The sequence below is a fragment of the Syngnathoides biaculeatus genome, chromosome 3 (assembly GCF_019802595.1).
Source record: "Syngnathoides biaculeatus isolate LvHL_M chromosome 3, ASM1980259v1, whole genome shotgun sequence".
Classification (NCBI taxonomy): domain Eukaryota; kingdom Metazoa; phylum Chordata; class Actinopteri; order Syngnathiformes; family Syngnathidae; genus Syngnathoides; species Syngnathoides biaculeatus.
The window spans coordinates 5,912,142-5,978,695 of NC_084642.1; the positions used below are offsets into that span (position 1 = coordinate 5,912,142).

The following is a 66,554-nucleotide window of genomic DNA, read 5'->3' on the forward strand; positions in this document are numbered from 1 at the left end:
TAATTTATTTTCTGATTTTCAGACCAATTTTCTTTTTCTTCTTTGAGCTATTTTTTTCCGTTTTTCGAGCTAATATTTTCTCCCTGTTTTTTGGGCTAATTTATTTTCTGATTTTCAGACCAATTTTCTTTTTCTTCTTTGAGCTATTTTTTTCCCGTTTTTCAGGCTAAAATTTATCCCTCTTTTTTTACCTATTCTGTTTTCCGGGCGAATATTTTCAGTTTTTTGGGCTAAAATGTTTCCCGCTGTTTTCTGGGCTATTTTTTCTGTTTTTCGAGCTAATATTTTCTCCGTTTTATGGGGGGCTAATTTTTGTTCTGTTTTTTGGACCAATTTTCTTTTCCCTCTGTTTTTTTGAGCTATTTTTTCTGTTTTTCAGGCAAAATTTTATCCCTCTTTTTTGAGCTATTTCTGTTTTTTGGGCAATTTTTTTCAGTTTTTTGGGTTAAAAATTTTCACTCTGTTTTCTGGGCTATTTTTTCTGTTTTTCCAGCTAATATTTTCTCCCTGTTTTTTGGGCTATTTTTTTTTTGTTTTTTGGACCAATTTTCTTTCCCTCTGTTTTTTTAGCTATTTTATCCCTCTGTTTTTTGAGGTATTTCTGTTTTTCGGGCAATTTTTTCTGATTTTTGGGCTAAAATTTTTCACTCTGTTTTCTGGGCTATTTTTTTCTGTTTTTCGAGCTAATATTTTCTCAATTTTTTGGGGGCTAATTTTTGTTCTGTTTTTTGGACCAATTTTCTTTTCCCTCTTTTTTTTTTAGCTATTTTTTCTGTTTTTCAAGCAAAATTTTATCCCTCTGTTTTTTGCGCTATTTCTATTTTTCGGGCATTTTTTTTCTGTTTTTGGGGTTAAATTTTTTCACTATGTTTTCTGGGCTATTTTTTCTGTTTTTCGAGCTAATATTTTCTCCCTGTTTTTTGGGCTAATTTATTTTCTGATTTTCAGACCAATTTTCTTTTTCTTCTTTGAGCTATTTTTTTCCTGTTTTTCAGGCTAAAATTTATCCCTCTTTTTTTACCTATTCTGTTTTTCGGGCGAATATTTTCAGTTTTTTGGGCTAAAATGTTTCCCTCTGTTTTCTGGGCTATTTTTTCTGTTTTTCGAGCTAATATTTTCTCCGTTTTTTGGGGGCTAATTTTTGTTCTGTTTTTTGGACCAATTTTCTTTTCCCTCTGTTTTTCGGGCAATTTTTTTCTGTTTTTTGGGTTAAAAATTTTCACTCTGTTTTCTGGGCTATTTTTTCTGTTTTTCCAGCTAATATTTTCTCCCTGTTTTTTGGACCAATTTTCTTTCCCTCTGTTTTTTGAGCTATTTTTCTGTTTTTCAGGCAAAATTTTATCCCTCTGTTTTTTGAGCTATTTCTGTTTTTCGGGCAATTTTTTTCTGATTTTTGGACTAAAATTTTTCACTCTGTTTTGTGGGCTATTTTTTCTGTTTTTTGAGCTAATATTTTCTCCGGTTTTTTTTGGGCTAATTTTTGTTCTGTTTTTTGGACCAATTTTCTTTTCCCTTTGTTTTTTTGAGCTATTTTTTCTGTTTTTCAGGCAAAATTTTATCCCTCTGTTTTTTGAGCTATTTCTGTTTTTCGGGCAATTTTTTTCTGTTTTTTGGGTTAAAATTTTTCACTCTGTTTTCTCGGTTATTTTTTCTGTTTTTCCAGCTAATATTTTCTCCCTGTTTTTGGGCTATTTTTTTGTTTGTTTTTTGGACCAATTTTCTGTCCCTCTGTTTTTTTAGCTATTTTATCCCTCTGTTTTTTGAGCTATTTCTGTTTTTTGGGCAATTTTTTCTGATTTTTGGGCTAAAAATTTTCACTCTGTTTTCTGGGCTATTTTTTCTGTTTTTCGAGCTAATATTTTCTCCATTTTTTTGGGCTAATTTTTGTTCTGTTTTTTGGACCAATTTTCTTTTCCCTCTGTTTTTTTAGCTATTTATTCTGTTTTTCAGGCAAAATTTTATCCCTCTGTTTTTTCAGCTATTTCTGTTTTTCGGGCAATTTTTTTCTGTTTTAGGGGTTAAATTTTTTCATTACGTTTTCTGGGCTATTTTTTCTGTTTTTCGAGCTAATATTTTCTCCCTGTTTTTGGGGCTTTTTTGTTTTGTTTTTTGGACCAATTTTCTTTCCCTCTGTTTTTTGAGCTATTTTTTCTGTTTTTCAGGCAAAATTTTATCCCTCTGTTTTTGAGCTATTTCTGTTTTTCGGGCAAATTTTTTCTGTTTTTTGGGCTAAAAATTTTCCCTCTGTTTTGTGGGCTATTTTATCTGTTTTTCGAGCTAATATTTTCTCCCTGTTTTTTTGGGGGGGGCTAGTTTTTGTTCCGTTTTTTTGGACCAATTTTCTTTTCTCTGTGTTTTTTGAGCTATTTTTTTCTGTTTTTCAGGCTAAAATTTGTCCCTCTGTTTTTTGAGCTATTTTTTTCTGTTTTTCAGGCAAACTTTTTTCTCCCTCTGTTGTTCGAGCTTTTTTTTCCCCCCCTGATTTATCGGGACTCATCGAACTCACGCGAGAACCTGTGAACGACAAGTCACTACAAGTGCCACTTTTGACCTACTCTGACATTAAAAATATCGGCACTGCATGTTGGACGACTGGTTAGAGTATCCGCCTCACAGTTCCGATGACTGCGGTTCAAATCCCGGCCCCACCTGTGTGGCGTTTGCGTGTTTGTCCTCAGTGGGACTAACACGCAGTAGTAGCGTTCTCAACCCTACTAACTCTCCGTGGTTGTCATGGCAAAGTTGCACTACTAGTATCCAGAAAGGTCATACAGGAGTGGGGGGTGGGGGGACATACAAGTAAGCGAGTGTGCTAAGTTCTCTCTTTTGAATATTGAATACATCAAATATCCATTTTCACATCCATGTGCGAGTGTTCTTTTTCCTCACTTTCCGATACTAGTTGACGTACAGTATGTGTGCTATACGGAACTGCTAGGTGTTAACAAGTGGAATTATAAAAAGTCACTCGCTCCAGTAGCAGTCAGTTGTAAAGTAGTCAAGCAAAACTGGATGACTTGACAACTGCGAACTCATCAAATTCTACTTGTTAGCTAGCGATTCATAAGTAATAACATGAAAAAGTTGGACTTGTAGTGTGCATAAATGTCATGAAGTATTATCCATAGCTTTACTAGTAACGTAGCCTACATCCAAGTCATTCTGCTTCTGGGTTGAACTGGACAATGAACACATAATAAGATTAATATCGAGGGTAATGAATGAATGCTCAAATAGGTTTTGATACTGCTGCTAGTATATGGAAGTTGATTAGTGCCAACAGGATTTGAATTGTAAAGTGAAATATGATTTGAATTTCAAATGCCACAGAAAAACAGGATTTGAATTGGAAATGTAAAAAGCGATCACATTTTCAATCGTTGCTACAATTCGCTGTCTAAAATTCACCGTCCGTGCCACCAAGGCAGGGTTACTTCAGGTCAGAACCAAACACCCAGCCAATCGCAGTTACGCTTTCTTAGTATGTGTCGTCACGTGACTAAGAAAGCGTAACTGCGATTGGCTGGCTGTTCTTCCTGGTGGCGCTGACGGTGAATTTTAGCCGATTGAATTGTTAACGTTGAAAAGTTACGCTGAAATACAACTATTGAAAATGTGATCATGTTGCATTTCAAATTGAAATCCTTGTGGCACTAATCTACTTCCATACTGCTGTCGTTGTTGTTGGTTGAACCTTTATAGTGAAAAGCTATCACCGGCAAGAGCCACGGGCGCTCGCTCTTAATGTGAAAATCATGACCGGAAACCTTTGTTTTGCTAGGTACTTTACGCTTTGAGACCCGTTATGTGCCACTCAGTCAGTGCGGCGACGTCTCGAGATCGGATGAGTTTAAAAAAAAGAAAAAAGAAGTGAAATCCAGGATGAAACGAAAGAGAGTAGCGCGCATCATCGACTTGGACGAAATGGAACTCGGCCAGAGCGTCTGGAGTTTGTTTTTCATACCCAAGTGGTGGATCTTGGTCGCTTTTTTAGCAGGTAAGTCGAAGGAGCAGGTTCACTCCGTAAAAATTCGACAGTGTACGCTTCAGTGGTTGACAGATTCAACCAGTAACTACTTTTAAAGAACAAAATCAATATTTTTTTTTTTTTTTTTTTTGCTCAAATGGAAGGTTTCCTCTCGACCCGGATTGTCCCGTTTCAAATTATCCGTGTACAAACGTTCGTATTTTTTTTTTCCTCAGAGCTCAGTGATTTTGAAAGTTTGTAAATCAAGTGGAATTTAAGTTTTCTTAATGGCCTGCAAACTGTGTAGTAACCTGTGCTAAAACTAAATCAAGGGTGAATAATCCGAGTTGGGAAGTTGTGGATTAAAAACGGTCTGACTGACTCCAGATGGATTTATATGGTTCGATCCCTCCCTTTTGGTAAATTTTGGGAGTGACTGAGACGGGGAATTTAAAAAAAAAAAAAAGTAAACTATTGTGAAGTTGAAGGACAAATACAGCAGTCTAAAATGACTGAAGCACTGCGTGAACTCCCAATTGTGTAGAACAATAATATTACTGTAAAATACATATGTACTACACCCATTATAATAACTTTATTCCCCCACGGCCCCCAAAAAAACAACTTTCTGCACACACAATTGTTTCCCTCTTTTTAAAAACATGTATATTCCTTGTTGTCCTCAAATGAGCATTGGTGCTAGCTAAATTATGACAAGCTAGTCAGGCATATTAACTGACAGGAAAAAAAGCGAAATTAATTAATAATAACATTAAAAAATACATTTCGTGTTTTGTTTTCAGCCTCCAGTAATTATTGGAGCTGAAAAAAATTTAAAAAAAATCACACAATTCTCTGTGGTTAGTCACTTAGCGGGTTACCAGGAAGTAGCCTGGCGGCGTTTCCCACTGATTTGGTCGACCGCTTCTCTTTTTTTCGTGTGTCCCAAAGCATGAGAAACTGTGACAGTGAATATACTAAATCATTGCTTCCTCCGTTTCCTCCATTACGTCGACTGTACAAGGCCAACAAAATCTTTCGCTGATAGCAATCTGAAATAACTTTGCAGACAATTCGGGGAATTGTGGGAGTGAGGTTTGTCAGCGGGGTGCTGCGCTCCGCTAACTCTGTTATGGAAAGGCCTTAACCAGAAGAAAGTACAGATATTTTTGTTTTTATTGTCGGCAATAAGTCTCACTCGTTTCCGGTGAGAGTTGGACTCCGCCAAGGCTGCCCGTTGTCACCAATTTTGTTCACAACTTTTACGGACAGAATTTTGAGGCTCAGAGGAGGCGTAGAGGGTGTCCGGTTTGGTGGCCTCAACATCGCATCTCTGCTCTTTGCAGATGATGTGGTTCTGTTGGGCTTCATCAAGCCGTGATCTCCAGCTCTCACTGGAGCGGTTCGCAGCAGAGTGTGAAGCGGCTGGGATAAGAATCGGCACCTACAAATCTGAGACCATGGGCCTCTGTCGGAAAAAGGTGGCGTGCCCTCTCCGGGTCGGGGATGAGATCCTGCCCAAAGTGTCTTGGGGTCTTGTTCACAAGTGAGGGAAGAATGGAGCGGGAGATCGAGAGACGGATCGGCGCAGTGTCTGCAGTGATGCGGACTTTGTATCGGTCTGTTGTGGTAAAGAGGGAAAGGCAAAGCTCTCAATTTACCAGTTGTTCTACGTTCCTACCCTCACCTATGGGCACGAGCTGTGGGTCGTGACCGAAAGAACAAGATCCCGGATACAAGCGGTTGAAATGAGTTTCCTCCGCAGGGTGTCCGGACTCTCCCTTAAAGATAGGGTGAGAAGCTCGGTCATCAGGGAGGGGCTCAGTGTCGAGCTGCTGCTCCTCCGCATTGAGAAGTGAAGTGGCTGGGGCATCTGATCCAGATGCCTCGCGGATGGTGTTCCGGTCATGTCCCACTTGAAAGAGACCCCGAGGACGACCCAGGACACGCTTGAGAGACTTATCTCTCTCGGCTGGCCTGGGAACACCTCGGGATCCCTCCGGAAGAGCTAGAAGAAGTGGCTGGGGAAAGGGAAGTCTGGGTATCCCTTCTGAAGCTACTTACCCCGCGACCCGACCCGGAGAAGCGGTAGAAAATGGATGGATGTAGGGAGTAGAGGCAAAAATTCATCAGAAAACTAAATATTTAAGAAAAACACAGATACCTCAAAACTCTACATGTGTACTGTAACAAAGTGTTTTTACATTTTTATTTCCCCCTAACAGTTACATTGAATGAGTAAAGTTTTATTTTGTTTTTTTTTGAAATGGAGCAGTCCATTTTAAGAGCAAGATATTTGCTTAACACGGTGTGGCTATGTAGCAACATCCATGCAGACATGAAATATTTTATGATTTAAGTCAGACTCGAGATTGTCACGTTCACAACACACCTTCTGAACATTCTTGGCTCCTCTTGTAATATTGCATAGCCCCCCCCCCTGCCCCCCCACCCCACCCTCGTCCTTTTGCTTGCATGTTCTCCTCGGGAGGGATTTTGTTCTAAAAAAGTAATAAAGCGTGGGTCGCTCTGGACGGGCCTTGATCCTCGCAGAATCAGTCCTCTGTCTGTCTTGCTGCGTGTCCAAGAGGTAGAGCAAAAGCTCTTCCTGTAGGATTTCTCATTCGACCTGTTTGGTCCTGAAATATTTCTACAATTCTAAAATGCTAGTTTCAGACATTCTAAGAAAAATACAAAACGGATGTTCTAGCCTCATTTTTCACAGTTCGACAATGTATCTTGAGGCGTGGTCTTGTCACTGGTACGGTACCCTCCAAGGTACTTCTTTTGTACACTTGACTTTTACGATCAGGGATCCCGGGACGAATTACAAACGGTTGCCTCGGAGACCAAAACACTGGAACCTCTAAGGAAGGACACCATCCGTCAACATGGGATTTGTTTAGATTTGGAAATGATTTTTTTGTCACGTTGAACGGAGAGAGAGAAATATTCTTTTCAAGGGTGAGGGAGTCACTATCATAAAACAATTTTAACCGTACCGAAGGTCCTTTTTAAAGAATAAATGGAAAGTACAGGGAGTTGTCGGGTTAGGACGGTCTCGACCTAAGAGGTTTCGACTTGACGACGCCCTTCCCCGTCCGCCATTTTGTCTGGCAAATGCTTGTCCGTGTTTCAGCACAGTGAGTATCTTTGCATTTTTTGCCCTTTTTTTGTAGACATTATCGCACCCAAAGAAGAAAGCTGTGTCTTTTAGCAATGCTTCTAAAGCCATATGAAAATGTATTACCATGGAAACGAAGCACAAGATCATAAAAAGATTGGAGAAAGGAGAGACACCAACGCCACCAAGGCTTCAATCGGTCAACCGTGGTGACAGTTATTAAAGACAAAGTGCGTATTTTAGCGCATGTGAAGGGTTCCGTTCCCATGTCGGATACAAAGATCACAAAACGAGGTTCTTTGTTACTTGTCGGGATTGAGAGGATCGAGGACCAGGTTCCTTCGCGACAGCTAAGCACAGCCTCCCCTTCTTCTTCTTCTCCATCCACCTCCCAGCAGTAATGCAAAGTACATCATCTTGTTTATTTCAATGTATTTGTTTTTTTTTTATACAAAGTATTTTGATGTAAATTCTGACTTTTATGGTGGAATCCGATTTAGGTCGAAATTCGAGTTAAGTCGCTACTCTAGGAACGGATCTCAGTCGTAGACCGAGGACTCCCAAACGCCAGCAAACAGACCGAAAAACACCGTAAAATCAGAAAAGTTGATTGTAATGTACTGTGGTTTCGTAATGTAACATGCTCACGAGTGGATCACGTTTTCTGGATGTGTGGGAGACGGGATGTTAAGCTTCGTTGAAGTGAGCGCACCCTCAAGCACCTGATCCTCGGACCTGGTGTTTTCACAGATGTTATTGGGTGTGGATGTCCGTTTGGTGAGGGATCACGTTTCTTTCATGCGCTCCTCTCGGGTGTGTGTTGCTACTCCTGAAGTTCAAGCTCCTGGTCATCGTTTGACTCCAGCGCTTTCAGCTTCGCAGGCTTTAAAACAACAACAGGAGATGAGCAATTCCACCTCGGCCTTGTTTTTTTTAGCACATCAAACTGTGCATTTGCTTGGACGGGTTTTGTTTTGCATTTCTCTGAGTGGTTTTTTTTTTTTTTTTTTTTTTTTAGATTCAGCATGTTGTTATCTGGAAAGCAGTTTTTATTTGATAGTAGCGATGTACAAATCAAGGTCCATGTACTATTTCACTCTTTGTTCATACTAGTAGTCTTCATCCTCTCAAAAACATGCCCCTTTTCCTTCCGGATTGATAACTCCTCAGTTTCCACCTCCTTCCAGTCGGATATCGAACCAATAGTCAAACAGCATTCCAGATAAGGCCAACTATCATAATTTCCGACCTACATTTTTTCACATGCATTCAACCCTGCGGCTTATGCAATGATGCGGCTAAAATTTGTGCATTTCTTTTCTAACGGTCGCAAGGGTGCGCTTGAGTAGAAAAGGTAAGAGTGAGATCGGTGGAATATATGTGCCGAGCAAGTGACCTTTACCGGTATGTTTTTTTTTTTTTTAATTGGCCCTGTTTCCGCTCTGCTAGCGTTAACACTGTGCTGGCATGTTGCTGCCATGTCTCAGTGATTTTCACCGGTATGTTTTTTTTTTTTTTTTTTAAACGGCCTGGCTAGCATCCGGCTAGTGTTAACGCTGGGCTGGTGTTAGCGCCGCGCTAGCATGTTGCTGCTGTGTTACTGCCGTGTCTCAGTGATTTTCACCGGTATGTTTTTTTTTTTTAAATCTGGCCCTGTTATCATCGTGCTGGTGTTAGCGCCGCACTAGCGTGGTGCTGCTGTGTTACTGCCGCGTCTCAGTGATTTAGGTATGTTTTTTTTTAACCGGCCCTGTTAGCACCGTGCTAGTTTTACGCTGTGCTGGTGTTAGTGCCACGCTAGCGTGTTGCTGCTGTGTTACTGCCGCATCTCAGTGATTTAGGTATGTTTTTTTTACCAGCCCTGTTCGTGCTACCGTGTTGTCGCTTTGTTAAGCTAGGCTAAGGTATTAAAACTGTGAAAACTCTTTCTGTGTACCGTCTTTCTTTGTAAATATCTCGTCTATCAATGTGGGTTGGCACTTGCGGCTTTTACACAGGTGCGGCATATGTACGTACCAAATGGTATTTCCTTTACAAATGTACTGGGTGAGGCTTATAATCAGGTGCGCTCTGTAGATTGGAAATTACAGTCGTGTTTGTAACGCAACACAATACTCTACTTGTCGTAAAAGTGGTACTATTACTGGGAAAATAAATACTAGGTAGACTGTGTGCTAATGTCCCAATTTTTTTTTTTGGGGGGGAGTGGTGACAAGAGTGTCAGTAAATGGACCTTAAGATGAATGTCAAAAATATCGAATTCCTGCTCAACGGCCTTCTATAGAGAGCTTCACTGTACATTTCCAGTTATTTCTTGAACATGTTAAGACTAGCCGCGGTGTAGTGCTAAAAAAATAAAATAAACTAAATGAAACTTTGCTGTTGTTCTCCCAAAGGTCTCCTCCCGCAGCAGTGTTGTGGTGTCCACGTGTTAGTAAAAGATGAGAAGAAGTACGCAGTGTTGTTCCAGTCGGTGGTGTTGCCGTGCCAGTTCAACAGCGTGTCCACACAAACGCCCATCGTGCAATGGGTCTACAAGTCGTACTGCCGGGACCGCACGAGGGATTCTTTCCGCCTTTCCGACAGCCTGAGCGGAGGCTCGGGAGGAGCCGGACCGATGGGAGGATCGGGCCACGACGTCGGGAAGAAAGCCAGCTACCTCGACTGCTCTGACAGCGGCCGCACGGTGCGGACTGTGGCCTCCGTCTCTGGATCCTCATTAACTCTGTCGGAGTACTACAAGAACAGAGATGTTTCCATCATCAACAGTAAGGACCACGCGTATGTGATACCAAATCAAACCCGTGCGGCGCATGTTGTGAAGAAAACTAGGTGACATAAAAGATAATTAATATTTTATTTTTTTTGCTTTGACTTGCTAGCTGAAACTTAAGGTACACGCTACATATGAGGGCTGTGTGAGCGCAGTGAACTCAACTTAACAAGCAATGGATATTTGACCACAAGAGGTGGAGCAACAAGTAGACAGATAATCTCACCATTATCACTGACATGTATTCTTTATCCTTTGCAAAAAAAAAAAAAACAACTTCTGATGTTATTGCAGCTTATTATGTCACTCGTTTGCCAGTATTACTAAGTAGCAGCACTCTGTATGATTTTGAACATGATGCACAAGCAGTTTTATTATTTATTTCTAGAACGTGCCTTCTTTATGTGTGTGCGATTGACGTATCTGCCACACCTGAATCAAGCGACGGGATGAATAATAGGCAGATGTTTTTTTTGTTTTGTTTTTTGCCACGCCGTCACGCGATCGACCAAAACTGCCGATCGACATATTGAGCACCCCTGCTTTAAAAACATTCCAACATTTTTTTTTGTTTTTCTTAGGAGGTTAGAATAGATGAATGGCATTTTAGTTCATTTTCATGTGAAAAATGATTTCTTCTTATTATTATTATTTCACTCAAGGGAGGCCCCGTAGCTCAGTGGTGAGGGCGCTGGTTTGGGAAAACCAGGGGTTGTGGGTTCATATCCCACTGGCGCCTCCACTCCCTAAGAAGGGTTGCGTCAGGAAGGGCATCCGGCGTAAAAATTGTGCCAAACATATGTGCGTTCATCTGAGATGACACGCTGTGGCGACCCCGAAAGGGACAAGCCGAAAGAAACAAACAATTATTATTTCACTCAGCTTCACAACAAGCCACTTGGCTGATTCAAATAAGAGGCACTGTGTGCATGCTTCAAGCTGTTCACTCCACTCCATGTTAACGTTCACTGGAAAACTAAACATCCATCCATCCATTTTCTTTGCCGCTTATCCTCACAAGGGTCACAAGGAGTGCTGGAGCCTATCCCTGCTGTCAACGGGCAGGAGGCGGGGTACACCCTGAATTGGTCGCAAGCCAATCGCAGGGAACATCGAGACAAACAGTCGCACACATAGTCACCAAGGGGCAATTTTGAGTGTCCAATTAATGTCGCATGTTTTTGGGATGTGGAGGAAACCGGAGTGCCCGGAGAAAACCCACGCAGGCACGGGGAGAACATGCAAACTCCACAAAGGTGGGTCGCGGATCGAACCCGGGACCCCAGAAATGTGAGATTTCCAGCATGATCCACCGCGCTGCCAGTTTTAATCTTTCCATAATATTTAATTTAATTAATTAAATATGTTCGTCAAGTACAACATTATATTATTATAGAGTTGGTGCTACTTTCATCCTCAAGTCATATCTCGAAGCACAACTGTATATTGGAAAAATATACTGTAGTATAATTAAATTAACTGATTTGAATTAACTGATGAACAGACCAAAAAAAAACATTTTGATTTTATGGCATGAATATTGTTTTAGAGGAGGTATATGACGTCCAATCACGGAACGGACACGCGGTATAAAGTGACACATTGCCCACATTAAGTGGTGCACATCTGGAGCGCTCCACCCGCTTCCTTGGCCAACAGGAAAAGGAAATCAAGAATACAACCCGTTTCCTGCCTCTTGTTTTTATGTCTGACCTCCTACAATAGAGTCAGCAGCCCGGTATTGTCCTGCGTGGATAGTTCTCCAGCCAAAATACACCAGACATTAAGCGGACTTATCGAAAGATGTTTGAGGATATGCTCGATATCCTTGATATCCAAATCAAGGTCCAAGGACGGTACTAGAACAAGTCCTCACTAGTATGACGATTTAGGTCACTAGAAAAACTGTGTTTTACTGGTAACCGAGGATATCAAATACATGCTGTAAAAAAGGCTTTCCCATATTTTTCCCCATTCTTCTTCAATCTTTTGTACAACGGATTATTACAGTGAAGAGAATAAGTATTTGAACACCCTGCTATATTGCAAGTTCTCCCACTTACACAATCATAGAGGGGTCTAAAATTTTCATCGTAGGTGCATGTAGGTCATCCTCTCCTTTAATACAGAGCAGTCGTCCTGTCCCACGTGCAGGTATACTCGCCCAAAGCATGATGCTACCACCCCATGCTTCACAGTTGTGATGGTGTTCTTGGGATGGAACTTATCATTCGTCTTCCTCCCAAAACGGTTAGTTAGTGAAATTATGACCAAAAAGTTCAATTTTGGTCTCATCTGACCGCAAAACTTTCTCCCGTGACTTGTCTGTATCATCCAAATGGTCAATGGCAAACTTAAGACGGGTCTTGACATGTGCTGGTTTAGGCAGGGGAACCTTCCGTGCCATGCGTGATTCCAAACCATGACGACAGTCACCTTGGAAACGGTGGTCCCACCTCTCTTCAGGTCATTGACCAAGTCCTGTCGTGTGGTCCTGGGCTGATTCCTCACCTTTCTAAGGATCGCTGTGACCCCATGAGGTGATATCTTGCATGGGGCTCCACTCCGATTGTTTAGCATCTTCCATTTTCTAATGATTGCTCCAACACTGGACCATTTTTCACCAAGCTGCTTGGCAATTTCTCCGTAGTCCTTTCCATCCGTGTGGAGTTGTACAATTTTGTCTCTGGTCTCTTTGGACAGATCTTTGTTCTTGGCCGCGTTACAAGTTTGAGTCTTACTGATTGTATGGGGTGGACAGGCGTCTTTATGCAGCTAAAGACCTCAAACGGGTGCATCTGATTCAGGATAATACATGGAGCGGAGGTGGACTTGTAAAGGCGGACTAACAGGTCTTTGAGGGTCAGGATTCTAGCTGATACACAGGTGTTCAAATACTTATTTGCAGCTGTATCGCACAAATAAATAGTTAAAAAAAAATCATACATTGTGATTTCAGGATTTTTCTTTTTAGATTATCTCTCTCACAGTAAATATGCACTTAACGATGAAAATTTCAGACCCCTCCATGATTTCTAAGTGGGAGAACTTGCAATAGAGCAGGGTGTTCAAATATTTATTTTCTTCACCGTATTTTCCATGACTGGTATTTTGAAAAAAGTACAGACAGTTTCATGATTGTTTAAATTCAACTTCTGGTGTCTTGCAGAAGCAGACTTACGCATCGCAGAAGTCCAGTGGGGAGACAGTGGCGTGTACACATGCAAAGTGGTTATCGCTGACGACGTGGTAGGACAGAATGAAGCCTCCGTGGAGTTGCTGGTTCTGGGTAAGGTGCTCCTACTTTCCGAGAACAAGCTTTCGTCCGTCTAGAAATGAAGCGGCCGCACTAGCGTGTGTTAGCAGCAACTGACTCCAGCATCTCTTCAGTAGAAATCCCATCACACATTGTTCACCTCGTCTTTAAGTACCAAGCTCCAGGATTTGTAAGAAACAAATACTGGACCCCAAATACTGTCGATACTGTTGCATAATGTGGCATTCCTTAGTGGACCGAGTCATCACCAGGAGAACAATAGAACCTCGTTAATAAGACGATTTATAACGAGCAGTTTGATATGTCTGGAATTAATGGAATGTTGTCATGGCAACTCTTCTCACTCATTTTGTTTTATTTAAGCGCAAGCCTTGTTTGATTGTGCTTATTTTGCTGTCCTTTGTATAATTCGGTCCGATAAAGAACAAGTTTTAAAAATTGAGTTTTTGTGGGTGTCAGATGGCCAACATTGGGTCATTGTGGGGCTTTTCGATGCCGCGACAACGAGGCACTCAAAAGCAGGCACGCCAGCACGATGCCCCGGTCTGCACAATGCCTGTCATGTCGGATTATTTTTCTTCTCTTGCTGCTCTGCCTTCTCTCTGGGACTTGGCGCGCACTTATGGCCAACAACGAGGCACTCTAAAGCACCCAGGCCAGCAAATTATCCTAAGGGATGACGGGATAGCTAACTAGCTAACTACATACATGTTGCACTTGTGTGGGATAACTCCTGGTGTGAACAAATATACTCAAGTTTTTATATAGTGGGGGAGGAGTGTCTCATGCCGGACTCTAAAGTGGGTCAGCGTGATGCCATTTAAACATCCCCCAAATAGTTATTACTGAATAAATCATAAATAACTGAAACTACATAAATAAATAACTGAAATGGTGTAAAACCAAATAAGAGTATTTTCCAAAATTGTACTCTACTTCTCAGTCTTTGCATGCTTTAGGAGTTTTCACCCGTTTAACGGGATAATGTATTCACAAACGTTTAAATGTAGCATAATTCCCGGCCTACAAGCCGCGACTTTTTTCACATCCGCCACACTAGTTAGCTTTAACTGTGTTAGCGTTAGCACCACCACATTAGCATTATCGCCACCGCGTTAGCATTAGCTTAGTCGTGTTAGCGTTAGCGCGACCGCACTCGCGTTAAACCAGGGCTCGGCAACCTTTTTGAGGCTGAGGGCTACTTCGCGAGCACGGATCGTATGAAGGGCTACGTGACCCGTTTGCGGCAAATTTCAGACGCAGTTCATTACACGTACATAAAATATTTTCGTTTTAATTTATTGTAGTCAATGACATTCCAGATATTTTAAAGTTTTAATTCACGTAAGCGAGTCAGATTCACAATTTAAAGCACAGATAATAGTAACAATTATTGGCCCATGGGATTTGTAGAACATACCTCATGGGCACCTTATATGATCCTCGCGGGCTACCATCCGCCCACGGGCACCGCGTTAGTAACCCCTGCGTTCAACTTTCTGTGTACCGAGGCTTATCTCCAAGTGCACTCTGTAGGCCGGGAATTACCGTACTTTCCAGCGTCTTAAATAATGTCACTTTTGTGCATGTCTGTTTGGATTTGCGGCGTCTGTGTACTGTAGTTGAATTGTGTGTATTTGGTCCCACTTTACAGTGACAGTGTAGCCAATTTATGTGCGATTCCAAGTGTCGCCATAGCAACAGTTGAGAGGCTTGGTCCTCTCATTCATTCTGAGGCCGAACCTTTTGTCCGTCTGCTACTCGAGGACTTATGTGTAACGCGCATCAGCAACTCGCCAGTATTTCCCTGCAAATATGTATTGGAATAACGTCACATGATGAGTTGGGCTTTGCAGATCTCATAACAGGGTACGAGAACACCGTAGCTTGATCGAGATGGCAAGATTTTACTGACTTGACCTAGACCTGGAATTCAGCAAATCTGCAAAGTAAAATCTCCCACCTTGTCTCGGTGTAGGGCATGTGAGGCACTTCTGTTTCCATAACAACTGTTGGGGCCTCTGAGAATGTTTAGAGGTTTCTTTGTTTTATGAGCAAATGGTCTGGACTGGTGATAAAATAGGCGCTAGTTCTTGACGCAGAGATGGTACGGGACAGAATCGTGTCAAACAATGGATGGAGGGTGACACCATGTCACTTAGCTCGTATTGATCACTGTAAACCAGTATGTATTTATTCATGCAAATCCTTTTGGTCCATATCAAATGTAAAACAATACACGTGAATCTAGTTTAGAACTATTCAGTGTAAAGGTGAATAAATCCATAAACAACAAATGGATGAAGAAATAACCTGCAAAGAGAATATAGTGGTGCCCTGACTCACAAGTTGAAGTCGTTGTGTGACCACCTTTGTAACTCACAACGTTCGTACCATAAATCATCTTTACCTGTTGCAATAAATGGAAAAGCCATTGATTCGTTCCAGCCCCATGTAGTGTTCCTTCTGGTGTGCGCGCTTTGGCTAGCAGTTGGCAGTATAGAACAAACGTAGAGACACATGAAAAGTAAGCAACAGTTATGTAATGGCATGTAGGTATGTGCCTGCGAGTATTGTTACGTTGTTTGTCTTCGTGTTGCTCCAGTGTTTCTTGGCTGTATTAACACTCGAGCTATCGATGCACGATCTATAGAGCTCGTCCACGTGACGTCACCATTTTCACGGCGCCATATTGCCGGTCAAACAGAGCTGCTCGACATTGCGGGAGACGTTGAACCGGAGGAGAATATTTACAATACCCGAGACCCGTTGTGCTGTCGGTTGTCACAACAGACGAGACAGATATTCAAAGAGATCATTCTATGGAATACCAGCTAAAGAGACGAGAAAATAATGATGGATTTCGGCAATTAAATGTGATGGATGGTGCCCGACCGAATCCACACGACTGTGTAGCGATCGCTTCATTTCAGCGTAGTAATTATTCTTCTCAATCTCAAATTATGAAAAAGTATTTATAATGCCAAGTTGGCTCATTTGAGAACTATGCATATTAAAAAAAAAAAAAAAAAACTGTCTGTCGCAGAGGTTTACGGAGGTTACCATTTGCCCGCAATACGCTTCCGTGGACGTTCCGTAGAGACGACTCCATCCTCTTTGTTTTTTTTCATAGTCATAGTTCATGTTAATGAATGCAAGTTTGTGTAAAACCAGGGGTCTTTTATTTAGATATTGGTATTTGTATTGAATACTAGCTGAAAAGATCGATGGATTCCAGCAAAGGTTAACGTGTGGCCCAACACGCTACTGCGTTCACGAGCCGTCAAAACCGGATTTATTCCTGATGACCACAGATCCAGCAACAACGTTTTCGTATGCGTCCAGACTTTTAGACGCTTTCAAACTTTTAGGTGTAAATCTCGACGACTTACTCCCCAGATCCATGTGTAGATCCCGTTGTCCAAGACAAGCGGAAGCGAACCGACTTAGCATTGAGCAATGCTTTGCTAGACCGGCAATATGGCGAGGGAAACAAAAGTCACGTGATTTTATGACATAGCTGCACGAGCTCTATAGTGTCTTGTATTGTGTGTTACTAGCAGCGATTGCTAAAATAAAGTTGCGTGGTTGTTTTAAATACGCAATGTGTAATTCTCACATGACAATAAACTTCAGCTGTGTGTGGCATTAAAGAGCCTTGCAGAAACAGTCACTTACATTTACTCCCAAAATTGTGTTTCAGATCCTGCAGTGCACATTGTTTTGTCTGTCAAAATCTGTCCAGGGCCTCCAGAATCAGTCGCACTTGCTCAATATAACTTAAACAATATCGGCAATGGTACTGTTTGTTAAGCCGACTTTAAGTTCACCCTCGCAGTGACCCATAATAGTGTCATTTGAATACATTTGAAGCTGTATTTATTGATATTAAACCAAATGAATGTTGTCAGCACTCCTTTCCTCCCATCAGTTTATCAAAGCATACATGTTAGTGTACAAATACATCCTGCGTCTAGTCAGCAAGCTGCATATTTGGAATAATATTAAACTGAGTCATCAGCCTGCTAGCGACGGAGCTCGTGTTGGAATTCCAAATGAACAGATTGGACTGAGAAAAGTAAATTTGAGGTATCCTAAATCCGGATACAGTAGGTTTTGCTCGTTGTTTTTATGTTTGTTTCCAAAGCCATCAAAGAGCACTCGGCGCCTCCATGAAAGATGCTGACGGCGGTACCGTACGTCCACTGTCAGCTAGCTTCCGCATCAGTGCAACACATATTACTGCCATTCAACTTTTGAAGCTTTGTTGCTTTTCCCGCATCTTCAGCTGCTCAGAAAAACCGACAAAACACACTGGTGTGATGGCCTTTCATATTTAACAAGTCCTCTATGCTAGGAAGGAGTAAAAAAAAAAAAAAGCTAATATAGACAAATTGAGATTACACAATGTATCTGTACCTGAAACGAAAACATTGATTCATGTATAGACTACTGTAATTTCCGGCCTACGGAACACACCTGATTATAAGCCTCACCCAGTGTCATTTGTAAAGGAAATACCATTTGGTACATACATAAGCCGCACCTGTGTATAAGCCGCAAGTCCCCACATTGAAACCCACATTAAAACACGAGATATTTACAAGGTACAAAGTTTTCAAACTTTAAATACCTTAGCTTAGCTTAACATAGCAACAATACAGTAGCACGAACAGGGCTGGTTAAAAAAAAAAAAAAAAAACAGCTGAGGTAGCTACACGGTAGCATGACGGTAGCACAGCACTAACAAGACTAGTTTAAAAAAAAACGTACATTGTACCTAAATCACTGAGATTTAGCAGTAGCACGCTAGCACGGCGCTAACAGGGCTGGTTAAAAAAAAAAAAAAACATACCGGTAAAAATCACTGAGACACGGCAGTAACACACGGCAACACGCTAGCCCAGCGGTAACAGGACCTGTTTAAAAAAAAGATACACTGTACCTAAATCACTGAGACTCAGCAGTCACACAGCAGCAACACGCTAGTGTTAACGGTAGCGCTGCGCTAACAGGGCCGGTTAAAAAAAAACATTCCAGTAAAAATCACTGACACACAGTAGTAACACAGCGGCAACAAGCTAGCACAGCGCTAACACTAGCGCAGAGCTAACAGTGCTGGTTAAAAAAAAAAAAAACTTACAGGTAAAAGTCACTTCCTCAGCACATATATTCCACTGGTCTCACTCTGACCTTTTCCGCTCGAGTTCCCCCTTGCGGCCGTTGGAAAAAATGCACAAATTAACCGCATCACCGCATAAACCGCAGGGTTGAAAGCGTGTGAAAAAAGGCCGGAAATTACAGTACTTACAAAAAGGTGAAGATGTTGCATTTAAGAGTTTGAAAATAAGATCTAATTAATTTAACTTTTAAAGGTTATACTACATTTGAGGTTCTCCCTGAAATGTCACCTGAAAGCCCCAAAGGACTTGCACACCACGCAAACTCCTCAAGTCATTAAAAGAAAGGTCTTTAGCTTCATCTTTAAGCAAAATGTCCCCATGCAGCCAGCCCATTTGTGCCACCGATGATATTTGCAGCTGTGCTTGTAATAACTCCCACCGCAGCCCTCATCACTTCTATGATATTTTCACAAATCAAACAATCGATCTGCTTTGATTACATTTCCATTGCATCCATTTGGAAATGCGAGTGCAATGGCGCATGCTGATCCTTTTCCACCGCCTTTGTCTGCATCCAGCCGCGTTAACGGACTCTTGTACAATATGATGTGATCCAATATAAATGCTGCCTTTACAAATATCATTATGGTCATTTTGGTAAACAATGACAAATCTGAGGACGCACACTAATCTTAACAATATTGGGAATTGGAGGTTTTTGTAATATTTTATCATTTTTGCTTTTTTTTCTCCTTGGTGACATTCCAGTCAGTAAAAAATTAAATTTTATTGCATTTTTACTAGTGGGCGCTGTGAGGGACATTTCGGGATGTCGGATAACCTTTTCACACGTGATAATCTCTCTCTCTCCACACAAATTGCATTTTTTGTTTTTTTATGTAATGGCGACTCAGTTGGTAAAGCGTCGGCCTCACAGTTCTGAGGTCCCTGGTTCAATCCCGCCACTCCTGTGTGGAGTTTGCATCTTCTCCCCGTGCCCGTGTGGGTTTTCTCCGGGCACTTCGGTTTCCTCCCACATCCCAAAAACATGAACAATAACTGGACACTCTAAATTGCCCCTAGGTGAGATTGTGAGTGCGGCTGCTTGTCTTAATGTGCCCTGCGATTGGCTGACGACCAGTTCAGGGTGTAACCCCGCCTCCTGCCCGACGACAGCTGGGATAGGCTCCAGCACTCCTGCGACCCTCGTGAGGACAAGTGACTAAGAAATGGGATGGATGGATGTTGTGGTTTTTTATTTAAATTTGCCAGAAATTAGCTGGGATAGGTTCCAGCACTCACGTGACACTTGTGAGGATAATTGGCTTGGAAAATGGATGGAAGGATTGAAAAAAAAGAAAGAAAAATGCTTTAAATAGGATCTCATTATTCCATCATTTCGCAAATAATAATGCAAAAAATAATTTTGGTAACCCTAACTGACCTACAGCTGGAAAGGTTTCGTCTGATTTCCTGTGAAAAAATGAAGAAAAAAAAAAGGATGTTTTTAATGTAAACATTTAGTTTCAACTGTAGTTGTACAATGTGGTCAGACATACATAAATGCAGAATTTTTTTTTTTTTATAGTTAACACAGAGGAAGAAAAAACAAGTCATTTCAAAATTTTCAAAAAATAGAAGCGCAAAATTAACGTGAAAAAAACTATAACCAAGAGAAAAGAACAGATAAATAAAAAAAAAAACATTTGTAAATAATTCAACAGTATACACTCGTGTGTGTGTGTGTGTGTGTGTGTGTATATATATATATGCATCCATTTTCTTAGCCGCCTATCCTCACGAGGGTCACGGAGAGTACTGGAGCCTATCCCAGCTGTGCACCCTGAACTGGTTGCCAGCCAATGGCAGGGCACATCGAGACAAACAGTCGCCGTTACATTCACACCTACGGGCAATTTAGAGTGTCCAATTAATGTTGCATGTTTTTGGGATGTGGGAGGAAACCGGAGTGCCCGGAGAAAAACCACGCGGCAAACTCCACACAGGCGGGTCCGGGATTGAACCCGGGACCTCAGAACTGTGAGGTCAACACTGAACCAGCTGATCCACCGTGCCGCCTATATTTGAATACAAACAATCTAAATTATCTTTCTAAATTTCTGAGAGCATTTATAGTGGATCCCAAAGGCTGGTGTCCCTAATAAGGTGGCCAGTGATTGTGTTCGATCGCTTCTCTTCCGAATGGTCTTGACGCATGCTGCCGCAGCGCTAACTTTCTTTGCACTCCATTCCCTTTCCTCTCCTCCTTCACGTGTGCTCTGTCTCTCGCCAGGTTTCTCAGGTGCGCCTGGAGATTTGCTGCCTGATTTTGAATTGAAGATTATGCCAGGTAGGGGAAGAATGGATCCCCACCCTCACCCGCTTCCCTTTCACTCACACTAACACGAACTGTTCCGCATCTGTGCTTACATTAACTGAGCGAAAAATCATACATGAAATTATAGCAGAAACATCTGAATGGCATCATTTGAACCAGATATGTTAATGGCCTCATGTTGGTAGTAAACTAATCCTAAAATAAATTAATATTTAAATAGGATAATTATTGCAGTTCACTAAACGGTATTTAGTTTTTGTAACCTCAAAAATATATTTTCTTTAATAGTTATAGAAACACTACATAATCGTTATCAGTACTGTATTTAGGGATGCAAAGGGGAAAAAAAAATAAATTCTGATAATTTTCCAGAAATTTCCAATGGAGGTTTAAAATGGAGAGTTTTGGAAATAGTATATTCCGAATTGTAAAGTTTCCATAGGAATTATTATTGTCTGGGGAACTACTGGTAACAGAGAGATATCATATTCAAGCATGAATATAAACATTTTAGTTTTGTCATAAGTAGGTATCCATGCAGAATAGGTCACTATCCTTCGCCACGTCCAAGGACATGACCATATCTAAAATGCGACTTTTTTTTCCTTCAGTCTTGGCTTACAGCACAGTGCAAAAAAAATAAAAAATCCTAACCACAGCTTGTAACGTGTAAATCTTTTCTGGTCTTCTAAATCAGCATATGGCTGTACGGTCGTCCCTCGCCATTTCTACGTCTGTCTTCAGATTTTCAAATCGTGCATTTCTAATTTTATGTCTCAATTCTTTTGCTATGTCATGGGATTTTGGGAGTTAGAGTGACGCCTCGGTTCTCGACCACAATCCGTATCAGAAAACGGTTCGAAAAGTGAATTGTTCAAAAACCGAATCGATGATTCCCAGTACAATGAATGGAAAAAGAAATAATGCGTTCCAAGCCTTAAATAATTTGGCTCTCTAATGCATTTTTTTTTAGCTTTTCCTGACAATAAACTGCATAGTAGAAATACATGTATAGTTTAAATACTTTATATGATAAAATAATGTAAGAAATATGTGTAGTTTTTGCTTAAAATGTATGCTTTAGTAGTAGAGTATGCAAGGCTGGGAGTGCATAGCCGAATCTGTAGCGACTCGGCCCCCAGCCTTTTAAACTTTTTTTTTTATTAACAAAAGTGCAGAATAACTTTAAACGAGCATCTTGCCTTCTTTGGAGCCACGATTGGGGGTTAATACGGTTGATTGTTAGTGTGGATGTTTGTCTCCATGGCAACCAGTTCAGTGTGTACCCCCCCACACCCGTTGACAGCTGGGGTAGACTCCAGCACTCTCCACGACTCTTGTGAGGATAAGCAGCAAAGAAAACGGATGGATGGAATTAGATTTGTTGAAATGCAAATAGACTGTTTAAACTTGTATTGTTAAATCTATTACAGTCCATATTTTAAGTACATTTCAGTTGTCTATAACTTTTAGTTCAAGAAATGTCCATGTAATTTTTTTAAAAGTGTGCCGAAGTCCAATTTTGACGTCTGTTTAAACCCCCCACACGAATCTCCCTGATGAGCTGTGCTGGAAAACAGCGATTATGGTCATTCAAGGTGTATTTATGTTTGTGGTTTGCCCGCTATCTCATCGGTTCAAATGCCGCAGTGGAAACATAACAATCCACAAGGAGGGACTTTTATTTATGTGACATTACGTACATAATAAATAGTGCGGTGCTTGTGGATGAATCTATAGATGCGTCGGACAACATGACGTGGATTAATTCGGTCACGCAAAAAAAAAGTTGACTGGAATCTTATCTTTGGAGTGGATGCGTGCGGTGATGTTTGTTAATGAGATCCCATTACAAACGCATTTGTGCAAACAGCAGCGTGACCCCTTCCTTTCCTTCCTGTAGCTAAATCGGGTTTCCTTTCTGTGCATGTGCGCATTTAAAGAGATATTGTTGTGCTTGCTAGTTAGAACGTCCTTATCTGACTCCTCCTTCCCTTTCTGACTCCGGAGACATTTTGTCTACATGGCGTTTATCTGCTCGCTGAATGAAAGTGTAATCATCAGCACTCAGTACGCCCAAACTTTTTTTTTTTTGTATTACTAGTTTTTTTTTTTTTTTCAATAGTTCTTAAAGGGGAAATCCAGTAATTTGCATGAACAGTGTCTCCAATAGTTCATATTATATGTACCCTATTTTGACAATGTGATGTTAATTCCTCTCTCATTTAATAGTGTTTTGAGAACATTTTTAGCTAGGCTAAAGGCCTCCGCCGCCACCGAAGCTTGGCTAAAGGCCTCCGCCGGCGGGCCGCGAGCTCCGGCGGCAGTCCGCGAGCCGTGCTTTGACATCCGGGTAGGCCGTTAGCCGAGCTTCGGTGGCGGCGGAGGCCTTTAGCCTAGCTAAAAATGTTCTCAAAACACTATTAAATGAGAGCCTCGCTTTGGCGTCCGGGGCTAACGGCCTCCGCCGCCTGGAAGCTCGTCTCACGGTCCGCCACCGGCGCTCGCTCGTCAGATTCCGCGTCATTCCCGTCCGAAGAACCATCTGCACCTGCTGGCCCAGAACTCCCGGGGGCCTTTGTTTACGCACCTATTTCCCGGCGCGTAGGCCTCCGAGTAGTCAGACTCCGCGTCATTCCGCCCGAAGAACCAGCCGAATATTCACCATTTACAGCCACAGGTTCAAATCTGTATGGAAGTATTCCTCCGTCTTCCCAGTCAACCGATACTGCTATTTCTTCACCAGATGAGGATAAATCCGAGAAATCGATTTCCCACGTAATCGAAACTTTGCCGCGGCATGGTACACGTGACTGCCGCCCTCGTAGGTCATGTGACTGGCGAAAATGGCAGCGCTCCTGAAAATTCGTAATTGTCGACAAAAATCTTCTCAAAACACTATTAAATGAGAGAGGATTTAACATTATATTGTCAAAATAGGGTACATATTACATGACCTATTGGATACGCTGTTCATGCAATGCACTGGATTTCCCCTTTGACCTAATTGTGTCTCTTGGACCAGGTTTCTTTTCACAAGACTTGAGTACCCTGAGCTTAATTAGCCCCCCCATGGTCCAGTGTGTGCAACGAACAGTGTGCTTGTTGTGTCCACTAAATGAATGGCTTAAAGCTCCACTGTCATGCCTATTAACATTCCAAAACAGATATTGTAATGAAAACTACATATAACATTATTCACTTCAATGTTTATACGAAGTCTCACTCGACATCCAAGTGGTCGCCACATTGCCTGCGACATCATCAGCAGATGTTACACCGGGACATTCGCCGTTGAAAACACGTACGGGCAACTCGCTATGGAACACGGAAGCTCTTTTCGAAGAACAAAACATGTCACGATCCAGTGAAGTGACCTGGGCAATATTACCCGATCGTTTCGAGCCATATTTTAATGATACGTGGATCACTTCTAACTAACAACAGACTCTCTGACAGTCTGTAGCGTACTCAGGAGGACCAATGCCGGGCAGAGGGGGAGAGCTCCTTTCTCCTCCCGCACGCGGCCAACGCAGAAGGCGTCACCGGCGAATAAGCCGTCGCTGGCGAGCGAACCGTGGCGAGCGAGCTGACGCAGAAGCCGTCGCCACGTGCGAAGTGGGGTGCCCAGACACTGGTGGCCGGTGGGGGGAGAGCCCGGCCAGACCACCTCCCCGCCTGATTCACCTCCTAACGGCGGGCCCGGCCTTGCGGCGATCCACAAGGCCAAGAGGGGCGTGGCCTGGCCACCGCTCCGAGCGCTTTCATCTCTGACGCCTGTCGCCGGTCACAGCTGTGTTACATGAGGGACTGTGATCAGACAATATATTTAAGTTGTAGTTTTGTCACTGGCATTCGCCAGTTCGTTGCGGATGCTTTCCTGCATCCAGCACTCCACCTGTGCCATTATAGTCCAGTCACGCTTTTGGTTATGCTCTTTAGTTGACTCATAGTTATCGGACATTGTTTCTTGTGTTTTGGATCCTGCCGTCTTGGACTGTGTTGTCATGCACAACTCTCGTTTATCATAAAACCCATTGAACATCATGTCCTCGTCTTGGAGTCCTGCATTTAGGTCCGCCCTTCCACATTTGACACTGATTTACTTATGTGGATCTTTTGTTACGTTATGAGAGGATTATGACCCCCCCCAACTGTTTTTTTTTTTTTTTAGTATCTCTATACATACCTACCTGTCATTTAGAACCCACAAAGCTCTCACCCTTTGCACCCGTGCAATCCATTTTTCACAACAAACCGGGTCTTTTTTAAAAGTTTGAAGAGTAAATTCATCCTCCCAAGTGTTCGAACACTATCCAGCAATACAACGAGCCGGCATTTTGGCTCACACGAAGGAACAACGAGCTACCTTCGAGCAGGTAAAACTCGTATAAACGCACGAGACCGCCTGAGTGTGCTGCTGCTGTTAACGTCACTTCCTGCTTTTTCTCGAAAACAAATCCCTCGAGAGGATTTTCATGGCGGGAGTTACAAAAAGCCATATATGTCAAAATTATGTTTTGTGGTGGAAAAAACGGATGGGTCCATTCCGGCTGCCTTTTTTTTTTAATTCATAACATACTAAAAATCATGCATTTCATGACAGTAGACCTTTTAAAGACTGAGGGGAAACAAAACTGTGCCCAACATTAAAAGATGATTATTATTCTTCTGCAGATCCGACAAACATAATTTGTCAGTCCTCTTTTTGCCTTAGAGAGGATGTATCGTGGAAAATGCAGTTGATTTTTTTTTTTTTTTTTTTTTTTTCCAATTTCACTTTCAGACTTGGAACATACAATGCGATGCACGGAAAATGAACAATATGTAAAGATTTATGAAATTAAAAGGTCTCACTCAAATGCTGACTATAGTGCACTTCTTACTGGAATATTCCTCTGCGTGTCCGAACTCATTTCTCGTGTTTATTGTCTTCCAGAGTGGGTTTTTGTGGGCGCCGTGGCACTGGGCAGCGTGCTATTCCTCCTGTTGGTTGGCGTTTGTTGGTGTCAGTGTTGTCCGCACTCGTGCTGCTGCTACGTCAGCTGCTGCTGCTGCCCGGACACTTGCTGCTGCCCCAAGCATTGTGAGCGCAAACGCACAAACGGAGTGAACCCGATGCAATACGGCGAGCCCGTCGAGCATTTACCCAACATCCTTTGGATCTAGTTTAGGAGATAACCAATCACGTTCTGTCTTGGTTTTTATTAGTGTACGAGGCAGGTAAGGGTATAAAGACGGGAACCTCAAACCTGCAGACGCTGGCGTACCCGCCATACTTTGTTTCTGGCGTACCGGCCATGGTACCCATTGCGCCCCCGTCCCTGGTGGAACAGATGTCATCCGTCCCCCCGTCAGATGGTAGTCTACTCACAGCAAGTAAGTCATACTCACTTCTACCTGAATACAAGATTATTGAAATGACATCGCAGTACTCACAAAAACTTGGGGTGACAGAAATTTCCCATTGAAAAGTTTGACGTGCGTTCAAAAGTTTAGATGCATGTGGATTTAATTTCACCTCTAGAGCTAGTTGCGTATTTTAGGTTCATTGTGAAATTTTGGCTAAAAGCCCAGTACTGCAATCTCTAACATTTAGTGAGTACCGTAATTTCCGGCCAATAAACCTCGACTTTTTTCACAAGCTTTCAACCCTGCGGTTTATGCGGTGATGGAGCTAATTTGGAATATATGTGCCGAGGAAGTGACTTTTACCGGTCCGGCCCTGTTAGCGCTGTGCTAGCGTGCTACTGCCGTGTCACAGTGATTTTTACCGTTTTTTGTTTTTTTTTTTAACTGTCCCTGTTAGCACGGCGGCGCCAGCATTAGCATTAGTGCGTTGGCGCTAGTATTGGCGTTAGCACGGTGGTGCTAGCGTTAAACTCTCTGTGTACCGTCTTTCTTTGTAAATATCTCGAGTTTCAATGTGGGCACTTGTATCTTTTGTACCAAATGATATTTCCTTTACAAATGTGCTCGGTGAGGCTTGTAGCCATGTGAGCTCTGTAGGCCGAGAATTACGGTACTCTGATTTAATTCTAATTCAACGACAGCTAATATTAGCGAAGTCAAGCGAAGGCACCAAACACAAAGTTTCATATACCAAAAAAAAAAAAAAACAATAAAAATGAAGAAGAGGTCCCAGTGCTGATGGGAACCAGTGTTTATGTCCAGTTCCAATACATGCTTTAGGTGCTCCCTACCGCTTGCCCTCATCCCAGGACCAGGACTCCCTCAGGGTTCTACAATATGTAGAGAACCAACTGGCTCACTTCAACCCTGCCAGGTCCAACAGCCACCAGTGTAAGCGGCAGAAACCCGTCCATGTGCATGAAAGAGATTTCTGTAGCATGCTCATGTAATCTTGGCTAGCGCCTGCTGGAATAATCTTTTTCATATCGCTTATTATCTTATTAGGTATGTCTTTGCACATTTCTCTGGATTCAAAAATTCTGCCTCGTTGATCATTCTAATATCCAAACTTGCATGTATGCTTGGCTGGCAGATTTGCTCCTTCAAATATGTTTGAGCTCTCGCACTTTCTCTCTCTCTCTCTCTTTCTTTTCATCGATTAAATCTAATCTAAAATATGCTTTTGAAGTAATGCGATTCCATCCATGTATTCATTTGTACCAATTCAGCCTGTGGCGTGTCCGAACTGAGTTCCCTCCACGAAGGAGAAACCGCTTTTCGCCCGACATTCCGGAAGGTCCAGAAGAAAGCACTTCCGCCCATTCCGGATGTCGATCTTCAACCCGAACCGAGACGATACCGGGACAACTGCAGTCCGGAGCCGCAGCGCTTCCGTGACGACGCCCCTTCTTCACCACAGCGTTATCGCCAGGACCCTGAGTCAGAACCCCGTCACTGTGCAGAGGATTCCCTCCCGCCACGCCGCTACAGCGACGACCCTCCTCCCTCTTCCCAGTCTCGAAGGCACATACGTGATGCTCGGCAACAGAACCACAGTGAAGAGAACCGCCACAACAGGTATGGCGAGGCAAATGGATCAGGTCAGGGATGGGCGTTTGGGTGACATTTCAAGAATTTCAATCCCAGAGTGTATGATGTGAAACCCAAAACGGTTTGGAATGGCCTGTAAGTACCACAATATGGCAGAAAACTACTTTTTTCAATTAGATAAGGCGATTCTGCCCTAGGTGTGACAGAAGAACTTAAGGTGGAGGTGGGACTGCATCAGGGATCCGCCCTGAGCCCCTTCCTGTTTGCGGTAGTAATGGATAGGCTGATAGACGAGGTTAGACTGGATTCCCCTAGGACTATGATGTTCGCAGATGATATTGGGAACCGCAGTGAAAGCAGGGAGCATGCAGAGGAACAATTGGAAAGATGGAGACATGCACTGGAAAGGAGAGGAATGAAGATTAGCCGAAGTAAAACAAAATATGTGCGTGAATGAGAGGGGCGGAGGGGAAAGAGTGAAGCTCCAGGGAGAAGAGATAGCGAGGGTGGACGACTTCAGATACTTGGGGTCAACAATACAGAGCAATGGAGAGTGTGGTCAGGAAGTGAAGAAACGGGTCCAAGCAGGTTGGAACAAGGTGTCTGGTGTGTTATGTGACAGAAGAGTCTCCGCTAGGATGAAGGGCAAAGTTTATGAAACAGTGGTAAGGCCAGCCATGATGTACGGATTAGAGACGGTTGCACTGAAGAAACAACCGGAAGAAGAAATGAAGATGTTGAGGTTCTCACTCGGAGTGAGCAGGTTTGATAGTATTAGAAATGAGCTCGTTAGAGAGGCAGCTAAAGTTGGATGTTTTGGAGACAAGGTTAGAGGGAGCAGACTTCGATGGTTTGGACATGTCCAGAGACGAGAGAGTGAGTATATTGGTTAGAAGAGTGCTGAGGATGGAACTGCCAGGCAAAAGGGCGAGAGGAAGACCAAAGAGAAGGTTGGTGGATGTGGTGAGGGAGGACATGAGGGCACTTGGGAGTTAGAGAGGAAGATGCAGGAGATGCAGGAGCTAAGATGGAAAAAGATGACGAGCTGTGGCGACCCCTAACGGAACAAGCCGAAAGGGAAATAAGAAGAATCACCTGATTAAATGAATTCCCGCCCCCTCACTCCATAACTCAAAACACTCTTATCTCAAGTCATCTTTACCCCATTGAGAAAAAATGACACTCTTCAGTACTGTAATTTATAAAAACATGCACAAATTAAAATGAAATAGAATGTTAAAAAAAAAAAAATTCTCAAGTTTTTGTAACCGCTTTTTTGCTTCGACTCAATGGCTGCTCCTTCGGGTGTGGGTGACCTTGCCACCGGGGGGCAGTATTATACAGACATGCAGATGTACAATTGATGAAGACGGTCAGTCGTCAGTCAGCTGCACTAATATGTATCAGCCGTTTTTTCCAGACAATGAAGGATATTTGTTCTCCAGTTTGTGTTCAAATATCTGTTGCTTACAAGGTTATAACAACGCAACATGAATGCCATTCGTTAGCTAGCTGCCTATCGTGTTTCCGATTATATGATATCAATAAGCTAGGACACTTACAAAACTGAGGAAAAGCGTCAGGTCTACACTTTAATCGGGTTTGTTTTTGTCCCTCCTCGTCACGTTCCGATATTTTGCAGGTGGAACCCTCGTTCGGAACATCTGGAAAGAAAGACCTACCACACCGGGGGACGGACTGGCTCGCTGGACGAACTGGAAGAGTTTGCCGCTACCTACAAGCAAAGAGGACGCAGACGAGGGGAAAACAGGGACGACGAGGACGACGAGCCAGAGCATCAGGAGTTCAGCCGTTACCCTTCGTATCGGCACGGTCCGCCGCGGCACCGCTACGATGACCGCAATGAGCTCAGAGACGGCAGCGACCGCGAAGACCGACCCAGAAGAAAGAAGAAACATGGGCACAACATAAGCCCACTTCCATCCCCGAAAAAGGGGCGGGGCACCTGGGGAAATGAGCGTTCTGCCTCGCCGCCTCCCAACGTGAGTCCGCCGTCGACTTCTTCTCAAGAGAAAGACTACGACGGCGCGTTCCTGAACAGCCTTTTGGAGCGTAAAGCTAAGTTACGAGAAGTCGTCCAGGGGAAGCCGGGCACCCGGGGAGAGGACGATTCGGACACACCCTCAAAGGGAAGCTCGAAAAAGAGCAGCGGGGAGTCCGGCCGCCACTGCAGCAGGTCGCCTAGCGACAGGCCCGAAGCCCACTCACCGGCCCTTTACTCGGATCCGGAGCGAAGCCGGAACGGCAGGCCGTCTCCGCGGCCCCTCCCGACGCGCACCCGCTCGCCGCAACCTCCTGCTCCTGCTTCCCCGCTCAATCGCCGTGGGGAGACCAGAGACAAAGCTCGGAAAGTGGTGAGTTATAGCTGCTAGGCCTCGATGCAGACGCAGTTAACTGATAAGATTGATGAAATCGTCGTCCTTGGGGAACGTGTCCCCGACCCACCTGCAATAGGTAACGTCTACAACGTAGAAAATAAAACTGGCACATAAGAAGAGAGGGAATGGAACACTTTATATTTAAACACTTAAATGTTCAATCCGTACGGAATCTTGCTAACTAATGATAACGTAGACTGAGGTTAGCGTACATGTTGTAGTTATTTAAAGCCTTCATGGAATTGTTGTTTTAACACAAATTTAGCAGCAACACATACAAACAGAGGAAAGATCAAAAGAGAATGAAATGGTCATGCGAAGCACTGGATTTCCCCTTTTAAATACCGTAGAATATGTCCCGATTTTCAGTGTATAACGATATTTTTGTTTTTACCTTTGACAGGTCAGGTTTGCATGCTTCCAGAATGAAAACTAGGTAGAATTTTCTGGTCTGCATCCAACTCCCCCAACCTTCACTAACATCTACCCCCCATTTCAACATTGGGCTAATCGCTCTTCAACATTCAAGGGGTCCAAATTGCATATTTATCACGTTTGCCCAATTTTGAATGATTACGACACAAGTTGAAGCGTTGTTGGTCCCGGGTTCCCGTTCACCACTATAACACCGTGTGGCCTAACCTGGGAATGTCTTCATTTATTTTGAAATTGTATTTATTCATTCCTTTTTTTTTTTTTTCTTAATCCTCAGCAGGGGACTCTTCTCAGCCGGGATTCCCTCATCGTGTGATTGGCCGAAAGCGCCTCGGCGCTCCGAAGGGGGCGGACCGTCCGACCGCGTCATTCAACGGGCGCTTGCGGCGCGTGTGAGCTGATAATAGACTCACTGTAACTGGTACACTTGAATGGAGACGTGGATGACGCGCGTAGAAACTAAACTGCCGATGTCACCGGCCCTCCGTTCGCGTCGCCGGTCGCCGAGCGTACGTCTCGGGTGGAGAAATGCGGGCTTGGTGTGTGACCTGGAACGTCCCTCCTGGCGGGACCACCCCCGCCTTCCCCTTCCTCCCTTTTAAAAGGAGATAGAAAAACAGTGAAAGTAGCTTTATGCCTCCTCCACAATGAGCGCTTTCATTTCTGTTCAATGAGGGGGAAAAAAAACAAAAAAAAGTGTAGCATATATGGTAAACTACAAAATACTGACATTTAAAACCCTCTCTGGACCAAATAAAATTTTTGCAGAGAGAAAAATCTGATACTTTCAGAAAATGATACTCTGGACTTCAAATTTTTTCATTATATTAAACCTGTTGCAAATTTGCAACCCCTCCCCAGAAAGGGTTAAAACTATATTTTTGAAATGTAAACATTCATACATATAGTACCCAATAAACAAAAGCAAGAGTAAATACACAGTACCGTATTTTCCGGACTATAAGGCGCACCGGATTATAAGGCGCACCTTAAATGAATGGCTTATTTTAATATTTTTTCATATATAAGGTGCATAGAATAGAGGCTACACGGTCACTCACATTTGATGAGCGCCGGCGCGCCATCGCGCTCGCAATCGCAAATCTGCACAGTCGAGCGTGAAAAATCACGTGTGTAGAATTTGTTACGGGTAGAAAAAAAAATAGATATTGAAAGTTGTCGCTTATTTTGTGTAGTCTTGACATTAATTTACGTGTTTATTTCATAAATGTTGCGAACAAAATAAGCCTGCTCCTAAACAATCACTATTCACCCGGAAAAATGAATTCAGTTACACCAGGGGTGCTCAATGCGTCCATCGCGAGGCAGTTTTGATTGATATTGTGATGGCGTGCCCCCCCCCCCCAAAAAAAAAAAATCCTGCTCTTAGCGCCTTATAGTGCGGAAAATATGGTAAATTGATAATGGCACAAATACGAAACGGCACGTAATTGATGACCCCAAAAGATTTCTAATTGCCAAAAGATGCCACAATATGGCAGAAAAAGCACTTTTTATTAGACAAGGTAATGGCCTGACCAAATGAAGTTCCTTCCCTCAGGTTACCATGTTAGCCAAGCGTATCTGTGCCATTGGAGTTTGATTTTTTTTTTTTTTTTTTTTAATTTCACACCAAATTTCCTGGAAAGGGTGAAATTTTCAACCATGAAAAAACTGAAAAAATGTTTACCATCTTAAAACTCAAATTCAAAGTAATTTGATTAAATGAAATGTAAAATCTAAAATCCTCATCATGCAGTCATGTTCGACCTCAGATACCATACAAATATTCGTGGATGTACAGTATCTGTGGCACCTGAATTTTTTTTTTATTTTTACCCTAACATTTTTCACTCTGAGGGTTTTTTTTAATTTGCATCAGAGTTATAGCAAATTAAATTGTGTACCCTAAATACAACTCTTTACTAAAATAAATAAATAAATGTCTTCAATTGTACATTTTTAGTTTTAACTCAGATGGAAAAAAAATACCATGAGATGTCCTGTAATTGTATTTTTTTTGTATTTTTTTTTACACAAAATGTTTTGACAACATCACATCCTGTGGTATTTTTGTGCCCTCAGATTTAGAATTTGAATTTAGGTTGTTGAATGTTACAGATTTATTTTAATCAATGTTGGAAATTTAATGGTTAAAAAAAAAAATTCAAATTCAAATCAAATTCAATCTCATATGGCACAAAAATACTGTACTGACTTTCGGTGGTTAAAAAAAAAGTCTGATTTTTTTTTATTTTTTATTTTTTAAATTTTTTAAATTCCACACTCCCCCAAAAAAATCCCCCAAACGTGGATATGCGGCGAGCGCTGTCCCCAAACATGTAAATGTGTGCTAGTTTAACCTGGATGCTAACATCGATAGATAGGGCGCTAAATTAAAAATGCTAAATAATTTGTGAACTTGATCACAAGCCTTCATTGGATTTGTTTATCTTTACATCAACCATACGAAGAACATCACGGTCGTTTCAACAGAAAAAAAAAAATATATATATATATATATATATATTTTTTTTTTTTTTTTTTTTCGTAATTAACCACTCGGGTCAGTTTCGGACTTTGGTCTCCATCCAACGGACCTTTCTGACCTGTCAATCACTCGTCCAATAATAGCCAATCAGATAGCCGCGTTGTCTTAACCCCTGGCTTGACACGCCCCCTCTCGCCACATTGTCCCACAAGCAATGCTGGTTGCCAGTAGCGTGCGCTTGGAAAAGTTAACGTTATGAAGAAAATGATCCTCAGATGCGGCTTGGGGAACGTGCAATTCTGATGAAACCGATCCGGCTAGGTTTCAAGGGGCCCAGTTGATGAAGTGTCTATGATGGATTAAGGCTCGCGGAAGAGCGCACGTACAACTAAATGTGGACAATATCAACAAACGCAAGATTGTATATTCGATGGTAAGTGAGGGAGAAGACATGCGTCCTGCTCCGTCCAAAATCTTAATTCCGTGTAAATATCCTTGCGTGAAATAGTCGAGACCTCTCCGTAGAACTCTCTCGGTCAAGTCTGACGCATTTGTCTAAAAAACATACCCCGATATTATCTGGAATACCCGATAGAGAATCGACTTCAAACAAGTTCTGCTCAATCGCCATTTTGAAAGCTTGTGGGACATGGCGAAGGGGGCGGAGCTTAAGATCGCCAGTCGGAAAGGTCCATTGTGTGCAAGGTAAAGGCACCCGTTTTTTGTGATGCACATGCAATAACGCAAATCTAATAAAGGTTCAGGCTAACACGGTCTACTGTTCTCTGACGCGAAATGACCCCGCATTTAATTTGCCATGTACGGTTTTTCTATTACTCAAACTCCTCGTGATGTGCTGACCCCGTCTGGGTAAGTGCGGCTTCATTCCCCATTAAAAGCTGTGAAATTGGGACGCGCATTTGTCTTTGTTTTGTAATACAATTACAATACAGGGGAAAAAATGCCATTATAAGAGTCTATGTTCATAATTTGCATCCAGTACCAAGTATTTATGTATTTTTTTTTTTTTTTTTTTAAAGTGAAACTATGTCTTGGCGATGAAGAGTATGTCATCGTATGAATAGGAATTCTTTGTTTGATTGTTTTAGTTTCACTTACTCTTCCCTCTTGGGTGAATAAATAACGTATCATTTCGAGAATATAAAAGTATTTCAGCTTTTATTTGATATCTTGAGGTAGGTGCAGTTTAAGGTCCATGCACAAGTAATAACTCGTTTACGTCGCTAGGAGGATAATTCCGTGCAATGAGCTTTTTTTACTAGTGAGGAAAATCTGCAATGTTTGATGTCAACTAATAGAATTTTATGGCATCAATAGTATTAATAAGAAACTGTTGTGTACTAGTGTCCAGACTTGCCTCACTAGTAACATGTAGTTACTCGAGTAGTACACCAAAGTTTTTTTTTTTTTTACTAGTGAGCACAAATAGTGTACTAGTACAGCGACCATGAAGCTGGACATCAAGAATATTGATAATAAATGCTCAAACAGCTTTCAGTAAAAAAAAAAAAATAGTACTAGTAAAATTACGGTGGATCAGCTGGAAAGCCTTGGCCTCGCGGTTCTGAGGATCCGGGTTCGATCCCGCAGCCCGCCTGTGTGGAGTTTGCGTGTTTACCCCGTGCCTGCGTGGGTTTCCTCCAGGCACTCCGGTTTACCTCCCACATCCACAAAACATGTAACATTAATTGGACACTCTAAATTGCCTCTAGGTGTGATTATGCGTGCAGCCGTTTGTCTCCATGTGCCCTGCGATTGGCTGGCGACCAGTTCAGGGTGTGCCCTGCCTCCTGGCCGTTGACAGCTGCCATAGGCTCCAGTACTCCCCACCACCCTCGTGAGGATAAGCGGTGAAGAAAATGGATGGATAGATGTTGTGTGCTAGTGTCCATACTTGCCTCACTAGTTACTCTAGTAGTAAACCAAAGTTTTTTTTTTTTACTAGTGAGCACAAATAGTGTACTAGTACAGGAACCATAAAGCTGGACGTCAAGAATATTGATAATAAATGCTCAAAACAGCTTTCAGTAAAGATTCATGAACTCGTATGCTGTTTATCCCCACTAGTAGTAAAATTTACCACACTAGTAGAATAACAAGTAAAGGTTTTTGAGGAGAGTATGACATTTTTGCACACTATTAAACAACTTTAGCATGCTAGTAAAAGGACAGTAGTTTACAAAAAAAAAAAAGTATAGTTGTTCACTAGAGTGGATAAAACATTGCTGGTAATACACAGATATTTTATGACCCCGTCTTTCTAATAGTGTGCAAAATTATCTCAGTAGTTAGGACACACAGCATACTAGTATGTCGGACTAAAACTGGGTATCAATGCTATTAAATAAATTTTAACACATCTCAACGTTCTCATTTATGATACATGGCAATTTGAAATTTTGGTACCGATTTTTACGAGAAACGTGGAAATTGACACTGGGGATTTGGCTTCGCGGGCCACATAAAATCATGCGGCGGGCCACATCTGGGCCCCGGGGCCTTGAGTTTGACACCTGTGGTTTAACAGCTTAGCATTTAGCATTTTCTCGACGGAAGCTCGTACAATGTCGGAATATCATCATTTGTGCAGCGACGCCCTCCCCCCCCCCCCCCCTTACACTTTGCTCATGAACCAATGGCAAGTATGACTCACGTCTTTGTCCATTGTTGCAGCGACAGGCTGCCTTTCTTCAGTGCACAGCCTGGAGTCGAACTCACGCAGCACTTCTGCTTGCTCAGCCGCGGATATCTGTGGAAAACCGTTTCAGCATTTATTCGATACCAAAGTTTCATGTATTGGTGCGCTCTGTCCTCTCTCGGAAGACAACCAGTGAAATTAATATCTTACTCAAAACATTTTGTCCTCTACTAGTGTTACTTTTACCATACTAGTAGCTCAATTGTGACAAAACAGCAACAGCAATACCTTGATGAAATTCTAATCCACAGTAATATGTTTAGATTTGACATTTCTACATAGCGGTTAGCTCCAATATTGTCTTTCCACTGCAGGGAAACCAATGTGAATTGATACTGGCCAGATGTTGGCGCCATCTAGCAGTGGGGGTCTGAAGGACGCTCATATCTCAAATTGTTCGAACATCAAGATCCAAAAATGGCCAAAAAAACGGATATCTGAAAAACGCAGCACCATTGTTTGTGTAATACAGCAAATAAAACACTTGGATTTTCTTTGAAAAAAAAAAAATGGATTAAGGATTAACTGTGATTGCTGTGCTGTTAATTTTGACAAGATATGTATGTCATTTTATTAAGGGGATTATTATGAGGATAGTTTTAACCTCTGAAGGCGGGAAAAATGTTTTGCCAAGTAAATCAAAATAATTTTATTCGGGTGTTGCGCTGTTTGGAAGACCATTTGGGTTTTTTACTGCTAGTTTAGACTGACACCTAGCGGCTGTAGTCAAACAGTGTTGAATAACAGGAGCGTTGTCAGTTCAACACGAGTTCATCATTTTAATAACAAATAAAAATACAATACATTTTAAAAAAGGGCGGTACAAAGTAAATTCAAAGCATTGCGCACACGTTAGATAGATAGATAGATAGATAGATAGATAGATAGATAGATAGATAGATAGATAGATAGATAGATAGATAGATAGATAGATAGATAGATAGATAGATAGATAGATAGATAGATAGATAGATAGATAGATAGATAGATAGATAGATAGATAGATAGATAGATAGATAGATAGATAGATAGATAGATAGATAGATATTCATTCAACATTCCGGGGTCTCCGTTCTCGCATTTTACACTTCATAATGCGCCACACTTTAACAATGGGAGACGGGGTCTGGACTGCAGGTCAGGCCCGTCTCGCACCCGGACTCTCGTACAACGAAGACACGCTGCTGCAACACGAGTGTGGTTTTAGCATTGCAGCATGGGCGTCCATGCAAAAGACATTGCTTGGATGGCAGCTCATGTTTCAGCATTAATGGTGCCTTCACAGATGCTGGCTTTCGAACTTTGCGTCCATAGCAGTCCGAATGTCCCTCTTTGGCCTGGAGGAGACAACGTCCACAATTTCCAAAAACAATTTGAAATGTGGACTTGTCAGACCGTAGGACACTTTTCCACTCCACAGTGGATCTTCAATGAGCTCGGGCCCAGAGAAGCCGATGACGTTTCGAGGTAAATGGATTTTATTTTGCATAGTAGAGTTTTAAGTTGGACTTATGAACTGTATTTACTGACATTTAAGTGTTCCTGAGCCTATGTGGTGATATCCTTCACACACTAACATTGTTTTTTTTGTTTTGTTTTTTTTTATGTAGTGGCGCCTAAGAGATTGAAAGTCATTTCAACGTTGTATTTTCAGCTTGCTGCTTACATGGAGTGATTTCTCCAGAGTCCTGTAAGACATCCGATGATATTATCTCTCGTAAATGATGACATCCCTAAATTCCTTGTAATTGTACATTGAGGTAGACTGTCTTTAAACTGCTCAACGATTATTTCACAGACTAGTTCTCAAAGAGGCGAACCGCACCCCATTTTGGGGCAATTCTCGGAAGCTCCTTTTAGACCCAATAATGGCCGCCGCCTGTTCCCAATTAGCCTGTTGACCTGTGGGATGTTCCAAACTGGTGTCTGATGAGCATTCCTCAACTTTCTCAGTCTTTTTTTGCCACCTGTCTCATCCTTTTTTTTGGAACGTGTTGCAGCCATAAAATTCTAACTTCATGACTCTCTCTCTCTCGCTCTCTCTCTCTCTCTCTCTCTTTTCTTTCGGCTTGTCTTTCATGACTATTTGCTAAAAACAATGAAGTTGATCAGTTTGATCTTTAGATATCTTGTCTTTGCATTGTACTCAACAAATCTAGTTTGAAGATGATTTTCAAATCATTGTATTCTGTTTTTTAAATTATGTTTAACACAATGTCCCGAGGCGGCACGGTGGCACAGATGGAAAGCGTTAGCCTCACAGTTCTTAGGTCCTGGGTTCAATCCCAGACCCAGCGGTGTGGAATTTGCATGTTCTCCCCGTGCCTCTGTGGGTTTTCTCCAGTTTCCTCCCACATCCCAAAAAACATGCAATATTAATTCAACACTCTAGATTGCCCCTAGGTGTGATTGTGAGTGCGGCCCCTGCTAAAAACATTTTCTCAAGAACTATAAAACTTAAGGCTCGAATTTCTATAGAAACATATTTTTCTGTAGAAAGTCTACAGAAAATCACAGCAAAAGTTCTATGGAACAAGTTTTATAGAAATCTATAGATTTATGTATGGATATATACATAAATCTATAGAATTTCTATACATACATTCATCTATAGATAGATAAATCTATTTTTTAATTTCTATAGACATTTTTTAGGAGGGGCTGCTTGTCTTGATGTGCCCTGCGATTGGCAACCGTTTCAGGGTGTACCCCGCCTCCTGCCTGTTGACAGCTGTTATAGGCTCCAGCACTCCCTGTGACCCTTGTGAGGATTAGCGGGAAAGACAATGGATGATCAATGGATAGTTTTGAATTTTTTTTCACCCCAGGAAAAAAACGTAGAGCTTTTCAGTCTTTAGTTATTCCATTAGAAAACGAACCTTTATTTTTTTTGTAAGAAAAACTTTATTTATTTTTTCCCAATATCTCGATCAAAATTCCTCACGATATTGTCACTCCACGTGACGTCACCCCAACAGGAAGCGTTCACCTGTTTCGGGGCGTGGCCTCGCACGACTTCACTTGGGCCCACATACTGAAACATTCAAGAGGTCCAAACGGTTCTTAGCTTGCTTTGGAATACGGCTGCAAACAACCACTTCATAATACCCTTGTGGAAAAAAATAAGAGATTATTTCTTTTTTTTTTTTTTTTTTAAATCAACAGCGGCGTTTTGACACCATGCGGCGATTATTGGCCACCTGTATCCTCTCGTCGCTACTAAAAGGTACGGAAAATTTCGTTTTTATCTATCTGGAGTGGGAATATTGTTGTTGTTTTTTTTTTTTTTTTAAACTATTGTTCTTACAGTATTAGTGTTTCATTTTAAATAAATCTCTTCAAGGGATAATATACTCTTCCCTACCCGACTCCCGGTACTTTTAAATGCTGACATTTGTTTGCATATGTCATGTGATCCGTTTTATTAAACATAAGGAGCCTTTTGAAATAAATTCATAGAGCTTGTTATTCTTTTACAATTTGAAGCGATTTACACACTATGTGTTTTTAAAGAGCCCATTTTGGATTTTACGGCACGGTTTCATCCCACCCACCTTGATGTTTGGTGGTTGGTTTCACTTCCTGTGCCTTTGTCTGTGTCACCTGTTTTTCCGGTTGGGCCACTGTAAGGATGAGCGGCGTGTTGTTTTTAGGAAAAGAGTCACGGTTGCATTCTTACCATACTCCCTTTCTTTATTTTGCCCAAAATACCTTTGCAAACCTCCACAAATGCTGAGGTAAAGTTTCCATAGGAATAAACCAGTAAATTACCAAATTAAAGGCTGGGAATTTAAAATTATAGTTGAGTAAAATCTTGACGGAAACAAAACACAGTTTTACAAGTACAGGGGTACCCTGATTTACATGCAGTGTCGGGAAGATTATTTGGAAATGCAAGTAATTGGTTACAATTACGAGTTACCCTGTTCAAAATGGAATGGTAGTGTAGCTTTCGCTTGATTTCTCCAAGGAATAAAACCGATTAAGTTTGATGGCATTTTTTTAATTTGAAATGAATGCATCGACAAAACTTTTTGATGTTTCCTTAAAAATGGATTAAAAGCATAGATCATTGTTTCGGGATCAACCACGTACAAACAGTCCGATTCATACAGAGGACAGCGGTACTGTCTGACTGCTGGAATTGTGTTGTTTTCACGTGACGTCACACGTGCTGCTGCCTCGAACGGCGGCCATTTTCGATCCCGGAGCTCTTTTACTCATACATGGGCAAGGTGGACGACGTTATGTTTATAATTGTATTTATTGAAGATGCGACCGACAGCACATCAAGCCCAGACTGACTATTCAGCTATGTGGCATAGACACATCATGGGACTCAAACTGCGTCACCAAAGCGCAGTATTGTGCCCTTGATCTTTTACTCTATGTGACAGAAATCACGTAGGAGGAGCACTTAGCTGTATGCTAACACGGAAAACGAAAGGCGGTGGAATATTATTTTCTTTTAATATCGAGGCAAACTCCATTTATTCAGTTTTTTTTTTTTTTTTTCAAAAAGTAAAACCTGTTTATTAGGTCACCACAAGCAAAGCGAAATGTTTATTATTTGTTTAAAATTTGATGACAATGGCACATAGACAAAACAATAAACAAATCCAGTATTTCACAAAATTCTCGAATCTTTCAAATGACTAACAAAAAAGGACGTTAGCTGGAATGGTGGCCTTCTGAATATATAAAAGAGTATTGATTAATCTTGTTAGCTTAGCTCGGCGATACAACGATTGAGGTTATAGCCGGGTAGTGTGATAGCAGCGTCAAGAACTCGTCCACAAAGCCAAGTCTCCGTGAAGCACAGAGGCCCAGAACGTCCGAAGTCTTTCGTCGGAAGCGTTACACGATGTCCCCGCTTACACAGCCGGACTTGTGTACCGGATCGCGAGGCTTTGAAGAGCTAGCAGCTAGCAACTCTTGGAAAAAGCTTCAGCGAATTGGCGAGAGTTGTCGAAAAAAAGTCAGAAGAAGGCTCGATGACGGTTAGCAAGCCCTCTCTTGTGTACTTGAGTCCCGAGACGCCAGTGAAACACAAACGGTAACGGAGAGCATTCCGGAGGCTACAACACTGGTAGGCGTTTGGTCGGGAGGTTAAATGGCGGCGCGCAGTGGTGTTCGGGTAATCCAGGAAAAAACATGACGTCAGTGAAAACAACCCATTAAATGCAGGAATAAAATGAGGACTGGTAATGAGAAGTATCTTGGTAGAGCGGTTAAAGTTTAAGAAATGTGCCACGTGACCTGGTTTAAGATGGAGATTTACGCCCTATCGTTGGTATAAGTGGACTGCTCCGAGCCCAGTTGGAAAAAGCTGAGGACAGAAAAATATTTGAGACAATTGGAAAGGTGGGGAAACCTAATTTTCATTGTTGAAATTTGATCCCTGTGATGCTGCACAGTGGCATCAATGATTGCTTTGTTAGCATGTCTATGGCATTTTGCATTTTGTGCATTAGCGTTAAATTGCTATAACTTTTTAAGGTAAAGTTAAGTGGTGTGGTCAAATGGGCAGCGTGTAGTTTTTTTGTTTATTATATTTAATTTTTTTGGGGGGGCGGCACGGTGCCCATTGACAGCTGGGATAGGCTCCAGCACTCCCCGTGACCCTTGTGAGGATAAGTGGGAAAGAAACTGGAGGGATGTTTAGTTTTCCAGTAAACATTAACTGGGAGTGGCAATGAATAGCTTGAAGCACGCACACAGTGCCTCTTATTTGAAGAAGCGCTCGCTATCAGCCAAGTGGCTTGTTGTGAAGCTCGGTGCCACCGTTTAGGGTCATAGTTCAAATCGTTGCTCGCAACACAGGACAAAAAAATTGGCGAACGACAGCTCGTAATTTGTGGTACCCAAGTACTGTAATGCACCTTGCATGTGGGTAAGAAAAGTTATGTATTTTTGCCAAAAAAAAAAAAAAAACTTTCTATATATGCTTGAGCCTGTTGCATTTTTATAAAATTCCCCTTATTTGCTCGGTAACTGCCATGAAAAATTTTCATTCCATCATTCCAAAACTCCCAGTTTCCATCCAAATTTCCCAGAAATATTCCACCCCTGTGACTTTTTCAATCCGGCAAATGGATGAGCCAACACTTTGCACAAACATTTATCAATAAACATAATACCGTATGTATTTGTGTGTTTTGCTTTATTTTCCAGTGTCGCTGTGTATTCAAGTGAACGTCCCCCAGGTGGAGCGCAGCACTGCTCTGTTTGCCTCGGTAACGCTGCGCTGTGACTTCTCCACGTCTGCACCGCTCCAGGATGTGCTGGTCACCTGGAGGTTTAAGTCCTTCTGCAAGGACCCCGTGCTGGAGTACTACTCCACAGGTGAGACATGTTCATTCTTCTAGTTACCTTGTAAGGCAGGGAGAGATCCATTTTTCAAGTTGATATCAAGTTTCAGGTTTATTAGTGTGCTCTTCCTCAGCTGGTAAAGCGTCGGCCTCACAGTCCTGAGGTCCCGGGTTCGATCCCGGGCCCGCCTGTGTGGAGTTTGCATGTTCTCCCCGTGCCTCCGGTTTCTTCCCACATCCCAAAAACATGCAAGATTCATTGGACACTCTAAATTGCGCCTAGATGTGATTGTGAGTGCGGCTATTTGTCTCTATGTGCCCTGTGATTGGCTGGCGACCAGTTCAGGGTGTACTCCGTCTCCTGCCCGTTGACAGCTGGATAGGCTCCAGCACGCCCCGTGACCTTTGTGAGGATAAGCGGGAAAAGAAAATGGATGGATGGTGTGCTCTTTGTCCTCACTAGTAACATTTTTTTTGAGTCCAAACAAAACAAAAAGAACCATAAAAGAAGAAAAAAAAATATCATACAGTACATGAGCATTTATTTATTCTTCCATATAATAAAAAAGACATACCTGTATTGGTAATTGATACAAATTTTGTATTTGTTAGTTTTTAAACTGGTTGCTGTTTGGACATTCCTCCTCGCTCAGTCTCTTCTATAGTGTCACTTAATTTTTTTTTTTTTTTTTTTTTTTTTAATTTCTGAATTTCTTTAATTTTAAAATTTGTCATCTCTGAATTTATACTCCCCCATGCTTTCTTGAAATATCTAATTTTTCTCCCCACAATATCCTTGAGATTCTGGTTTTTGGACTACAATTTACAATTAGCGTGTTAAAGATAACGTACCTGGTGGGCAACTCCATCCATCCATTTTCTTTTGCCGCTTATCCTCACGTGGGTCGCGGGGACTGCTGGACCCGATCCCTGCTGTCAACGGGCAGCCAATCGCAGGGCACGTGGAGACAAACAGCCGCACTCAAAATCACACCTAGGGGCAATTTAGCGTGTCCAATTAATGTTGCCTGTTTTTTGGGACGTGGGAGGAAACCGGAGACAACCCACGCAGGCACGGGGAAAACGTACAAACTCCACACAGGCGGATCCGGGATCGAACCCGGGACCTCAGAACTGTGAGGCCAACGCTCTCCAGCTGTGCCACCGTGCTGCCATGATAGATAATATCACATTAAAAACTTACTTATTGACTTAAAAATTGGACATTGTTACATCATCTATGTCTAGCTACTATTCTCTATGTTGTAATTTAGTCCAAATAAAAACCATTGAATTGAAATGCAGGTTTACATCCTCACGCACACTGTTTAATTCTTGCTTCCTATTTAATTGTGCCATTGCTCTGTTTATATAGTACACAAATGATATTATTTCTTACTATTATTCATTGCTGAAAATACAATTTGTGTGGGGAGGTTTTTCTATGAATTTCAGCGGACAAAACCTATTTGAGATATGAGAGTTTAGAGTCTGGGAATGAATGAAACTTTATTTCTCAAGGCAACACTGTGTTTAGTATTTTCACTTATTGAATTATGATGTTTGCACAGTTCCAGCATCACGAGGGTACATTTGATCATTGTACCCATAATGGCCGCCGATATAATAACCCACGGATCTCTCTCCTTTTCGTGCGTACGTCCAGCTTACCAGTCCGCACTTCAGTTGGGCCAGGATCCAGCTAACGACTGTCCCGATCGCCAGCGCACGGTTCGCACCGTGATTCAAAAGCGAGGAAACAATGAGCCCATACGCGGTGCGGAATACCGAAATCGCAAGATCTCCATCGAAAATGGTGAGTTCGTGCCACGGCATGTTTGCGTCTGAAAAAGTATGAAGAACATTTATTTGCTTCACACATGTTATTTTTCACTCTACAACAAAAATAACTTTTTCCCTAATTTTTGTCATTCTGCTTTTTACACACCGACAGAGTAGCCCAAATAGTACTCAAGTAAGAGTACTTTAGAATTATTGTATATGACTCATGTAAAAGTCCTCCTCCAAATATTTACTTGATTAAGAAAGTACTGTGGAAAAAAAAAACAAAACTGCGGTACTCATCTATTAAGCCTTATAAGCCTCACCGAGTACATTTGTAAAGGAAATACCATTTGGTACATACATAGGCCGCAGCTGTGTAAAAGCCGCAAGTGTCCACATTTAAACCGACATCGAAACACGAGATATTTACAAAGCAAGATGGTACACAGAGAGTTTAATGCTAACGCTAGCATTGCGCTAACGCCGTGCTAATGCCAGCGCTGCACTAACTGGACCGGTTAAAAAAAAAACATACTAGTAAAAACATCACTGAGGCACGGCAGTAACACGGTAGCGCAGCACTAACAGGGCTGTACCGGTTTAGGCTAGCGTGACGCTAACAGGGCCGGTTGAATAAAAACATACCAGTAAAAATCACAGAGACATGGCAGTAACACAATAGGAACACGCTAGCACAGCGCTAATGCTAGCGCAGCACTAACAGGGCTGTACCGGTTTAGGCTAGCGCGACACTAACGGGGCCGGTTGAATAAAAACATACTGGCAAAAATCACAGAGACATGGCAGTAACACAATAGGAACACGCTAGCGCAGCACTAACAGGGCCGGTTAAAAAAAAAAAAAACGAACTAGTAAAAAAAAAAATCACTGAGGCACGGCAGTAACATGCTAGCGCAGCACGAACAGGGCTGTACCGGTTTAGGCGAGCGCGACACTATCAGGGCTGGTTAAGTAAAAACATACCGGTAAAAATAACAGAGACATGGCAGTAACACAATAGGAACACGCGAGCGCAGCACTAACAAGGCCGGTTAAAAAAAACATACTAGTAAAAAAAAATCACTGAGGCACGGCAGTAACATGCTAGCGCAGCACGAACATGGCTGTACCGGTTTAGGCGAGCGCAGCACTAACAGGGCAGGTTAAAAAAAAACATACCAGTAAAAGTTACTTCCTCGGCACATATATTCCACCGGTCTCGCTCCTACCTTTTCCGCTCGAGTGCCCCCGTGCGACCGTTAGAAAAAAAATGCACAAATTAGCCACATCACCGCATAAGCCGCAGGGTTGAAAGTGTGTGTGGGGGGGGGGGAAGTCGCGGTTTATAGGCCGGAAATTTCGGTAACTACTGAGTCGCTTCTGCTTTATTAAATTTTTTAAGTCAGAGGATTTACATGAACATGATGGTCGCAGGGCAGTGGCTACTCCGAGCCGCTTGTATCCAGGATCTTGTTCTTTCGCTCGTGACCATACGTGAGGGTCGGAACATAGAATTAGCTAATAAAGAATTAATTAATAAGGCAATACCATTTAACAACCGTGACTCAAGAACAAACTCAACAGAGGCGTGGCCGGGATTGAACCCGGGTCCTCAGAAGTGCGAGGCCGACGCTTTACCAGCTTGCCCCACCGTGCCGCCAACCTCTCCTCAATTGTTCTCGATTATCGAACAATTGTGTTTTGTACAGATGCCGATCTGGTCATCAACGAGGTGATGTGGTGGGACAACGGCGTGTACTTTTGTGCCGTTGACGCACCCGGAGACACCACCGGAGACTCCGACAAAGAAATCAAACTGATTGTTTATCGTAAGAAAACTTTTCATTTATTATATACGTCCAGTGACTTAGTTCCAGGTTGTTGTTGTTATTTTTTGGACGTATATTTTTGTGAACGTGACGCTTCCTCTCCCTCCCTCAGATTGGTTGACGGTCCTCTTCATCATCATCGGAGCTCTGCTGCTCATCATCCTGTTTGGCATCTGCTGCTGCCAGTGTTGTCCTCAGAGGTGTTGCTGCTACGTGCGCTGTCCCTGCTGCCCACAGCAGTGCTGCTGCCCAGAAAAAGGTAGTAGAACTACTACTACTACTACTACATTGGCTTGTAGTATCGGAAGTAAATTGTGTTGAGAGTGGACGCAAGCCTTTTTTTCATTTCCTCAACACAACGGCCGTGTAGCTGCATCTTTCCCAAAACATGTCCACTCGTTTTCATCTTCTCCCGAATGTTCAGGATCTTCCTGTGCCGCTTATGCTTACTTCCAGAATCAGGAATTCAATAACTGAAAGGAGGATATATAGCGTGTTACTAGCCAATTCTGCTCAAAGTGTATACCGTAATTTCACACTTTTTTCACACGCTTTCAACCCTGCGCTTTATGCGGTAATGCGGCTAATTTGAGCATTTTTTTTTTTTTCTAACGGTCGGAAGGGGGCACTCGAGCGAAAAAGGTAGGAGGGAGACAGGTGGAATATAGGTGCCGAGGAAGTGACTTTTACCGTAGTTTTTTTTTTTTTTTTTTTTTAACCAGCCCTGTTAGCGGTGTTCTAGCGTGTTGCTGCCATGTCTCCATGATTTTCGTCGGTATATTTTTATTTACCCAGCCCTGTTAGCACCGCTCTAGCATTGACGTCACGCTAGCCTAAACCGGTACAGCCCTGTTAGTGCAGCGCTAGCGTTTTACTGCTGTGCTTCAGTGATTTTTACCAGTATGTTTTTTTCAACCGGCCCGGTTAGTGCTTTGCTAGCATTTGCGCTGTGCTAGCGTGTTGCTGTTGTGTTACTGCCATGTCTGCGTGATTTTTACCGATATTAGCGTGCTAGCATTAACGTCGCACTAGCCTAAACCGGTACAGCCTTGTTAATGTGTGCTAGCTTGTTACTGTTAGCCTCAGTGATTTTTACCAGTATGTTTTTTTTTTTTTTTACCGGTCCAGTTAGTGCTGCGCTAGCATTAGCGCTGTGCTAGCGTGTTGCTGTTGTGTTACTGCCATGTCTTCGTGATTTTTATCGGTATGTTTTTATTTAACGGGCCCTGTTACCGCTGCGCTATCCTAAACCGGTACAGCCCTGTTAGTGCTGCGCTAGTGTGTTACTGCCGTGCCTCAGTGATTTTTTTTTTTTTTTTTTTACCAGTATGTTTTTTTTTTTTTTTTTTTTTTTTTTTTTACCGGTCCTGTTAGCGCGGCGCCAGCGTTAGCGCGATACTCTCTGTGTACCATCTTTCTTTGTAAATGTCTCATGTTTCAATGTCGGTTTCAATGTGGGCTGCGGCCTATGTATGTAGCAAATGGTATTTCCTTTACAAATGTACGTAACGGTGAGGCTTATAACCAGGTGCGCTCTGAAGGCCGGGAATGACGGTATTCTTTGATTAGTGAGGATAAGCCATTTAGACAGATGAATGGATTGATGGATCAGTAATCTGATTTACTGTATGATCATCTATTTTGGCTACTCGTGATGGGGGGGCAAAAAAAGTCGTACAAAATGTTTGCAAAAGTCAATCCCGTGTTTTGTCTTTCAGCGGTAATGCAGCACCGTATGATGAAGGAGGCTCAGCGGGCGATGGTTCCCTGGATGGGAGGGCAGCCCATATACGGACCAATGAGTCAGGTTACCGCATCTCAAATCAACCCGATGCTATACGCAGGTAGCTGGACAAAACACACAGCAAGAAAGATCCTTTTGATTCAGTAATGCGCTCATTTGAGACTCCGATTTGTCCCAGTAGGGTCGGTGTCAGGGAAGAGCGTGCCTATGAAGCCCATGCCCCTCCCGCCACCGCAGTCCTCAGCTTACAGCATGCCCCCGCCGAGCGTCCACGGCAGCCACACACCTGCCAACACCAATCGCATGCTTGACTACATGGAGAGTCAGGTGAGGGGCTTGGACGTGAGCAGTCCGCTGCTGCAGGTGTGTACCGTGCTCACGAACTTTCAGAATCGCCAATTTGCTCACTCAACTCAAACGCATAAAGACATTGACGTGACACCATTTTTTTGGGGGGGGTCCCGTGTATTCCAGACCCCACCCAGAAGAGGTCAAAATATTCCCCAAAGTTTTTTTTTTTTTTTTTTTAAATAGTTTAAACCATCCATCCATTTTCTTCGCCGCTTATCCTCACAAGGGTGGCGGCGAGTGCTGGAGCCTATCCCAGCTGTCATCGGGCAGGAGACGGGGTAATTGTTTGCCAGCCAATCGCAGGGCACACAGAGGCAAACGGTCACAATCACACCTACGGGCAATTTTGAGTCTCCAAGAATTTCAATCCCAGAGAAATTGATGTCAAAGCCAAAATGGTTTGTAATTGCCTGTAAGTACCACAAGATGGCAGAAAACGATTTTTTTTTTTTTTTAATTAGATAAGGCAATGGCCGGATTAAATGAATTCTCGCCCCCTCACTTCATAACTCAAAACATCCATCCATTCATTTTCTTAGCCGCTTATCCTCACAAGGGTCACAGGGAGTGCTGGAGCCTATCGCTGGGCACATGGAGACAAACAGTCACACTCACAATCACATCCGTGCGACATTAATTGGACACACTAAATTAAATCTAAACTGCTCCCTTCGTGAGGATAAGCGTCAAAAGAACATGGATGGATGGAGTGTGCTTTTTGTCCTCATTAGTGAATCCAAACAAAACAAAAACAAGCAAAAAAGGAAAAAAAATACACCTATACCTCTATCATACAGTTGCCCTCCGCGTGGCCCTCGTGAGGATAAGCGGCAAGGAAAATGGATGGAAGGGTGTCACTTTCTGAACCATTCAGAAACCTTCAGTTTAGTTAAGGCTCATCTAAAAATGACAGAAGGGGACCGATAACTTAATTAATTTATTTTATTTTTATTTTTTTAAATCTTCCCGGCATCAGGCTCAGCCGCCTCCACCCCCTCATCACACGCAACAGCTCCCACCTGCCCCCCAGCACATGCCCATCAGCGTCCCCTTTTCAGCCGGGCCTCCCAGCATGATATCCGGACTCGGCGAGGCGCCGTCGGAGCGCCGCGTCATCACCCTCCCACCAATCCGGGAACCGAGCCGAGTCCCGCCCCCTGCGCCCAAGACTCGCCCCCCGAGCTCCAGCGACAGCAGCCACGGCGGGTTCGGATCCCGCGAGCGCGGGACACCGGGTCGACGCTATCCCTCACCTGCGCGGTCCAGAGGCGTCCCGAGGAGCTACAGCGAGGAATCGCTGGATGCGCGGTCGCACGGCGGGGCACGGGGAGGCGTGGACCCCCCTCGATCTCGTTCTAGGGACGATCTATTTGACAGCAGGTCCAGGGGAAACTACGCCCCACCGGGTTCCCGTCGACCAAGAGGGTCTTGGAGCTCCGATGATGAGGACTTTAATCGGAGAGGAGGAGGACGGAGAGGGGGCGGCGGCTGGGGCGACAAACCTCCCAGCTACACTGAGTATGAGCCCGGAAACAAACCGGGACCGAGGAGGAACGAGCACTACTCTGTAAGAAAAACGCTGCTTTAGTTTGGTTACCGTAATTCCCGGCCTACAGAGCGCACATGCTTGTAACGTTTGTAAACGAAATACCATTTGGTACATACATACATATGCCGCCGCTGCGTAAAAGTCGCAAGTGCCCACATTGAAACACGAGATATTTACAAAGAAAGAAGGTACACAGTGAGTGTAACGCTAGCGCCGCACTAACGCTAATGCTACGCTTAGGCTCGTGTCGCGCTAACAGAAAGGAAATACCATTTGGTACATACACAGGCCCCGCATCTGCGTAAAAGTCGCAAGTGCCCACATTGAAACACACATTGGAAAAAAGAGATATTTACAAAGACAGTACACAGAGTATGACGCTAGCGCTGCCACGCTAACGCTAATGCTGCGCTAACAGAAAGGAAATACCATTTGGTACATACATACGCCGCATCTGCGTAAAAGTCGCATGTGCCCACATGGAAACACACATTGGAAAAACGAGATATTTACAAAGATAGTACACAGAGAGTATAACGCTAATAGAAAGGAAATACTATTTGGTAAATACATAGGCCGCAGCTGCGTAAAATTGCAAGTGCCCACATTGAAACCCACATTGAAACACAAGACGGTACGCAGAGTTTAGTGCTAGCGCTGCTACGCTAATGGTAGCGCCACACTCGCACTAACGCCATGCTAGTGCTGCGCTAACACGGCCGGTAAAAAAAAAAACATACTGGTAAAAAAATCAGAGACACACGCTAGCGCAACGCTAAGCGTGTCGGACCGGTAAAAGTCACTTCCTCGGCACACATATTCCACCGGTCTCACTCTTACCTTTTCTGCTCGAGTGCCCCCTTTCGGCCGTTAGGAAAAATGCACAAATTAGCCGCATCAGCGCATAAACCGCAGGGTTGAAAGCGGGTGAAAAAAGTTTCGGTTTATCGGCCGGAAATTACGGTACACTTCTAAATGGGGGGGGGGGGGGGGAGTCTTTTTTTTTTTTCTGGCTTTGAGGAAAAATGGATCTAAAGTTAGTGTGTTTCTCTCAGGTGAAGAGCTCTCGGAGCGGCACCAGCGTCGTCATCTGAACCGAGCCGTGAAAACGCCCTTTGACCTCTTGTTTCTAAGCACACGCACACCTCACTTGAACTGGAAGTCGATGTCAAACTCCGGCGGAATTTGAAATGACTTACGATTCATCAGGATGAGAAATTTGTGTCGGCCTGTTTATGTTCAGAAAATGTACGCATGAAATACAGTTGCAAAATATTTGGCACAGAAATCACCATGGTAACAGGCAAAGCTTTCCACCTAGCCTGGGAGCGCGTAGAAATTGCTCCCGGTAGCTTAAAAGTACTTTATAATGTACAGTATGTCAAATATGTAAACGCCATTTACAGGTTCATCAATGAAATCTGAAGGTTGGTGAATGTTGAGCCCGCCCACCCCACTCCTGGAAATGATCCAATTTATTTTATGAATGCTAACAACACGTAGGATGAGTATGAAAGCGCTTAATGGCTCAATAGCGTTGGACCACTCACCAAAGTTGAACTCCTGTATGGTACTGAATATTTGAAGTTTTCTTTGCCTTTATTTTGTGCAGTCATTTATGTGAAGCGTAAAATTATTGCAGCATTTTTTTTAGTATAGTTGCATGTAAAAAATCCATTACTGTAAATAATATATATGACGTACTCTATTATTTTTGTGGGAAATCGAGGATGCTTCATAGCAATTTCTAGGGTGCAACTTTAAACGTCCAAATGTTGAACGTATGAAACTTTCACAAGTTTGTAAAAGAAAATGAAGAGTATTTTTGATAATTCAAGTGTGTACTCTGCATTGTTTGAATTTGAATAATAAAGCGTTGACGTACAAGTTTTTGACTTTTTCTGGATCCACCACGTTAGTATGATGAGATTTGCTAAATATGCGCTAAGAATTGACCTTTATGTGATCTATGTACATACCTCAAAAGGTGTATTATTATTTTTTTTTATTTCCTTAATCTAGAACCTGTAGTGAATGTGACAAATTGACCGGATGTCACAAATACTATCATAAAAGAATGCAAAATTGCATGTAGGTGGGGTCAGCAACCTTAAATAGTGAAAGAGCAATTTGGACCATCGCCCACAAAAGAAAACCGACAGGAAAAATACCAGAAGCCAAAAAAAGCCTTTTCATATTTAAAGTAAGGACAACACTGCATATGCTATCTATTTTTACCTATGTATAGAAAAACTTTTTATGGAACATCCGTCCATTCATCAATTTTCAAGGGTCACGGGGACTCCGGGAGGTGATCCCAGCTGTCATCGGGCAGGAGGCGGGGGACACACCCTGAACTGGTCGCCAGCCAATCGCAGGGCACATAGAGACAAACAGTTACACTCACAATCCCACCTATGGGCAATTTAGAGTCTCCAATCAATGTTGCATGTTTTTGGGATGTGGGAGGAAAAAGGAGTGCCCGGAGGAAACCCACACAGGGACGGAGGATGACATGCTCCTCACAGGTGGGGCCGGGATTTGAACCGTGGTCCTCGGAACTGTGAGGCCAAAGCAAAGCAAATTTATTTATATAGCGCAGTTCATACACAAAGGTAACTCAACCATCCTTTACGTGATTAATAGGACTTGAATACAAAAACATAAAACATTTAAAACGGGGAGGGGAGGACACGAACAATGACAAGAAAATATATACAGTATATTTAAAAAATGAAAAATAAAAGTACAATTAAAACAACATAAAGTGCAAGAAATGTTAAAATTAGAAATACTCTAAAAAGCATAAGGAAAAAAACAAGTGTTTTCACAATCGCACCTATGGGTAATTTAGTGTTTATGGAATAATATATATTTATATATATATCTATATATCTGTAACTATCTGTATCTGTAACATTGGCCTCACAGTTCTGAGGACCAGGGTTCGAATCCCGGCCCCATCTGAAATTATGGCGAGGTGCGATTGTGACTGTTGTCTGTCTCCACGTGCCCTGCGATTGGCTGGCGACCAGTTCAAGGTGGACCCCCGCCTCCTGCCCGATGGCAGGTGGGATTGGCTCCAGCACTCCCGTGACCCTTGTGAGGATAAGCGGCTCGGAAAACAGATGGAACGATATCCTTAACTGAAAAAGGACGCTATTGGTCGAAGCTTTCAAGTGAAATATTTATGGTATACGACAGTATTTATATATTGTAACAAATACTTGATGCATGTTATTATCCGACTTCAGCTTGTGTGCATTAACGCTGAAGTTGATTGAAAATTGTTTGACAGAAATGTATTATTTCAATTAAAAACTCAAAGGCTCTTTTATGCGGCGGCATTATTTTTGACAGTACTGTACATCACAGTAAATTTATTTCATTTACAACTTTATACTTGAATACATTTCAGTCTGTCCTGTTATGCCTTGAACAACTTATTATTATAATATATTATTCATGTTTGGCAACATAAAATTGCTTGTAATATCTCGACTTGATCATTTATGACAGGGCTCAGCAACATTTTTGAGGCTGAGGGCTACTTCGTGAGCACCGATCGCATGAAGGTCTACGTGACCTGTTTGCGGCAAATTTCAGACGTACATCAAATATTTTTGTTTTAATTTATTGTAGTAAATGACATGACATGTATTTTAAAATTTTAATTCACGTAAGCAAGTCACATTCCGAATTTAAAACACGGAATAATGGTAACAATTTGTGGCCTGTGGTATTTTTAGAACATACCTCGCGGGCGCCTTATATGGTTCTCGCGGGCTACCATTCGCCCGCGGGCACCGCGTTGGTGACCCCTGATTTATGATATGTGACAATTTTAAATTTTTCGCACAGATTTTTACAAGAATCATGGAAATGGAAACTCTAGATTTGACTTCGCGGGCGGCATAAAATCATGTGGCGGGCCGGATCTGGCTCCCCGGGCCTTCCGTTTGACACCTGTGGATTACACTATCTGTACTTCTAGTACCATCTGTACCATCATGTCCAATATTAAAATACAGTGAATTCTTAATAAACCACGCAGCGGTGGTTTTATTCCTGAAAATGTATTATATATGTCTGACAGTAAAAAAAAAATATATATATATATATATATCTTTTGTTCTCGAGTGGATTTAAAATCTGTATTTATCCCACTTGAATAAATACATGTATCTCAGACGCGTTCCTTCACATTGAGTATTTGTATTTATTATATACTTTTCCCACCTTTGACGCCGTATGCAACGATAATTTTCAAACGAAACGTTTTATTTGATTTTATTATTTTTTTTTTTCCACGTTTACGATTCGTGTCGCGCGCTGATGACGTCAGAGCCGAGGAGGTGCGGGCTTGCCACGTCGGTCTGTGTGAAATGGCATTTACACGGTCGCTCCTCGCAGCTTCGGGCTCAACTTTTTGAAAAAGACGCCTTTTTCATTCCGACACCGAGCGACCGGGGACCGCAACAACTTGTCCGGAACCACGTTAGCTCATCTCCGCGGCGCTGCGTTGGGTCTTACTGGAGTATTTAAAAAAAAAAAAAAAAAAAAAAGGAGGCGGAGGAATGCTCGGTTCCGTCTGGACTCGTCCGGCTGCAAGCCTCACAAGTGACTGATGCATCCTCGTCCGCGTCACCCTCCCGTATGTTGTCGTGTGAGTAAAATGTGACTTTGCACAGAGCTTGAAACACTTAAAACAAAAAAAAAAAAAAAAAAAAAACGAATATTCCAGACACTCGCCCACATGTATCCCCCCTTATCTTTGAAGCTATGTGCACAAGTTTCTGACTGGCGTGTATTAAAACTACAAAAACCAACAACACAAAAAGAGCATTGTGGCTGTTGTCATGATTGAGAAACGCCAGGTTTGGTGCACGTCACTGCGGTGTCGTCAACGTGAAATCTGCCCACGTTTGTGTCTGCTTTCTCTTCGTGTCTCTCGACTAAGTGCAGCACGCCAAAAGCTAAAGTCTGACGAAATGACAAAATACACTCTGCATAGTTCCCGTTTTCCTCCGGTGACTTTTAACTGAAACGTTCCCCCTTTGACTTGTTTGTTTTTGTGTTGAATCGACTGACTTAGTCATACCAATGCTTTAAATCAGTGGTTCTCAAACTTCGATTATGGCCTGTTTCAACAAACACAAGCCAACATCATTTCTACAAAGTATTTATTAATTGTAAGCCACTCTAGTATTATGCACATTTGACAATTAAGACAGCAATTGCATGTAAATACTGAAATGTACTGCACCCAAAAAGTCACACGTTATTAAATGCCAGTCATTTTCATGCCAGACTTCCTCATATTGCTATTTTAGACCATTTTGACAAATCTTTCAAGACTTGGAGAATACCCTGCTAAAGAATTTCTACAGAAATTGTATAAAATTCTATAGAATTTCTACAGGAATGCTATAGGACTTGGGTCCTAAAGTTCTGTAGTTCTTTAGAAATGTTCTATAGAAAATATTTAGCAGGCTATTGTGGTCTTTCACAATATCAGCAGAGAAATGACCATAGAGAAAGCAAACTCATCTTTCACCAGAATTCTTTTCTACCTTTTCCACTCTTTCATAATCGGGAGAACACATTTCACCATGAATACATTATATCGAGCAAAATGTGGAGACAAAAAAATAGTTTTTGGGAAAAGAAACGCGTCAAGCAGAACAGTCGGTGGCATTGTGCGTTTAATCAAACGTCATAATTTGTGCGCTTCAGTGAGATTAATGCTAACACACAATTTATGACACCTTAGATGAGATAAGCACTTTGACAAATCTAACAAAATGACATCCCAAGTGTAAAACAAATTAGCAAAGGAAGGTAGAGTAAAAATAAATACATCTAAGTATAATATTTTAAAAATGATAAAATGAAATACAATACACTGTTTGAAGCAAATGAACTGCACATGGAACAAAGATGAAGAGTAATTGTATTCCAATGTATTATACCTAATACAAGTTAAAAATGTAAGATTTTCGCTATGCACTTACTATGTGTATTACACAAAAACAAAACAGCGTACCTGGCAAGCTGTTGTCACTATTTTTAGGTATTTAGTATTGATTTAATAAGTATGTCTGATGTGATTGCGAAACTTTAAACCCATTTGTTTGAATCCAACTTTTACCACAACAAGTCGCTATACTTAATGTAATTTCCGGCCTACAAAGCGCACTGATTATAAGGCTCACCCCGTACGTTTGTAAAGGAAATACCATTTGGTACATGCATAAGACGCACCTGTGTAAAAGTCGCAAGTGCCCACATTGAAACCTACATTGAAACACGAGATATTTACAAAGACGGTACACAGAGTTTTAATACATTAGCTTAGCTTAACATACCAACACGCGGTAGCACGAACAGGGCTGGTTAAAAAAAAAAAAAAATAGCTGCGACAGCTTCACAGTAGCAACACGGTAGCACAGCACTAACAGAGGCTGTTAAAAAAAACATGCCTAAATCACTGAGACGCGGCAGAAACATGCTTGCGCGGCTCTAACGCTAGCGTGGCACTAACTGGGCCAGTTAAAAAAAAAAAACAAAAAAAAAACATACCGGTAAAAATCACTGAGACGCGACAGTAACACAGCAGCAACACGCTAGCGCAACGCTAACGCTAGTGGAGTGCTAACAGGGCCGGTGGGAAAAAAACACTCGTAAAAGTCACTTCCTCGGCACATTTATTCCACCGATCTCACTCTTATCTTTTCCGCCCGAGTGCCCCCTTGCGGCCGTTAGAAAAAAATGCACAAATTAGCTGCATCACCGCGTAAGCCGCAGGGTTGAAAGCGTGTGAAAAAAGTCGTGGCTTGTCGGACAGAAATTACGGTATATAGCAATATTTCTAAAAAACGCATAGCACCTTGCTTGCATAAAAATGCAGCGAAAAAAAAAAGCTAATAGAAATCACAGCAATACGACCGATTAGGAAAGACGTATCCAGAAGTTACGTAGCTCGGGACTGAGCCAAGGGGAGCATCCAGACTAAGAGCTCCCCCAACCCCGACAGACCAGGCTGGGCTTAACGCATTGTACAGTATTTTTAGACTCATTTTGCTCAATCTTACGCCCTGCAACCCAAACCAGTAGTTAAACAGTCCTCAGCTTTTTTTTCTGCTTGTTACTGCTTTGGCACTTGTTAGCCAAAAGTTAGCTGGCTTTGTCTGCACCGCTCCCCGCTTGGACCAGTTTTCTGCCACCCTGCCAGCTCTCCTGGATTTTCACCTGCATTCACGGATTGTCGTCCCCGAGATACCGACCAGACAGCTATAGATTGTGCTGTCTGTGCAGCGAGTGATGTTGTTATACTCTTGTGCGGTACACTGATTCATTCAAGTACACCATGGTAAATTCGTCAACTCTTTGGTCAGTGACAAAAAAAAAAAAAGTACCAGTTTTGGTACCAACCCCGAAGGTGGATACAATTCACTTGTATTTATATTGCACCAAATCAGAACAGATGTTGTCTCAGGGCACTTTACGACACACCTATCTCATTCAAACGGAACCTCGCTTGAGCAAACACTAGGCGACAAAAGCAAGGAAAAAAGGAACCTTCGACCAGACCCGTAATTCATCCAATGGACCGTATATATATATATATATATGTATGTATGTTTCCAACCCAATGGTGTTTCTTCCTTTTGTAGTGCTCTGCCTCTGGAGTATTTTATATGGAAGTAGATTAATGCCACCAGGATTTTAAATTGAACTGTAAAGTGATCACATTTTCAATAGTTGTATTTCAGTGTAACTTTCCAATGTTAACAATTCAACCGGCAACAGTTCGCTGTCTAAAATTCATCGCCTGTGCCACCAAGCAGGGTTACTTCAGGTCAGAACCGAACAGCCGGCCAATCCGGTTACGCTTTCTTAGCACGTGACGTCACGTGACTAAGAAAGCGTAACTGCGATTGGCTGGCTGTTCTTCCTGGCGGCACACAAGGTGAATTTTAGACAGCGGATTGTCGTCGGTTGAATTTCAGACGGTGAATTATTGCCAGTTGAATTTCAGACACCGAATTGAACTAGCAACTATTGAAAATGTGATCACTTTACATTTCAAATTCAGATCCTGTTTTCTGTGGCAATTCAAATCCTATTTCACTCTACATTTCAAATTCAAATCCTGGTGGCACTAATCTACTTCCATACTTGTATCCTTATCTTAATTCTTTATCGGTATTATTATTTCTTTTATAGCTTTTTTTTAATATATCATACACTGGTACATCCCTGCCATCCTTGTGAGGATAGGCGGTTAAGAAAATGGATGGATGGACACGGTTACATCCATGTTGAGGGCAAATTTAAAAAAAATAATTGCTATTCATATGGGAAACACTCGGCAGATGGAAAGCATTGGCCTCACAGTTCTGAGGTCCCGGGTTCAATCCCGGACCCGCCTGTGTGGAATTTCCACGTTCTCCCCGTGCCTGCGCGGGTTTTCTCCGGGCACTCCGGTTTCCTCCCACATCCTAAAAACATGCACTATGAATTGAGCACTATAAATTACTCCGAGGTGTGATTGTGAGTGTGGCTGTTTGTTTAAATCCAGCACTCTTGCGACCCTTGTGGGGATAAGCGGCTAAGAAAATGGACGGATGGAGTACAAAGTCTTGACGTCTCGTAAGAATATAAATGGGGTGGGATTGGTCTTATATACTTAAATACTTGAATGTTTCCAAAGATTTTTGGTGTAAAAAGTCCTACGGCCATAATTTTCCTAACGTAATATTTGAGGGAAAAAAAAATATATGAAATCTGTTTTACTGCTGGGTGCATTATCAGTGTTTGTGTTCTGGAGGCTTCAGGTCACATCACACTCGTCAATATTAGATCAGGGTTGTATCCAAACTAAAATCATGATGTTAAGCACTCGGAACATGAATTCAGTTTTGAGGTGAAAAATGCGCCTTGAAATTTTTGATAGCACTTTCAATTTTGTTGTATGAAAAGTGAAATGTAAACAAGTTGGAGTTGCGATTCCCTCTGACAAGAATCCCTCTTTTGCTCTCCTTCGCAGCGGCCTCAGCGTATATGGTCGCTCATTGAGGAGCAAGGGAGGTGTCCCGGTGTCTGGGGTTGCCACGGTAACCGGCGACCATGCCAGGGGGTCGCAGGGGTCCCAGCAGACAGCAGTTGAGCCGCTCTGCCCTGCCCTCCCTGCAAACTCTCGTTGGAGGCAACCTGGGGAATGGTACAGGCCTCAGGAACAGGTCTGGCCAGCATTGTTTTATCTCCGCCCTACGGTCAACTTTTTAATTTGATGCATGAGCGTAGCCTAACTACGGGAAGCCGTTTAAACATTTATTCAATATCCTTGATATCCAGGTTAGTGATCAGCCAGCACACGAGCAGAATGGCTTAAAATTCTGATTATTACCAGTGTTTTTCTTTTCTTTTTTTTTTTTTTTTTTATATCGTTTCCCATTAAGCTGTTTGAGCATTTATCCGATATCATTGATATCTGACTTCAGGTCCACTTAATAGTAAACTCAATATTAGAAAGATATAGAACAAAGGGCTTTATCCTTTAATATTGTATGAATGTGCAAACGGCTTACCTTAAAACATTTCTTGAACATTTTTATACAATATCCTTGACAGTGAATAAAGGCTCAAATGGCTTCAATATCCTTCATAGCCATGCCAATGTACTAAATAGTTTGCAGTTTGTCCTGTAAGAATGGGATGCTACCGTAATTCCCGGCCTACAGAGCACACCTGATTATAAGCCTCACCCGGTGCATTTGTAAAGGAAATACCATTTGGTACATACATAAGCCGCACCTGTGTAAAAGCCGCAAGTGTCCACATTCAAACACGAGATATCTACAAAGAATGAAAATACACCGAAAGAGTTTTCAAAGTTTTAATACCTGAGCTCATCTTAACATACCAACAACATGGTAGCACTAAGAGAGACGGTTAAAAAAAAAAAAAACAAACATACCTAGATCACACGGCGGTAACACAGCAGAAACACACTAGCGCGGTGCTATTGCTAGCGAGGCGCTAACAGGGCCGGTTAAAAAAAAAAAAAAAAAAACATACCGGGAAAAATCACTGACACGCGACAGTAACACAGTAGCAAAACGCTAGCATAGCGCTAACACTGCTGGTTTGAAAAAAAAAAAAAAAGTTGAAAAAAATGAATTAAAAATAGTCTGGTTTTGGTGATTTTTGAGTTAATCGATTACCGGTAAATTTGACTCCTCACATGTACCGTAATTCCCGGCCTACAGAGCGTACTTGGTTATAAGCCTTACCCAGTACATTTGTAAAGGAAATAACATTTGGTACATACATAGGCCGCACCTGTGTAAAAACCGCAACTGCCCACATTGAAACCCATATTGAAACATGAGATATTTACAAAGAAAGATGGCACACAGAAAGAGTTTTTAAAGTTTTAATACGTTAGCTTAGCTTAGCTTAACATAGCAACAACACGGTAGCACTAACAGAGACGGTTAAAAAAAAAAAAAAAACATACCTAAATCACTGAGACGTGGCGGTAACACTGTAGAAACAGGGCTAACAGGGCGATTAAAAAAAAGCATATCGGTAAAAAATCAGACGCGGCAGTAAAACACCAGCAAAATGCTAGCAGAGCGCTAACACTGTTGGTTAAAAAATAAAAACATACCAGTAAAAAGTCAGAGACACGGCAGTAACACGCTAGGGCAGCGTTAGCAGGGCCGGTTAAAACCAAAAAACATACCGGGAAAAATCACAGACACGGCAGTAACACAGCAGCAACACGCTAGCACGGTGCTAACGCTACCGCAGCGCCAACAGGGCCGGTTAAAAAAAAAAAAAAAACAACAACATACCGATAAAAGTCACTTCCTCGGCACGTAAACCGCAGGGTTGAAAGCGTGTGAAAAAAGTTGCGGCTTATAGGCCAGAAATTGCGCTACATTAAAGAGGCACTTCAGGGAAAATGAAGTTTATTAAACGCAGTGGTACAAGTTATTCAGCTTGTAGCTGACACAACAGACATCGTTTGAGCCACAGACGTATACTTGAGCGACTGGTAAAAGGTCGAGCGGGCCGTGTGTTCAGCGCAACCAGCCGACACGCCCACCGCGTCCCACGGCTTTGAGGAGGGCTCTGTCTATTTATGTCGAGATTTTTTTTGAGCCTGATTTATATACTTGACGATTTCAGTATTGTAATTCGCCGGCCTTGTTAGCTTCTCTATGATGTTGCAAATTCACAGGATACATTTTCAGCTTTACAGGGCCATAAAGGTGGATATCAAGGATCTTGAATGAATGCCCAAACGGTTTTCCGTACTTAATCGCCCTGTTTGTGTTTCACACTCCTGATACGTGACCACAAATGCCTCTTTGATCCTCTCTGGATCGGCAACCATTTTGTCTGGTGGTGACGCGTTAGTCACTCGATCTAACGGGGAGTTAGTTTGCCTGTAGGTCATTCAGGTTTGGGGGGGGGGGTTAAATATTTTTTACAGGCTGGATAATCTGGATTCCCTCCCTCATTGACTTCAAATCGATTGGTTGTACCATTGTTGTAAAGACTACCGGAGTGACCATATTAAAAGTTGTAAACCGTTTTATGACTCTTCCACACTTTAAAAACATTTTCAGTGAAGAAAAAAAAAAGTATTTGAACACCCTGCTATATTGCAAGTTCTGCCACTTAGAAATCATGGAGGGGTCTAAAATTTTCATTGTTGGTGCATGTTTGCTGTGAGAGAGATAATCTAAAAAGAAAAATCAGAAATGAAATCAAAAATAAGTATTTGAACACCTGTGTATCAGCTACAATTCTGACCCTCAAAGACCTGTTAGTCCGCCTTTAAAAGTCCACCTCCACTCCATGTATTATCCTGAATCAGATGACCTGTGTGAGGTCATTAGCTGCATAAAGACAAATATCCACCCCATGCAATCACTAAGACTCAAACTTGTAACATGGCCAGGACCAAAGAGCTGTGCAAAGACACCAGAGACAAAATTGTACAACTCCACACGGCTGGAAACGGCGACGGAGAAATTGCCAAGCAGGTTGGTGTGGAAAAAAGGTCCGGTATTGGAGGAATCATTAGAAAATGGAAGAAGCTAAACATATGACTGTCAATCTCAATCGGAGTGGAGCCCCATGCAAGGTATCGCCTCGTGGGGTCTCGATGATCCTTAGAACGGTGAGGAATCGGTTCAGGACTACACGACAGGACTCGGTCAATGACCTGAAGAGAGGTGGGACCACCGTTTCCAAGCTTACTGTTGGTAATACACTAAGATGTCATGGTTTGAAATCTTGCATGGCACGGAAGGTTCCCCTGCTTAAACCAGCACATGTCAAGGCCCGTCTTAAGTTTGCCAATGACCGTTTGGATGATACAGAGGACTCATGGGAGAATGTTTTGTGGTCAGATGAGACCAAAATGGAACTTTTTGGTCACAATTCCATTAACCGTGTTTGGAGGAAGACGAACGATGAGTTCCATCCCAAGAACACCATCCCTACTGTGAAGCATGTGGGGGGTAGCATTATGCTTTGGGGGTGTTTATCTTCACATGGGACAGGACGACTGCACTGTATTAAGGAGAGGATGCATTGAAGATGAGTCTTGGCTGGGTCTTTCAACATGACCGTGACCCGAATCACACATCCAGGAAAACCAAGGAGTAGCTCCATAAGAAGCATTTCAAGGTTCTGGCGTGGCCTAGCCAGTCTCTAGACCTAAACCCAATAGAAAATCTTTGGAGGGAGCTGAAACTCTCTGTTTCTCAGCGACACCCCAGAAACCTGTCTGATCTGTAGAAAAGATCTGTGTGGAGGAGTGGGCCAAAATCGCTCCTGCAGTGTGTGCAAACCTTTTGATCAACTACAGGAAACGTTTTGACCTCTGTAATTGCAAACAAAGGCTACTGTACCAAAATTTAAGATTGGTTTTCTCAGGTGTTCAAATACTTATTTGCAGCTGTATCACACAAATAAATTGTTAAAAAAAAAATCATACAATGTCATTTCTGGATTTTTCTTTTTAGATGATCTCTCTCTCACAGTGGACATGCACCTACGACCCCTCCATGATTTCTATGTGTGAGAACTTGCAATATAGCAGGGTGTTCAAATACTTTTTTTCTTCACTGTAAATTATTTTGTTGTTCCTGAACACAATATTTCCTATGTAGCACCCATTGTCACGTTACACCACCAAACAAAAATATCACGGAAATTATAAATACCGAAATAATGATTGTTCTCATCTCGGTTTACGCACAAATTTACGTGGTGTGAAATCCGAGTCTGTTAACTTGAACACACAGCTGATAAGTGTTTTGGGTTTTGATTGTGAGGACGACCCCGGTGCATATGAGCGAGATGAGCAGCAGGTTATGATGCACAGATGTTTAATGTACGTGTGACTATTGTTGTGGCCGGAGGGAAAGGCTTCTGTTCGGAGATATTTGGAGGAAATGTGGTGCAGGGTCCAGGCAGGCAGGGAATTGGATCCAAAGCAAGAGTTCAAGGGATGAGCAGGAGGCAGGCATGATGCAGCCAGTGCACAGAGCTAGGTGAGTATTTCCGTACATTAACTCGGAATATTCTGGTAATTGGCCTGATGCAACAACGTCAAAGAAGAGTTGACGTTTTGGTGGCGTATTGGTGTCCAAGAGTCGATCTTATTTCTCATAATTGAAACCTTCCTATCTCCTCAACGCTTTTAAAGTGTCCCGGAAGTTGTTCCGTCGCTGTCATATTAAAGGTCAAGTGTCATCCCTATGAATATTGAAATGAAAAATACATATGACATTATTCACTTCAATGTCTATACGAAAAAATAAATATGAGCGGAGAGGGCGTCATCCACGCGCAAAGTTGCGGCATCTCCTGTTCGTAACATCACTCCGGACATTTGCCATTGAAAACATGCGGTGGACCCGACCAACTATGGGAGACAAACACGCCCCTTCTGACACGGAAGCTCTTTTCGAAAAAGAGAACATCACACAACCGAGTGAAATTACTGGGGCAATATTACCCTATTGTTTCGAGCCATATTCAGATGACACGCGATCACAGCCAAACCGCCTCCCCGTCAGATCCACTCCCGCGGCGGAGGTGAGCCGAGGTGGCTTATATCGGCGCCGAGCCGGGCCACTTTACGGCGTCGCTCATAGCCGCCGCCGTCCGCGATGAACACCACCACCGAGCCGGGGCGCTTTACAGCGTTGTCGTCGCCATCGTCGGGAGCGTTGTTCAGAGCCACCGCCGTTCACAGGTTCGGCGAAGGCTGCGCGTCGGGCTCGCGGTGCATCGCCCGGGGTGGCTCATTATCGGCCCCGAGGTGGCTTATCACGGAGCCGAGCCGGGCTGCTTTACGGCGTTGTCGTCGCACGCGGCCGAGTGCGCCATTGTCGGGAGCATTGTTCATAGCCGCTGCCGTCGGCGACAAATTTAGCACACCTGTCATACGTACGCAGATCTTTTGTTACGTTATGGGAGATGGATTACGTGGTCCGCCCCAAACTATTATTTTTTTTTTAGTAGCTGTATACACACCTACCTGTCATTTGGAACCCATGAAGCTCTCGTCCTTTGCACCCGTGAAATCCATATTTCACGACGAACCGGGTCTCTTGGAAACTTATGAAGGGTAAATCAGTCCTCCCGAGTGTTCGAGGAGGGTTTTCATGGCGGGAGACACAAAAAACTGGACACGTCAAAATCATGCATGGGTCCATGTCGGGTGTTTTTTCATGAATAACATACTAAAAATCATGCATTTCATGACAGTGGCCCGTTAAGGAGCAAGCAAACGGTCTTAAATGCACATTGAGGTGCGAGGATTGAGTATCAATGAAGTTAATATGGACTAAAATCCAGGATCCAGCCATGTGTCCTTTGCAGAAATCTTACAGCTCTTTGACAGCGACGTGTAAAATTGGCCGCGTACCAACTGGATTGTAAAAAGAAAGTGCAGTGGTACCTCGGTTTTCGAACATCTTGGTTTCTAAACCAATCGGTTTTCCAACGAAAATTTCAAGATTTATTTTTTTTTTTTGCTTTGGATTTCCAACGAAAATCGGTATTCGAACACCCCGACCAGCTGACCCACGACGATTTGTTATTGTGCTTCCGAACGTACCATTGGAAAAAAACGGAAAAGACGTAACGCACGGATAAAACTGTCGACTTCAAGAAGGATTTGATAGCCGAGCGCGAATCTGGTGTGCGTGTTTCTGAGCTATCGGAGAAGTATGGCATGGCGAAATCGACGATCAGCACCGTCCTGAAACAAAAGGATGCCCTCAAAGCGAGTGATGTTGCTAAAGGAGCAACAGCGTTGACCAAGCAGAGGCCACAGATCTTGGAGAAGTCCAAAAGTTGCTTTTTACTTTTGTGAACGAGCAGCAGTTAGCTGGGGATAGTGTTGGCGAGGAAGGGATTTGAAAAAAAATATGTATATATTTCTTAAATGATTTAATTATATAAAGTATTTAAACTACACACGTATTTCTACTATACTGTTTATTATCGGGAAAAGCTAAAAAAAAAAATTAATTTAAAAAAAAAAAAATTTTTTTAGGCTTGGAGCGCATTATTTCATTTTCCATTCATTGTAATGGGAAAAGGTGCTTCGGTTTTCAAACGTTTTGGTTTTCAACCTGCCTTCTGGAACGGATTGTGTTCGAGAACCGAGGCACCACTGAAAAACCGAACCGAAAACAAAACGTAAATATGGCACATCATGAAAAAGCCAGACAATGGATGAATTTCCCCCCCCCCCCCAAAAAAAAAAGCGAAGCATGTGAAATCAGACTTCAAAATGGACTAGAATTGAGACATTTTTTTTTTTCTTATCTTGCCAAATGGTGTGGGCGGTTCGCTAAATGCTCAGATAAAACCCCGTCTCCCCGGAACTGGCAGCTGTCAGTCAAATGAGTGCCTTCTATCGCTACTCCTAAACGGGAAAAGGAGAATTGCTTTACTGGTCGTAACGGGTCGCGTTGTCACGAACGAGGAAGTGGAAATTCCGCTGAATTGACGCACAAATTTACGTGGTGTAGATTTAATATAGTTGCGGGGCAGGAGGGGGGCGTCCTGCTCCAAATGACACTGCCTCCCTAATCGTCTATCGTCACCGGGCTAGTTTTGATTTATTCATTTATTTATTGCATTTATTATATTCATCTTCAATTCATCCATTCAAATGAGCCAGTTTAGAATTTCAAGATACACATCAAAAATTTGTTACAAAATTGTCCTTTGTCATTTTCTGAATATACCTTCATATTAATTGTATTTAATTAAGAACAAAGAACAGTGAGTTTGATTCTACTTTAATATTTAGTTTGAATATAGTATGCATATTTTGGGTAGTATCTAATACTAAAATTACTTAATTACCTTGACTCATCTTTTTTTTCCCTGCTGTTGCAATAAAGGTATGTAATTATGCTCTTCTTTTGTAAAAAAAATACATCAGGCCACATAAAGAAAATAATGGTTTGATGGTCATAGATATGCATTCTACTTAATAATAACATAATATTTGTAGTTGCAATTCCCTACAAATATGGTTGAGGGTTGTCGGGGGCACGTTTGTGAGGTACCTGGGAAGCCCACGCACGATTGCGTTGAGCTCATTTTTCTTTGCGTCAACTGGGATTGAATAAAACTGGCGTGCATCAATGATATGATGTCATCCTTCGTGGCCATCTTCATAAAAATCTGTGTGGGGGTGATAGTGCGCTGTACTTTATCTTGCAGTTTGCGTATCGTTCGCTGATGGGTTTAAGTGAACATAAGGAACATGCATCATCTTCTGCTTAGCAACTCTTCCACTAATAACTTCCTGAAAACTGGACATTTGCTCACGTAAGCGTTGCTCTGCTCAATCTTCTCATGTTTGTTTGCGCCGTCTGTGTGCGCAGTTTATTTACTCTGCTCACATTAATTAGGAACGAGTTCCACACTTTTAATCAGTATATGAGAGGTTTCTTGCCGCCTTTTTTTTTTTCCAGTACAGTTGTTTAGTCAGGAAAAATAATGAAAAAAAATGCATGTGTAGCTTTTGTTTTCCCCACTTTTATCACTGGTATTTTGTGTGCGTGTGTGTGTGGGGGGGGGGTGTGTCTTCTTTTAGGAACAGCGGCTCCTTGGGTCTGTCCGCACCACCCATCTCGGCCGTAATAAGACCGGAGCCCGTCCGCCACTCAAAGATTCCTGTGCTGCCGTTGGACAGCAGCCTGCTGTTTGAGTTCCTGCTCTTTGTTTACCTTCTGGTGGCCTTGTTCGTCCAGTACGTCAACATCTACAGGACGGTTTGGTGGTACCCGTACAGCCAGCCCCCCACCTCTACCT

The 66,554-nt window shown here is 42.5% G+C and overlaps 3 protein-coding genes and 1 non-coding gene across 14 annotated transcripts in view; all 4 read left to right on the top strand.

The window, feature by feature from the left end:
• The first annotated feature begins 3,769 nt into the window (after positions 1-3,769).
• On the top strand, positions 3,770-31,016 carry LOC133498116 (immunoglobulin-like domain-containing receptor 2). Of its 6 annotated transcripts, none has more exons than XM_061814572.1 (10): positions 3,770-3,997; positions 9,488-9,859; positions 13,034-13,153; positions 20,558-20,614; positions 25,542-25,688; positions 25,814-25,981; positions 26,777-26,905; positions 27,244-27,592; positions 29,208-29,940; positions 30,677-31,016. In XM_061814572.1, the coding sequence occupies exons 1-10, from the start codon at positions 3,883-3,885 to the stop codon at positions 30,713-30,715; spliced, it is 2,229 nt and encodes a 742-aa protein (XP_061670556.1). In that variant the 5' UTR covers positions 3,770-3,882; the 3' UTR covers positions 30,716-31,016. The 6 variants fall into 6 exon arrangements, with proteins under 6 accessions (XP_061670556.1, XP_061670557.1, XP_061670558.1 ...); XM_061814573.1 differs by having other exon boundaries at positions 30,680-31,016; XM_061814574.1 differs by having other exon boundaries at positions 26,795-26,905.
• Positions 10,530-10,603, top strand: trnap-ggg (transfer RNA proline (anticodon GGG)). The gene has a single exon. It is a non-coding gene; the product is annotated as a tRNA-Pro (tRNA).
• A 7,567-nt stretch (positions 31,017-38,583) lies between the features above and the next one.
• LOC133498514 (immunoglobulin-like domain-containing receptor 1) lies at positions 38,584-51,057 on the top strand. 2 transcript variants are annotated; one of them, XM_061815468.1, is made up of 9 exons: positions 38,584-38,835; positions 41,784-41,954; positions 43,587-43,736; positions 45,415-45,534; positions 45,647-45,793; positions 47,253-47,378; positions 47,457-47,641; positions 48,606-49,196; positions 50,234-51,057. In XM_061815468.1, the coding sequence occupies exons 1-9, from the start codon at positions 38,790-38,792 to the stop codon at positions 50,270-50,272; spliced, it is 1,575 nt and encodes a 524-aa protein (XP_061671452.1). In that variant the 5' UTR covers positions 38,584-38,789; the 3' UTR covers positions 50,273-51,057. The 2 variants fall into 2 exon arrangements, with proteins under 2 accessions (XP_061671452.1, XP_061671453.1); XM_061815469.1 differs by having other exon boundaries at positions 47,460-47,641.
• A 2,467-nt stretch (positions 51,058-53,524) lies between these two features.
• Positions 53,525-66,554, top strand: part of tmem39a (transmembrane protein 39A) — a 25,776-nt gene continuing 12,746 nt past the window's right edge. The window contains exons 1-4 of one of the 5 annotated variants that reach the window (XM_061813871.1): positions 53,525-53,844; positions 58,231-58,423; positions 62,630-62,761; positions 66,337-66,554. The exon at positions 66,337-66,554 is cut by the window's right edge and continues 5 nt beyond it. In XM_061813871.1, coding sequence (XP_061669855.1) covers positions 58,311-58,423; positions 62,630-62,761; positions 66,337-66,554 — 463 coding nt within the window. In that variant the 5' untranslated portion in view covers positions 53,525-53,844; positions 58,231-58,310. Of the gene's footprint in view, positions 53,845-58,230; positions 58,424-62,629; positions 62,762-65,960; positions 66,069-66,336 lie in introns of those variants that run through there. The other 4 variants (XM_061813873.1, XM_061813874.1, XM_061813876.1 and 1 more) reach the window with 4 other exon arrangements.

Excerpts from the sequence above, each read along its gene's own strand:
- LOC133498116 (XM_061814572.1), top strand. The coding sequence starts at position 3,883 with ATGAAACGAAAGAGAGTAGCGCGCATCATCGACTTGGACGAAATGGAA. Across the intron at positions 13,154-20,557 it reads CGTGGAGTTGCTGGTTCTGG|GTTTCTCAGGTGCGCCTGGA; the intron begins GTAAGGTGCTCC and ends GTCTCTCGCCAG. Across the intron at positions 25,689-25,813 it reads TTGCTGCTGCCCCAAGCATT|TGTACGAGGCAGGTAAGGGT; the intron begins GTGAGCGCAAAC and ends GGTTTTTATTAG.
- LOC133498514 (XM_061815468.1), top strand. The coding sequence starts at position 38,790 with ATGCGGCGATTATTGGCCACCTGTATCCTCTCGTCGCTACTAAAAG. Across the intron at positions 41,955-43,586 it reads GCTGGAGTACTACTCCACAG|CTTACCAGTCCGCACTTCAG; the intron begins GTGAGACATGTT and ends GCGTACGTCCAG. Across the intron at positions 45,794-47,252 it reads GTGCTGCTGCCCAGAAAAAG|CGGTAATGCAGCACCGTATG; the intron begins GTAGTAGAACTA and ends TTTGTCTTTCAG.